The following is a 72089-nucleotide window of genomic DNA, read 5'->3' as shown; positions in this document are numbered from 1 at the left end:
TTGAGATTAGAATAGTCATGTCGTATCTGATTACCTATAGCTATAGGCATTAGAAAAAGAAGCACCTTGTGGAGACAGAAGGCGGTCTACATGAAGATAGAGACTGATAAGGCCAATATAAGGATTTAAGCCTTTGGCACACAACAAGAATGGTGCTGAAATTTTTGATAGTTCTAGAGTATAGTAATATTTAGTCAGCATATAGAGGATGAGGTGGCTAATGTCTTCACGAAGGCATTGGGTACAGAGAAGCTCTGTAAGTTTAGGAGCTTACTTAGAATGCAGTGTCTGGAGTTGAGCTCAAGGGAGAGTGTTAAGATATTGACCTCAACTAGTATTGTAGACATTAATGACCCACTTGGGTGACAGCTTCCGCACTTATGCCACTGGGTGAGATATCAAGCTTGAATAGTGCTATTGACATTGATGACCCACCTGGGTGATAGTTTCCACACTTATACCACTGGAATGGTTGGTGAGATTATGGTTGATATGCTGCTAGTGGATGATAGGATGTGTGGCAAGCCACATTTAGATTACTAGAGTATGGCATAGTTACAGCGCGCAGGCACATATAGTTGGGTTCACAATATGGAGCAACTATTATTTATTATGTAGAGGGTATGTCTTAATTATCAATGGCAAATTGTGAAGAGGCTATTTTCTCAAACAAAGGATCTATTAGTGTTGAAGGTTGGATAGGGCTTCCCTTGTTAAAAAAAGATTCAAGCTGTATTCTTGATGTTGACAAGGTATAAGAAGGAATATACTACAAAGTGGGGGCTGCGCAGTGCTATCTTGAGGGGTGCACTATGAAGAAATCCTATATATCACATGCGTTCAAGGAGTATTTAAAAAACCCCTTACACTTACATACTTTTGTGAATAAAATGACCCCTTCTTCTTTATAAACTTACGATAATTGGTTTAAAAATCCCCTCCTCTAATGTAGTTTTGTAGCTTTTTAAATTAATATACTCCTCCTAATGAACCCACATACTACACTTACATATTTTTAGGTGAAGTCCCTGGGAGTGCTGTCAACTATGAAGTTGTGAAATTATAGGTAGAAACTGTTCTTTGATGGTGAGGTTGGAGCTAGAGGGATAGAGATTTTGATGGAAAGGGCTTCTGATTTGGAGAAGACAAGTTTTCACGTTGAAGAGATTTCTAGGAGGAGCCTTGTAGCCTTTTACAATTAGCATCATATAGATCAGTTAGTGTCAGATCCACTCTATCACAAAATGGTATCACCATATGGATTATAGTAATTGTATTACTATTTAGAGTAGGGTTAAGTCTAGGTATTAGGATTTCAAGCCCCATGGGTTTAGGTGGTAAAGGTTTAATTTCTAATAAGGACTCCTCTTCTTGTAAGAGCATTATGAATGTACTCACCAGGTACCCTAAGGTGATAGTTTACATTGATTGGTGGTTAATAAAGTACTGAGAGGTATTTATCCAAGGGACACCTAAGATGATTTCTTCAAGGTCATCAGGAGTAAACTTGGAACTCTCATGCTATGTCAACCCCCTCAATGGGAAGAATAAAATAGCCTCATATTTCCATGTATTCCCCATTAGCATCTATTATATCAATGTTTCTAGAGGTGTGAGTGTAGGCTTTTCAAGGATACCCAAGTTTCCCCTGATGTTGTGACTGGATTTAAGACTAATCATTGCTCTTCAAATGGAATTATGGATCTCTCATCAGTTTCAATTTTAGTTTCCTACTCATTCTAAGATAGAGGCCTTGAATCTTCGTTTCGAGATTACTCCCAAAGAGTTGGTCTAAATCATAGTTTTCGTCATTCTGAAGAGTACCAATTCTGGTGCTCATCTTGAACAATGGCACTGAAGGACCCCTTATTGTGTTTATTAAGACTTGTTTAGACGCTTGTGAAGACCTTGGATGTTCCCATGTGTGGTATCATGGTTTAATGGATCGGTTTTATTGGTATGTAGTGCCTCTTCTTTTGAAAAGGAAAGTGGTACTCCTCTTCAAAGAATCCTCTTGGGTTTAATAAGATGTGGTTCAAAATACTTCGACCAATTTGACCATGGTTTCCTAAGACTGTTGTTTGGCTCTTGTTCTCATCTTGAGATGGTGGGTCAGGTCTCATTACTTTGATTTAACTTTCAATTGTACTAGATGAGGTGCTAGACCTTGTTTCTTCATCTGATATTTCTTAGATCACGTAGGTTTGGCATTGTTCTTTCCCATACGACAAGAGAGAATTGTTCTTTTGAGTATTAATAGCAATGTCCATGTACATTGGGTCCTTGGTGTTAATGCTTGTGCATTGTGTTTCTTTTATCTCCCCTGGGTTTATGCTTTCTTCAAGCCTCTTTCCCTTGTCTCTTAAGGTTTAGACTTAACATCTTCAGTTTGTGTAACTTTTGCTTTCTTGGGTGTAGGAGGTTGTGAATCTTTTTTTGGTTCTTATTTCGAGACATTCTCCTCTACCCCTTGTGTAGAGTGTTCTTTTGCAAGATTTTTGTGTCTTTTTTTTTCCTCTACCCCTTGTGTAGAGTATTCTTTTGCAAGCTTTTTGGCCTTTTCTCACACCTTGGCTTGCAACCGTGTGTCAAAACATTAAGTAGAACTATGGAAAAGTTTCCATTTTACACACTTAGGATATTGAGAGTTGGGTATCGTGAGAGGCAACTCACAAATAAGCATCTTTTCTCGGGTAGTCTATGAACAAGTGATCAATGTCACATTGTTCACATATGAGTTGTGTGGAAACAAGAAATTGTAGGTGTCCTTAGTAGTTTCTATCCCTATTTTTATTTCTATTTGAGTTAAGGAGACTATATGTGTATGGGGATCCTTAGTTTTGAAGTCATGGTTGTACACTTATTGCATGTAAATACACACTGTAAGATGATGTCATGGACTATAATATAAAGAGATTGGCTTAGGGTACATGTAATGTGGATTTGGATGGTAGTGTGCCTGAAATGTGCACAACATATTAGGTCTACAAGAGAAAGGGATTATAAAGGTTACTGGCAATAGTTAAGCTCATCTCCTCTCTTATAGTGACTTTATAAGTTTTTAAGTAAGGCATTATAGAATTTTATAATTGGCATCTCAAAGATCGATATCTCTTTTCTCCTTGCCTTCACTGGTTTAGATGAGAGGAAGAGTTCATATCTAAGGTATCTTCCATCATGTTATCCAAATAGATAGATTCTTTACGACATTGATCAAAAGGATATAGATTTGATACTATGATAAGAAAAAAAAATGTTTTTATTTAATCCCATGAGGAAATATTGCTTCATTTGTGCATCACCGAGTTGTATGCACTTTTTACATGTAAATACATACATTACGAGATGTCCCGACACTGAACACCTTGCAATGACTACAATATAGAAATATTGGATTAGGGTACATACAATGTGGATTGGGATGGTGGTGCTATTAATGTACACAACACATTAGGTCTACAAGAGAAAGGGATTGTAAAAAGTGCTTGTTGGCAGTTTAGCTCATCTCCTTTCTTGTAGTGACTTTCTAAGTTTTTAAGTAAGGCATTATAGAATTTTGAAATCAACATCTTAGAGATCAATGTCTCTTTACCCCTTATCTTCACACTGGTTTATATGAGGAAGAGTTCATACCAATGGTATCTTCTATCATTTTGTCATCCAACCAAATTGCTTCTTTGCAATTGATCAAAAGACTTTGGATTTAAGATTATGATTAGATTGTGGAAAGCGTTTTTCGTTAAGCCCATAAAGAAACATTGCTTCATTTGTGCATCCCCGTACAATTTCCCTTGGCTCTTTGTTCTACCACGTACAACTTTGTTGCACCACTCTACTTATGACCTTGTTTCGAGAATTCGTAGATAAAGGCAATCTTCAGAGTTTCAAAATTTGCCTTAATCATCGCATAGGCATCAACTTGTTGGAACGTCTACTTGCCTTGCTCACTAAGCATAGATTGAATGCACATAATTTGGTAGGGAAATCTAGATTTCACATTGCTACTCAAACATTTGCATGGGCATGATCAATAGATCCATCATATTTTCCCATGAGCTTGGAAATTTCTATGAATATAACTCTAGATGGCTCGTGCAGTTCCTTTAGTTAAAGCCACCATCATGGGGGTTAGCATCACCAAGGGTTTGAAACCTGGTGCACAGTGGGAGGCATAATATTAATCTAATACATGGCAGATTTAATTGGGGGTTGAACTTGACGCATGGTCTTAAGAGATGGTAGGTTCAGCTATTGGATTAAGTTTCGATATTGGCATGTTTAATCCCCTAGGTTAGTTGTTAACAACCACCGTTCTCCTTTTTTGATTCTTTGGATACTTTGAACTTTGGAAAACCTATAGAATACTTTGGGCCTACATATTCTTTAGCTCATTGAATATTAACATATCTATTGGGAGTCAACACAGCAAGACAATAGGTATTGCAGGTCAACACAATCTATCAATGCCTGAGCACTAAAACAAGAGGAGGTGAGGTGAGTAACAAAATGAACCTAGATGATTAACACCACTCATACACTACAATATAGAATGGAAGAGACTCAGAATCGGACTCTTTTTTAATATATATTTTGATTACCACATGCAAGGTAATTGTAGTGCATAGCCAACTATCTACTACTCTCTCTCTCTCTCTCTCTCTCTCTCTCTCTCTCTCTCTCTCTCTCTCTCTCTCTCTCTCTCTCTCTCTCTCTCTCTACTCTTTATGAATGTACATATATCTATAAAAAATTGTTTCATTCTTAGTTGGGCATACCCATCTTGCTGACCATTATAAGATCCATAGCGCCTAAAGGAAAATACATGCAAACGGACCCTAATGGAGCCTTGTTTGAAATATAAAGGGGTAGACCAAGTATACAAAGCTCATTCGGGCTATAAGGAAGCCCAAAAAAAACTAAAAAAAAACTAAAGAACCATTGGCTTCGGGATAGGGTCAGGAGGAATACATTCATGTGGAGTCAATGGTTTGTACTCGATCACTCGCTTAAGGGACTAGCTAGATTTCAATGGTTTGTACTCAACCATTCGCTTAAGGGACTAGCTAGAATTCAGTGGTTTGTACTCAACCACTGCAGTAATGACTAACCCAGGGGGTTAAACATGCCAATATCAAAACTTAATCCAATAGGTGAAACCTATTAACCTTTGAGTCCCATGCCTCAAGTACAACCCCTAATCATATCTAGCATGCATTGGACCAATATTCTGTCTCTAACTCTGCCATTAGGTTTTAAAACCTGGTGATGCCAATCCCCAAAGTGATTGGTCCTATGCCAAATGTAACAATGGGCCCAATTTTTTTTAAAAATGCTTAGAGATGGTACTCCACAAACCTCGCAACCCCTTGATGCTCAAATTCTAGTAATATTGAACGATCTAGGAAGGGGGGTTATAAGAGGAATGGTGCTTTACACCCAAAGGACCCATACATGACCCAAAGTCATGTCTATAGAAATTTCCAAGCTCATGGGAAAATATGATGGATCTTCTAATCGTGTTCAATTCATGCAAATGTTGTTTGATTAGCAATGTGAAGCATTTGGAAATCTAGATTGCCCTAGCAAAGTGCATGCACTTAATCTATGTGGACAAGACAAGTAGATGCCCATCACATTGTTGCCTACAATTAAGGTAAATTTTGAAACTTTGAAGATTGCCTTTATCTATGGATTCTCGAGACAAGGTCATAGGTAAAGAACAAAGCTAAACATGATAGAGTAAAGACCTAAGGAAATCGTACGAGATTATATCTTACACATCAAAACCCTAAACTCATATGTGAGATTGGGACCATCACCTCAAAACCAAGGAGCCCCGTGCACAAATTTAGTCTCCTTGACTCAAGAATATATTCCTTAGGATTCCCCAAAACCTTAGAAACTTTTTCACACTATTTTTGATGGATGATTATTTTCTTATTTCTAACACTCTCTGCATGATTCTACATCACTCTAGACACATGTGGATTATTTATCTCCTTGACATATGGGGATTTACAAAGCAATATTTGGCTTTAGTTTCACAACCTTAGCCATTGACATGTTTGGATTACCTAGCAATCTTTGGCTTAGGTTTCACCAACTTAGTCAAGGTGAGGCTTTACAAAAGAGTAAGGATACTATGTGAGTGGCTTTACAAAAGAGTAGGGATACTATGTGAGGCTTTACAAAAGAGTGCAAATATTATGTGAGTGGCTTTGGTTCAAGGATGCATTGGACATGTTTGGATTACCTAGCGATATTTGTCTTAGGCTTCACCAACTTAGTCATGGCGAGACTTTAAAAAAGAGTAGGGATATTATGTGAGTGGCCTCGGTTCTCAAGGAAGCCTTTTAGAAGTTCCATTCATAATTTTTTGATGAGGTTGGTTGCTTGCATTTCTTGCTGATTATAATCTCTTTTTGATTAAAGATATTTATCTTCATGATTAGGCTTTACTCTTGAAAGCCCTTTATTGATGCTTTTTTTGGAGTAGAAGACTTAATCTTGATTTTGTAAGTGTAGAGAACATGCCATCAAAAATATCCAAAATCATAGAATGAGATGCCACTTTTTGGCATGGGAAGGAGATTAGCTTTAGTTGAAATGTTTAATCCCTCATAATACAGGTTTAAGTCTTAATGCTACATCTTAAGTATAGTGTAAATCTCTCCTTTAAAAAGATAGGCAAAAAATTAATGTGTTTGAAGGATAAGAATCATGCACGAAATGAGAGGGGTTTTAAGAAATGATGCAGATCAAAGTTAGAGCAATCTGTGGGCATACATTTTACTATTTTTTGGACTAATTTCTTAACAAATACAACATCTCCACTCACTAAAATCTGCTTTATGGTCGGATGGTAGAGTCTATACCTCTTTCGTTTTGAGCTATATCCCATGAAAATTCATTTTATTGCCTTATCATCTAGCTTATTGCATTGTTGCTTAGGCACAAGTGCATAAGGAATACAACTAAAAACATGCAAATGAGCCACGAAGGGCTTCTTGCCATTCCAAGATTCATAAGGTGTAATTGACTGCAAGGCCTTGGTGGGGAATCTATTTAGTACATAAATGGCATGCATAACTGCCTCCAATCAAAAAACATGAGCCTACATCCTTGCCTTTAACCATGCAATGTGCTATCTCCATGAGAGAGTTGTTATTCCTCTCAGTCACATCATTTTGTTGAGGTGTGTAAGGCACTATGCATTGAAACTCTTTCAACCATATATACATGAAACTCCTTTGCACATACTCTTCCCCTCAATCTATATGAAGGGTTCCAATTTTACATGTGAACACATTTTTAGTCATAGAAACAAAGTGTTTGAAGCATGTAAAAACCTTTGACTTGTCTTTCAAAACAGATACACCTAGGTGTGCTTGAAGTAGTCATTAATAAAAGTCACAAAGTAGAGATATCCCTTGATTGATGATGTCCTCATAGGACCATATACATCACTATGTATAAGCTATAATTTTTGCATGGCCTTGACTAATTCATCTTTTGGGAATAATACACCCCCAAGTCTACACAAGGCAGTTTTACATGAGCAAATAGAGAAACAATGCTTCTCTTCACAAAGAGTGTCACCAATGCATATTCCTCTACATCCTTCCCATCCCACCTGGCTTGTTCCACCACTATGGGAGGTACAGAGATAAATTCCACAGTTACATTTGAACTAGTGTCATCATCCAAAGTACTTATATTATGTGGTAAGATAGGGCGTGTCTCAATGCCAATGACCACATTCCAAAGCCCTTTGGTAACTAATACATGACACATCGTATATGACCACAATCATTATTTGGTTTTGTTAGGCGTATCCCCATCGAAAAGCATTCCAAATATATCACTATCTTCCATTTCAACTGTTGCTAATAACTAATCTTTGACATAAAATGTAAATATCCCAACTACTTACTTCAAGTACTATCAATTTTTATTGAATGCAATCGAGATGGCTAATGCCAGTAGAACATTGAGATGAAGAAAACTTGCAAACTCTATGAAAATTTGTAGAGTGTAGTGGGAATGATACTTAGTAGAAATGTAGAAATTTTGATGATAATGTTAACGATTCTATTAAAACTGTTAAGATGAGCTCAAAGATGTAATGTCAAAGATGACGACACCCCTATCTCTGCACACTAAATAATATTGGAGTGTAGCAAACCCAAAAATTGAATAAAGACAATTCGATATGTGATCCTCCCTTGGAATGTCTGCGAAAACCTCTTACAACATGTGAATGAGTCCCAAAACATGCTCGAATTGATTTAAAGCATGCAAAAATAGAGTTAACATAGTTAAATACACACTATATCTTCTCCACCTAAGAGTATAGCTGAATCTTTGTTAATCAAAAGAGCAACTCAAGGAAAAAATGACAAGGAGGTGAGAGCCAATATAACCTACTCTAATACCAATTATTGGAGTGGAGATCAAGATAGAAACATGTATAGACATAACAAGCAAGGAGAGCTAGACACTCAAAGTATATTGATGAGTATATTGATGATAATGCGTGAAGTACAAGTGAAGTAACATGATAACATGATAAAGTTGCTTACACACACTCATAAGAGTGTGTACATATGCTCGAGGAAAAAAATTCCTAAAGAGGAAAAAAGTTCCCCAACCCATTATTAGCCTACATCCACACATCAGTGCCATACACTTAAAAAAGTGCATACATATACTTGGGGGAGAAAAAACCTCCTAAAGAGGAAAAAAGTGTTGGAGGGTGAAAAGGAACCACTAAAATAATTACATAGTATTAGTCACAAAGCATAAAATATAAAATATGAATTGTACATAACACAAGATTGGGTCCAATTTACCCCCACACAAGAGTAAGCCCATGCTTCCTCTTGGTGTATTTAAATCATATTGCTTGAAATAACTTGTGCGGCTCAAGATAGTGTCCACTTTTATAAGTATATCGACTTCTTCAAAAATAGCTTGCTTTATTGGATGTGCAAGCCAATCTACTTAAAAATAGGTGTAAACCTTGAACCTTAAAATGTGTACAGTTCTTGTAAAATCAAATATGCACATGGAAGCTCACATGTCCTAATAAATATATGCATTGACAAAAATATGGATAATGCCCAAAATGAAGTAATGATGCACGTTGTCACAAAATCAAATAGTATTCCATTGACACCCAAAATCGAGTGTCCCAAAATCTTCTTGAACACCACCAACTCACCTCCATTATCCAATCCAAGGATCTGCACTTACATCAACTATGCCAATCAATTATAAATTAATTGATTAAAAATATAACTTACTATAGAAAAATCATAGTGTCAAGACAATGTAACCAATACTTCCATGCATGTATGGAATCACCCACATATGCATAAAGTAAGCTGTGATCGCTCATATTTCGAAAGGCATCCTAATCTAAACCCATCTAGGATAATTTATACATAATGAAAATGTGGAAATATAAAATTCTATAAATTAACTCCTCATAACATATCCTGGGGTGACAAGAAATTATCCACAATTGTCACAAAATCATAAATAATCATTATGGGTTGTATAAACATAAGATGGAATCAAGGATGGATAAGTAGCGAGGGCATGATCAAGTAGCCATTGAGATTCTTCAATGGGGTGGCCTTTATACTCAACTAAATATTTATGATAATAAATATTACCTTTTCTTGTTGTTGTTTGCTCATGGTCTAGAATAATCCTCCCATGCATGTGTATGCGTAAAGTAAGCTACAATCACTCGGAATTAGAAAGGCGTCCAATCTAAACTCATCTTCGTAAATAATAAGAAACATGGGAATATAAAATTTCATGAATTAACTCCTCATAACATGTCCCGAGGGTGACAAGCAACTGTCCTCAGTTGTTACAAATCATAAATAATCATCATGGGTTACTATAAACATAAGATGCAATTAAGGATTCGACGACCAGTGTGAGGGCATGATCAAGTAGCCATTGAGATTCTTCGATGGGGTTGCCTTTATACTTGACTAAATATCTATGATAAATATTACCTTTTCTTGTTGTTGTCTACTCATGATCTAGAATTATTCTAGTTCGATGATCTCAAAATATTTGTCTAATAACGGAGGGTCATCATAGACTGGATAGGCTGGAAGAGGGCCTCTAAGGTCTCAGTGGAGACTAATGTGAAAAGAGTTATGAATATACCAATGTGATGGAATATTTAAATATACCAATGTGATGGAATATTTAAATAGTAAAAATTATCATTAATTTTTGTTAGAATCTTAAATGGGCCATAAAATCTAGGGGCTAATTTAAGTCCTAGTTGTCTCTCTACACTTTTGAGTCTTGTTTTTTCTACACGAAGACAAATATGATCACCTTCTTAAAAAGTGATTATCTTACGTTTCTTACTGGCTTGGTTAGCATATTGTGTTTGGAATTTAGCTAGTACTTGTTGAATGTGAAAGTCGAGAATTAGGTGTCGGTAATTCCTTACCATACACAACTTCAAAAGGAGATTTCTCTATAGAATAATGTGGTGTATTATTGTTAAGCAGATGAAGATGTTGGTCCCAAGTACCTGGTGTCAAAATATTATAGGATGGTAAATCTAGAATGGTGCTATTAGTTACCTCGATTTGGCCATTACTTTTAGGATGACAAGAAGATTTGAAATTAATTTTAGATCTAAGATTTTAGAATAAAGAAATCCAAAAATGATTGCAAAATCTAGAATCATAATCAAATACCATAACTTTAGGTAGACCATGATGTGTAAAGACATGTTTGTTGAAAAGATGTACAACTTGTGAAGCAAACAATGCCTTTTTGCATGTAATGAAATATGCTTGCTTACTAAATCTATCAATAATAATCCAAAGCAATATTGTTTTGTGTTGTAGTAGTAATAGATAAACCACTAATAAAATTCATAGATATTTCTTCCCAAGGACCATTAAGAATAAGCAATGGCAGGAGTAAGCCATGTTGTTTTCCATGATGTCGGATAATAGTAAGAAGTCCTTTATCGTAAGTGTTATACTTAGTTTTAGAGAGTTTGAGCTTACAACTTTCATATGCAAGAACATGACCATCCTGCATAAGGATCGCACCAATACTAAATCCATTGGCATCAGTGACTACAAGGAAGAAAGGTCTAGAAAAATCACGTGATTGAAGATCTGGGGTATGTGTCAAAATATACTTAAGCATGTTAAAGGATTTTTTTTGTGTTCACTCCACCAACGAAAAACAATCTGCTTTCAAAGAAGCATAATTAAAGGCAATGCAATTAAAGAAAAATTACAAACAAATTTTCTATAATAACTACAAAGACCTAGAAAATAATGAATCTCCATAACATTCTTTGGAGTAGGCCAAGTCTTAATAGTGTTGATCTTTTTTGGATCTACTCTAATACCTTCATCAGAGATAATGTGACCTAAATATTCAATTTCCTTCTGAAAGAAAGACTTTTCATTGGATTAGCAAACAATTGATTTTCTTTCAGAAGTTTAAAGACAAATGCTAAATGTTGTTTGTGCTCTTCATTTTGACTAAAAACAAGAATGTTATCAAAGAAAACAATGACGAAATGTTAATGTTTCAAGAAAATGTTTATCATTCTACTAAATGTGGCAAGTGCATTGGTAAGACTAGAAGATATAGTGACCTGATAGAGTGCAAAAAACAGTCCTATAAATATTAAAACTTGCATACGAACTTGATAATATCTAGATTTCAAATCTATCTTACTAAACACGCATGCACCACGAAGCTTGTCTAACAAATCATCAACACGAGGAATAAGATACCTATTTTTAATAGTTATCGTACTCAAAACTCTACAATCAATGCACATGCAATAGGTTTTATTCTTTTTTTGAACTAAGAGTACTGGGACACCAAAAGGAGAACTTTTAGGTTGTATGAATTCATGGTCTAGGAATTCTTCTATTTATCATTGAATTCCTTTTTATTGAATTTTATTTTGTCTACCTTATGGGATGGTTGATTACCAAGAAGAATCTGAATCGTATGATCTTTTGGACGAGATGTAAGTAGTCCTGGAGGTAGGTCATCTATAAAAGAGTCTTTGTGTTGATCTAGAAAACTTGTTGATTATGTGACAATCTATGGTTAATCGCTTCAATTTCATTCACATAAATCATGTAAACTTTATCTCGTTTCCTTAATGCATGTTTTTCTTGAGTGTGATAAGAATGGATAGAATTTATGTGTGACATCACTGTGAAGAGCTAGAGTTTTATTTTAATGTGTGATTCACATTGTATATGGGTCGTCATAGTTAATTTGAGGATTAAATTGATGATGAAAGGGCATGCCTAAGATATCGCTAGTGTGCAGGGGTGTAATCAAGAAATCTCTTTTCTCTTTATAAGGACTAATATCAATTTCTAACTACCTAATTTATTTAGTGCTATTATAACGTGTACCTTGGAATGCAAATTTAACCTTGTAAAGTGATGGATGTGTCTCTAATTGTGTAATTTCTTAACAATGCATTCTGAAATAGATTCGTGTGAACTACCATCATTGTACAACACAATAATATCATGACCATTAATTTTACCCTTCATTTTAATAAATGAATAAAATAAAATAGGATTACCTGGCACATCACTTTGATCAGGATTACCATCATCATTTAGTATATCTTCTGATCAATCTGGAGCATAGTCACCGTTGTCATCGTTAGATATCTCTTCGATGTTGTAGATATGAACAATTGATGGTTTGGAAGTCTTCCAACATTTGTCCCAGTTGACAAACCTGATGTTAGAATTATCCAGTAATACAGCCAATTTTCGCTTGTCGGGCTTTAGGGTCTTGGAATGCCCATTGTTTAGGTAACGTCTGTGCCCAATCAGAAACTGGGGGAAGTTCCCTCCTTGAGTGGTGACAAAAACCTCACCGTGAAGGCATACAGTATAATCTAAGGCTGCCAGCCTGGAAGAGAATTTCTGCAGACATTTTTTTATCAAAAAAAATTTGTTGACAAAAGTTCCCCAACCCATTATTAGCCTACGTCCACACATCAGTGCCATACACTTAAAAAAGTGCATACATATACTTGGGGGAGGAAAAACCTCCTAAAGAGGAAAAAAGTGTTGGAGGGTGAAAAGGAACCACTAAAATAATTACAAAGTATTAGTCACAAAGCATAAAATATAAAATATGAATTGTACATAACACAAGATTGGGTCCAATTTACCCCCACACAAGAGTAAGCCCATGCTTCCTCTTGGTGTATTTAAATCATATTGCTTGAAATAACTTGTGCGGCTCAAGATAGTGTCCACTTTTATAAGTATATCGACTTCTTCAAAAATAGCTTGCTTTATTGGATGTGCAAGCCAATCTACTTAAAAATAGGTGTAAACCTTGAACCTTAAAATGTGTACAGTTCTTGTAAAATCAAATATGCACATGGAAGCTCACATGTCCTAATAAATATATGCATTGACAAAAATATGGATAATGCCCAAAATGAAGTAATGATGCACGTTGTCACAAAATCAAATAGTATTCCATTGACACCCAAAATCGAGTGTCCCAAAATCTTCTTGAACACCACCAACTCACCTCCATTATCCAATCCAAGGATCTGCACTTACATCAACTATGCCAATCAATTATAAATTAATTGATTAAAAATATAACTTACTATAGAAAAATCATAGTGTCAAGACAATGTAACCAATACTTCCATGCATGTATGAAATCACCCACATATGCATAAAGTAAGCTGTGATCGCTCATATTTCGAAAGGCATCCTAATCTAAACCCATCTAGGATAATTTATACATAATGAAAATGTGGAAATATAAAATTCTATAAATTAACTCCTCATAACATATCCTGGGGTGACAAGAAATTATCCACAATTGTCACAAAATCATAAATAATCATTATGGGTTGTATAAACATAAGATGGAATCAAGGATGGATAAGTAGCGAGGGCATGATCAAGTAGCCATTGAGATTCTTCAATGGGGTGGCCTTTATACTCAACTAAATATTTATGATAATAAATATTACCTTTTCTTGTTGTTGTTTGCTCATGGTCTAGAATAATCCTCCCATGCATGTGTATGCGTAAAGTAAGCTACAATCACTCGGAATTAGAAAGGCGTCCAATCTAAACTCATCTTCGTAAATAATACGAAACATGGGAATATAAAATTTCATGAATTAACTCCTCATAACATGTCCCGAGGGTGACAAGCAACTGTCCTCAGTTGTTACAAATCATAAATAATCATCATGGGTTACTATAAACATAAGATGCAATTAAGGATTCGACGACCAGTGTGAGGGCATGATCAAGTAGCCATTGAGATTCTTTGATGGGGTTGCCTTTATACTTGACTAAATATCTATGATAAATATTACCTTTTCTTGTTGTTGTCTACTCATGATCTAGAATTATTCTAGTTCGATGATCTCAAAATATTTGTCTAATAAAACGGAGGGTCATCATAGACTGGATAGGCTGGAAGAGGGCCTCTAAGGTCTCAGTGGAGACTAATGTGAAAAGAGTTATGAATATACCAATGTGATGGAATATTTAAATATACCAATGTGATGGAATATTTAAATAGTAAAAATTATCATTAATTTTTGTTAGAATCTTAAATGGGCCATAAAATCTAGGGGCTAATTTAAGTCCTAGTTGTCTCTCTACACTTTTGAGTCTTGTTTTTTCTACACGAAGACAAATATGATCACCTTCTTAAAAAGTGATTATCTTACGTTTCTTACTGGCTTGGTTAGCATATTGTGTTTGGAATTTAGCTAGTACTTGTTGAATGTGAAAGTCGAGAATTAGGTGTCGGTAATTCCTTACCATACACAACTTCAAAAGGAGACTTCTCTATAGCATAATGTGGTGTATTATTGTTAAGCAGATGAAGATGTTGGTCCCAAGTACCTGGTGTCAAAATATTATAGGATGGTAAATCTAGAATGGTGCTATTAGTTACCTCGATTTGGCCATTACTTTTAGGATGACAAGAAGATTTGAAATTAATTTTAGATCTAAGATTTTAGAATAAAGAAATCCAAAAATGATTGCAAAATCTAGAATCATAATCAAATACCATAACTTTAGGTAGACCATGATGTGTAAAGACATGTTTGTTGAAAAGATGTACAACTTGTGAAGCAAACAATGCCTTTTTGCATGTAATGAAATATGCTTGCTTACTAAATCTATCAATAATAATCCAAAGCAATATTGTTTTGTGTTGTAGTAGTAATAGATAAACCACTAATAAAATTCATAGATATTTCTTCCCAAGGACCATTAAGAATAAGCAATGGCAGGAGTAGACCATGTTGTTTTCCATGATGTCGGATAATAGTAAGAAGTCCTTTATCGTAAGTGTTATACTTAGTTTTAGAGAGTTTGAGCTTACAACTTTCATATGCAAGAACATGACCATCCTGCATAAGGATCGCACCAATACTAAATCCATTGGCATCAGTGACTACAAGGAAGAAAGGTCTAGAAAAATCACGTAATTGAAGATCTGGGGTATGTGTCAAAATATACTTAAGCATGTTAAAGGATTTTTTTTGTGTTCACTCCACCAACGAAAAACAATCTGCTTTCAAAGAAGCATAATTAAAGGCAATGCAATTAAAGAAAAATTACAAACAAATTTTCTATAATAACTACAAAGACCTAGAAAATAATGAATCTCCATAACATTCTTTGGAGTAGGCCAAGTCTTAATAGTGTTGATCTTTTTTGGATCTACTCTAATACCTTCATCAGAGATAATGTGACCTAAATATTCAATTTCCTTCTGAAAGAAAGACTTTTCATTGGATTAGCAAACAATTGATTTTCTTTCAGAAGTTTAAAGACAAATGCTAAATGTTGTTTGTGCTCTTCATTTTGACTAAAAACAAGAATGTTATCAAAGAAAACAATGATGAAATGTTAATGTTTCAAGAAAATGTTGTTTATCATTCTATTAAATGTGGCAAGTGCATTGGTAAGACTAGAAGATATAACAAGAAATTTATAGTGACCTGATAGAGTGCAAAAAACAGTCCTATAAATATTAAAACTCTGCATACGAACTTGATAATATCTAGATGTCAAATCTATCTTACTAAACACGCATGCACCACGAAGCTTGTCTAACAAATCATCAACACGAGGAATAAGATACCTATTTTTAATAGTTATCGTACTCAAAACTCTACAATCAATGCACATGCAATAGGTTTTATTCTTTTTTTGAACTAAGAGTACTGGGACACCAAAAGGAGAACTTTTAGGTTGTATGAATTCATGGTCTAGGAATTCTTCTATTTATCATTGAATTCCTTTTTATTAAATTTTATTTTGTCTACCTTATGGGATGGTTGATTACCAAGAAGAATCTGAATCGTATGATCTTTTGGACGAGATGTAAGTAGTCCTGGAGGTAGGTCATCTATAAAAGAGTCTTTGTGTTGATCTAGAAAACTTGTTGACTATGTGACAATCTATGGTTAATCGCTTCAATTTCATTCACATAAATCATGTAAACTTTATCTCGTTTCCTTAATGCATGTTTTTCTTGAGTGTGATAAGAATGGATAGAATTTATGTGTGACATCACTGTGAAGAGCTAGAGTTTTATTTTAATGTGTGATTCACATTGTATATGGGTCGTCATAGTTAATTTGAGGATTAAATTGATGATGAAAGGGCATGCCTAAGATATCGCTAGTGTGCAGGGGTGTAATCAAGAAATCTCTTTTCTCTTTATAAGGACTAATATCAATTTCTAACTACCTAATTTATTTAGTGCTATTATAACGTGTACCTTGGAATGCAAATTTAACCTTGTAAAGTGATGGATGTCTCTAATTGTGTAATTTCTTAACAATGCATTCTGAAATAGATTCGTGTGAACTACCATCATTGTACAACACAATAATATCATGACCATTAATTTTACCCTTCATTTTAATAAATGAATAAAATAAAATAGGATTACCTGGCACATCACTTTGATCAGGATTACCATCATCATTTAGTATATCTTCTGATCAATCTGGAGCATAGTCACCGTTGTCATCGTTAGATATCTCTTCGATGTTGTAGATCTGAACAATTGATGGTTTGGAAGTCTTCCAACATTGAGAAGCAAAGTAGCTTGGTTATTGCACTTATAGCATGTAGGACAAGGTTTCTTTGCAATATGAGTGTTGTGAATAATAGACTTGGGTTAAGTTACATTGCTTTTATCATTAATAACCTTTACATTTTGATTGAAATTTGTGCGTGCATTTCTAGGTGCTATCTAAGGCTTTCTATTCACATTAAACTCATTAAAAGAACGTGATCCAATAGAAGAACCATAATGAGAAAAAGGTTATGGATTGAAGAGCTTAAGTTTTATTGATTATCTAATTAAAAAGTATTAAATTGACAAGGAGACGTGTGCAAACCTCTTTTACGTTGTGCATCATGAGCTAAAGAAATAGCTTCCTCAAGTGAAGTAGATTTGAACATGTATACCTCTACTTAAATAGTCTCTTCAAGTCCAGATTCATGACGCTATTGAATTATATCTTCAAGTACTTCTTCAAGTATGTAAAGTTAAAGTAGTTTTACCAAAACTTCTCCGTATATTGGAGTATCGTCTCGTAATCGTCAGACATAGTCAAAGTGTCCCATGCACAAGACGAGCTTTGAGAGTAAACTGTGGTGGAAAAGAAACTTGACTTCACTTTACGCTCAAATTCCACCCAAGTAGTTAGCTTGTCACGGCTATTATAAAGAACATTTCACCATAATGATGCATGGTCAACCATGTGGTTGGTAGCACATTTTATCTTATTCATTTTTTAAAAGATCATGGTGATGCATACGTCTTTAGAAGGAGGAGTTGAGACCTCATTATCAAGATATTTATGTTGTTCATCTTAGAAAGTTGCTCGAGAAGTTGAATACGATCTTCAAAAGTCAATCAGGAAAGTGAAGAATTAAAAAATCCATCATCTCGAACATTAGCAGCTTCATTGGTGATGTTGTTGGGTTGATTCAAATTGCAAGCCAAATCCATTGGTTTTTGAGATGAAGAGATTTAAAAAGGTTTGGTTAAGTGATTGAAAACTTACCCAATTACTGGTAAAAACTATGAAAAAAAAATTAAAAAACATGAAATTTTCTAGAATTTTGATTTTCTTTGAAATTTTTAAGCTTGAAAAAGATAAAATTTTAATTAAAAAATATACTTTAATCAAAAATTTACTTTGTAATTTTCTCTTTAAAAAATTAAAGAGAAAAATATTTACAAGATCTCTATTGGATTATGGACAGTGATTGAAAAAAAATTGAGGCTTTAATAGATTTTGAAAAAGCTTAAAGAAAAGCTCTTCTAAAGCTTTATAAGCTTAAAAGCTTTAAGCGTTATAAAGCTTAAAGGCTTTAAGCGTTTATAAGCTTACAAGTGTAAGCTTTAAAAGCTTAAAGAAATTAAAGAAAGCTTATTGGCCACCTGTGCATGAAACAAACGGTGAAGTAATTGACAAAGAAGAGTGTATCTTGCATCGTTGTTGGAAGAGAGGGGAAGATAAACTTCAAGCAAAATTCATGAGAAAAGTGAAATTGAGGCCTCTAAGATGAGAAAACCATCTGTGATACCAGATATTCTCTTGAATTTTGTCCTTTGGTTCTTCACCGCCTTCAAATTTTGCAATCAACTTGGCTTTAATACCACTATTGAAGGGTGAAAAAGACACATTAAAATAATTACAAAGTTAATCACAAAGTATAAAATATGAATTGCACAATACAAGATTGAGTCCAATTTATCCCCATACAAGAGTGATTCTATGCTTTCTTTTTGTATATTTAAATCATATTGCTAGAAATACATTGTAGTACACAAAGTAGTGTCCACTTTTACGAATATGTCGACTTCTTAAAAAATAGCTTGTTTTATTGACGTGCAAGCTAATCTACTTAAAAATAGTTATAAATCTTGAACGTTATAAATGTGTACATCTTCTGTAGCATCGAATACGCATAATGGAGCTTTCATATGTCCCAATAAATGTATACATTGACAATAAATATAAATGACATCCAAAATTAAATAATGGTGTGTATTGTCACAAAATTAAATAGTATCTTGTTGACACCCATAATCGAGTGTCTCAAAATCTTCTTGACCATCACTAGCTCACCTATATTATCCAATCCAAGGATCTGCACTTACATCAACTATACCAATCAATTAATAAATTAATTAACTAAAAATACAAATAACTATATACTAAAATCATAATATCAAAACGCAATCAATACTCCCACATTTGTACAAAGTCAACCATGTACGCATAAAATAAGTAAAGATTATCTAGAATTAGAAAAGCATCCCCCAATCTAAACCTGTCTAAGAGAATTCATAAATAATGAGAAACGTGAAAATATAAAATTCCATGAAATAACTTCACATAACAAAAAGTTTTCCAGCCCATTATTAGCCTACGTCCACACATTACTATCATATAAATGCTTATAATGGAATTGGGATACTCCTTGAGTTTCTTGGGAAGGTTTACATCCTCAATGCGCCTCTTCTCTTTAAGAAGATCTAGTTTGAGTGGGAGATCACACATTGTTTTCATGCCACATGGCTCAATGTAAACACTTGCTTCTTTTTTTGCGCGTGCCTATCTCCAACAAAAACAAAAACCATATATATATATATATATATATATATATATATGGGTGCATGGCTTGGATTGGTTAGTCCGAAGCACATCCACATCCTCTAGGTTTTAGGAATTGATTGGGTTATTCAACTTCCCAATGGAATGTGCCATGTGCAAATATTACTGGGATAGATGACCTTGGTACTTGATATAGCATGCTGCCTGCACGCGAGGGGGCTGAGAATGATCCTCACACCAAGTTCCATCAAAAGGATATATGAGAGAGAAAACAAGCACCTCATGGAGGCATTGGACATCAGCTTCTTGGATCAAACAAATGCATAAGAAACATGCACATATTTGAAGACAAGTTTTCTCAAGATCATTTCATAATAAAAAAAATTGCTGAGTCATTTGAATCTGTATTTCAAGGCCCCAACAAGGGAATTGAAACCTCAGCAGTAAAGAATGAAGAGCAAATGCTTTCAAAATAAATAAATGCCTATCAAAAAGTCACTTTTACAAATGATCTTAAAATTATAGATTAAATGGGGCAAAGACACCACCGACCTACTCCCCTATCTACAATCCTAACAAAATTGCTTCATAGTTAGTGGACCCATTTGTGGGTTCTTGTGTTGATGTGTCAGCAGACACTCTGTATGATTCAGAACACATACAGTCTGGTGCAGGATATGTATAGATCGAAGCACTAGCTTTCCGGAGCTCATGCCCCTTACTTTCACTATGACGCCACATAGACTGCATCTGTTTGGTGAAGGTTTCCCATCTGCAGCATAAGCAAACCCACAAAAGCAGATCATGAACTACATGTGACGTTGTGAACCTGATACTGAACTCCATTTGTCCCAGTTGACAAACCTGATGTCAGGATTATCCAGTAATACAGCCAATTTTCGCTTGTCGGGCTTTAGGGTCTTGGAATGCCCATTATTTAGGTACCGTCTGTGCCCAATCAGAAACTGAGGGAAGTTCCCTCCTTGAGTGGTGACAAAAACCTCACTGTGAAGGCATACAGTATAATCTAAGGCTGCCAGCCTCGAGGAGAATTTCTGCAGACATTTTTTTATCAAAAAAAATTTGTTGACAAAAGAGCTTGTGTTATCAATCACTCACATTTATAAAAGAAACTATGTACACTTTATGTACACACCTTGAAAGGTTTGAGTTCCTCTGCAGAAAGCAAAGTCTCTTTGGTCTGAAGAAATGGGAACATCTGGCGAAGAGGAGCCATGTTTTCTTCTGCTTTGTAAATCTTCCCAGCTGCTAAGTAAATGGGAGTAGTGTTTCGAAATCCCATGCCTCTTAACATCATGCCCACCTGTGCAAACAGTTCAGATAAGTCAATGAACTTGCTATCTGCCTACAGACTAAACATGAAGACAAAATCAAAACAAGTGCCATGCACATCAGCTTATACAAGAGCGCACACATGCATTCCCAACTCTTGATGACCTCCTGTTCTGAGGCACAACAGCCTGTACAAGCAATCTATTGCATTTATGTGGTTGACTTTCACCCTGTGGGAAGTCAAGGTTGAGAGCAAGTACACCTTGCAGACCAGCAAGGAGCAGCCTTGAGGAGAGTTACATCCTGGTCAACCATTAAGACCCAGGTAAGACACTTGAGAGAGGTTGAAGTTTTCTACTGAGAAAGGGGTCAACCCCTTCTTTGGACTCTTCTTCCCATTTCTACAATTTCTACAATTCAATCTCAATAGCATGTACTAAAAGATCAACACCCACATCATCAGCAGCCGAAAGTCGGCGCACGTTTAGAGACATGCCCACACTGGTGGAAGAAATCATCACAGAAATCCATCATACCATGTATCTTCGCTTCGATGGAGATAAAAAGCACACTCAGCACTCCAGGGCAAATCCGACCAAGTGTAGCCATTTTTACATTTAACTTAGAAACAAACACCAATCCATCACATACCTCCAATGGTGTCAAGGGGCATTTACCATCCATCCGAATAGCACCAGGATTGATGACGCGGCCGGTTCTATTAAACTTCCCCCGCCATCCTCTCTCCCTTGCAGCATCCAATTCAAGCTTTTCATCCTCTCCTCCATTGTAGATACAACATGAGAATGCCACCATATCCTGTGAAGTTTCCATGTGAGGCCATCAATGAGCTAGCAGAAATCCTCAAGCAAAACTACCACAAAACCACTTCCAAGAGCAAATGCATTTGCAGAGACCTCTTCAAATCGGAGATGTACAGCAACGTACTTCCCATCATTGTTGACACTGTGTTCCTTCATGTGTTCCACCAACCTCTTCCCAGCAGCTGCAATTGGTTGTGCAAATCTTAGGGCTTCAAAATTTGCAAAACACCTCAGCTGCTGAATTTTTGGAGGAATTTTATCAAACGATAACCGATTCGCAAAAGGTGAAATGCGAATGACCCTGCACAAAAATCCAGAGTATTATTCATGCTAATGAGAAAAAAACTTTTGACAGTTTTGTGGAACAAAAGCTCTTATGAGCTTACCCAATCTCAAGCAGCTTCGGGAGAACAGTCTCGGTGTAGTAGCTTGCAGGTGCCCATGCCTTGACCTTGAAATTGTGTATAAGGCTCACATTGTTTCCCACGCTCTCCAGAATGTAGTCAGGCAGTCTCTTCACTACTCTCACATTTTCCGCAAGAGACTCAATAAAGTGTTCCTCGTCATAGATATCTCCAAAAGAGCTGTCATTTGAGTGAAAACCCAGCTCAAAAGCAAGTTCTGGTGTATGATCTAAGGCACTCCAAAAGAATCCCTATGAAACAAAGGTTCACGATTATAGAATCTCACCTGGGGTCTTGCCATACGCTATTCAAATGAAAGCTAGGCACTACAAGAGTTGCATTGAGAAGGCCAGCAATTGCGACCGCATTGCAAATCTGCAAACCCCGGAAAGGCGGCTTTTTATCATTTGAGATCATTCACCCAAATATATATATATACACGCCCATTCCGCAAAGAAAAGAAGAAGTAGACTAGCCACATACCGAGGATCGTTGCTGGTTCAACCCACCATTGGCTTCGATAATGATAAAGCCATTCGACTCCTGCAAACCTAGAAGACCATCAAACTAGCATGTGAATTTTCCATCACGGTGAACCCAGTGCAAGCATATCACAAGAAAAGAGAGCAAGACCTGCATTAGTAAAATGCATATTAAGCTTGAAACAACACACAACAAACTGGATCTTTTTTAGGACTTCATCTCGAAAGAAATCTGGTGGTAGCTCTGTTAAAAGTAACCAGTTTATTGATACAGGTCTTCCTAAACTTCTGATTCTATGCAGCTACATTCTGCAACTTATTTCTTTGTACTTGGAAGCGCCCATAGCTACTCCATACTGCCCTTATTCTCGTTCACTTGAGAATGCATTCTCATTGTAACGAGTTACGAATACCTTATCCTAAGAATCAAATGCACAATGACACTATAAACACTTACTATAAACATACTCCCAGCATGTCATTAAACCTGCTTGTCACCTAACCCATGTAAACGTCCCTAATTTTTGTCTTGCGCCAACATAAACGCATTAGAACATTTCTGAATATCGTCAAAGAGAGAGCTTCCTTAATACAAGAAAGTTGAAGAAAAGGTGCCACTTTGTACCTTTTGAAGAAACTAAGCCGTTGAGACAAGGTTTCCAAAAAGCTCCTTCCTTTATATGATGCCATGCCTCCACAAACTGCAAAAAGAACAGTATTTCTTAAGAGGGTGGTTCTAATACGGAGTAGCCTGCTAAGGCACTTCATGGCCAAACATCATTAGTCAAGGTTAATGAAGAAGCATAGACAGCAGAACATAACTTCTTAAGAGCAAGTTCTAAGTACAGTCTGCTATTGATGTAGAGCTTTTCTTAGGATCCGGTTAAGGGACGAATAAAAGAAATTCACTTTTCAAGCAAATGGCCAGTTATTATGCTTCTGTGTGGTACATCTCCTTCACAAAAAAGGTTTGACACTTCAGGTCTTGGGAGGAATACTAGATAGGAATGCTTTCTCTGGCTTTAGCCTTTCCTATCCTATTACAACTATGATGCAAGAGAAGAAAATCTATGGCTTTAGCCTTTCCTATCCTATTACAACTATGATGCAAGAGAAGAAAATCTATAATTCACTCGAGTTGTACATCCTCAAAAGTGTGTCGTTCCTGTAGCACGCTTGGCCCCTTAAAGATCTTAATTATCTAAAGCAAACACGCTGATCAGCCCAAGCACAGGAAAGAACCATTGCACAGCTGCTGTCCAGCCCATGCAAGCGTGTCAAGGCTACAATAAAGCCAATGGTTTCATACTTCCCCACTCATCCTCAGATAAAACCATTGGCTGCAATACAACCAGTGGTTTTGCACTGTTGCTTCCCACTCAATCGTAGATTTGCACCTTGCTGAAACCCTAACACCTATTCAGTCCGTTGTGCTTCTGTAAGGAGTCCCCCTTGCTTAGTAGTATAGACAACCAAGTAAAATGGAACCAATTTCAAGCCTTACAAGTTTCAAAGAAGAACATCAAGTGCCCCATTTAAGCTTCACACTAGCTGGGTATTCATCCATACACCAGCTATAAAGCAAATGGGAGTGCTCTTCTGCTTGAGAGGATTCAAGGAAAAGGAAAAAGTTTCTTTGGTGGGTGGGCTCCCCCGATAGGCCCTCTCTAACCCTACAATCTTTCAATGACTGAGCTGTGCTCGTTAACTTTAGTTGAACATATCATTTGCATTTCTTGAACAAGAGGCCATCTCTTCCCAAGCCCCAAGCATTAAATCCTTCTTTGTCCCCTGGGATATTTGAGTTTATGTATGACTTGTCATTTGAATCTACTTTCATGTTGTCTTACAATTAAACTTCTTCATGAGAAATGTCTTTTCTTGTAAAATAATAGCACATTCTTGTACATATAATATGTTATTATTTGTTTATCTCACATAAATACCATGGGAAGGATTACCTTTTCAGCTATCTAGAATCTGCCTACATGAGCAAGGAAGGTTGACGATCTCTCACGGGATCCTCAAGAAGGGTTGCTAATTGCACCTTAACCCTGAAACCTTTCCCACCATCATGTTCCACACAGTGAGGAATGGTGAGAATTTCTCGAGTTCTTAAAAGGGGAATTTTATCTATCGCATAGTACTAAAGAATTTTGTTCTCCGTATCTCTCTTTGGTTTATTGGTATGGTCTTAAAGATCATAACATGGCTTGCTTTATCCATGAGGTTAGCCTAGAAAAGGCCATGGACTAGGACATTTATGGATATAAATTACTCAAGGGTCACTTGGGCATGGACTAGTATGAAAGGACCAGATTATCGATAGGTGTGCTTATATAATGATGCATTCCCTATATAAGTGGATTATTTGCCCTCCCCATTCCCCCTCCCCCCAAGATGTTTTCTCCTTCCGAGAGTGGCGATCCATGGAGGGAGCACCCCCTTCTTTTCTTTGAGTGTTTTACCTCTGCAGAGAGTTGTAATCCACCACGAGTGGATGTTTGTTTTAACTAGTAGAAGCTTGTCACACACTGCAAAACCTTCAAGTATTTATCTCAGTTTAGCAATGTCACAACCAAGCCATCCCTTGGCCTAGCCACACAGGGTGGTGCTAACCACTCCATAGGTTAACATGGTTTCACCCACCCGACCTGCCGCCGTAAGGCACTTTTCCATCTTACCTACTCAAACGTGCACTTATCTTTTGTAAGACGGAGCCAGAACATCGGCCTTACCTTGAGCTTAATGTCAAATAGAGAAAGTTTAAGGACTCCGTGTACTTACTTTCTTAAGACTAGTAATAGAGGTCGAACCATTTTTAAGTTTGGCCAATGTCTAGACTCTAGAGTGAATACTAGTCACTTAAATAAAAGTCATTTTTGACACTAATCAATACACAATCATTCCCTTAAAACAAAATACTTGTGAGCTCCCCTTCTTCCCTAGTCTTGCTAGCTTGTGCTCTATTGAATCTTGCATGCTTGATGGATGCTTGCTAGATAGGTTTGTGTAAGCCCAGCGGGGCGTGCAATGGCAAACTCAACCACGTGTCCAAGAGATAAAGATATAGAGAGAGGGGAGAGAGAGAAGGGAATAGAGATCTTGCACAATACACCACACTAAGCGGGGAACAGTCCCCGTTCCCTTTCAGGCATTTATTCAGGAACAATCCATGGGCAAGCTGGCCAAGATCAATACAATCAATGAATACAAAACAAACAGATATGCTGATGTAGGATATCCAAGTCGATGTCGATGTCTAGGTACGAGATCTCTAATGTCGAGCACACCACGAGGATGACCCACAAGTATCTCTCACCGGGCTAGTACCAAATTCAATATCCAAATCCAATGAATCTAAGTCCAATGAATCCAAATCCAAATACAAGTCCATATCTAAGTCCAAGTTCATATCCAAGTCTAAGTTCAAGTCCAAATTCGAATTCTAAATTCTAGTCCAAGTCCAAGTTCTAGTTCCAATCCAAGTCCAAGTCCAAGTTCATATCCAAGTCTAACTAAGCTCAAGTCCAAGTTCTAGAATCACTCACTCATCCCATGAGTAATCTCCACAACTCCTACAGCCTTCTCAATGAAGAAAACCATGGAAAAGCTCTTACTGGCAAGAAAATTGTTATAAAGCCTGGTTTAATGGTTTTCCGACAATAAAAACCTCCAAAAAGCAGTTTTTAGGGTTTTCAGAGCAGTTTTAGGGTTTCTGAAATTTTCAGCCCGCACAAGTTCGTACAATTTTGTACAGTTTCATACAGCTGTACGGATCTAAACAGTCGTATGGACAGATGATGACATGGCGCTGCAATTGATGGAGACACTCTGAATCAGTGGGCAGCAATGAAAAGCTCCATGGTTTGGTTCATGATTAAGTAGATGATGATGGAGAAGATAATCTCCACGGTTCAACGAAGATGGCAACGCGATGAAGAGGTTCTTCTTCAACTTGATGCTCAAGAGAGGCTCATGCTTCTTTTTGTACTTGGGGAAGCTGTTCTTTTTGCCAAAAAGTGATGCTTTTGCTTTGCTTTTGGTCTTTTTATAGTAAAATATTACTCAACCTTAGTCAAAAGTTCTTGTTTTTCTTTTCTAGTTTCAGGGCCTTGCTTTTTGGCCCTAGAGTTACTTTTTTGAAAAAGTGGCTTTTAGCTTTTTGGTCTGGCTCAGTCTCCTCTTTCCAATAGTGACCTTGGCTCATGGTCAACTATATTTGACTTTTTGCTTTTTCTTGTTTTTTTGACCAAGAATGGTGCTTTTTCTTAATCAAACCTTATGGACCCTGCCTCCATGTCTTCTTCCACCTGTCTGGTGTCCAAGCATGGGTTTCATCATGTGAAATAGAGCTAGGAGGGCCAAATAGTTACAATTTGTTTGGAGGTTTCTCTCTCAAATTACATTCTACTCCTCCCCCCTCCTTTTGTGAGAGAGAACCACCGCAGGAAGTATCTGCCTCCATCTAGGAAAAGAGAGCTCTTCCTGCACCCCATTGGCAAGGAGCATTCCAGTGTGACAACAGAGTGAGGACGCGATAGACGAGCTATCACACCCACATCGGGGAGTTGCATTGTGGCTCTCAGGCAAGGCCCAAATGACACATGACTCGTCAAGACTAACATAAGCTCTTGACTTGAGCATATTCGGCATCGCCCATCACGTGCATCCCGCACTTGAATGCCACGTGGTATTTGTAAAGCAGGTACACAACCTAGAGTGGAAACTGGTCCCATGTAGGTCCCAGTCCGGGATGAGTCAACCAGGGTTCCACTCTAAGCGTCCAAGGTCAGGTGTACAAGTCCCGTACATGGTCTTGGTCAAGTGTGCATTGTCCTGCACATGAGGCAATGCCAATCCGTACTGTGAGTCTCCCTCTGAATGATGTCAGGTGTTCTGGGTGTTTGGTTTGCAACCAAATACCACGCATCTGGGTAGATGCATGTAGATTGCATGTAGGAGAAGGGAGTAGCACTTTGGGCTACCCCAAGAAGGGATTAGTATCTCTTGAATGGGCAAGGGTAGGCCTTAGGCCACCCCAAGGGCTCAAGAGACACATGTTGGGGTAAAGGCGTTATGCCCACCCTTATAGTGTGTACAAGCCCATAAGTTATAGTACATAGTACACTTAGTACTTTTAATGTACTAAGTGCACTATGTGTACTAGTGCAATACATGTGTGATAGGGGAGTCACACACTCATGCCTCATGAGTTGACTTATCCCCACAACTCTCTCTCTCTCTCTCTCCCTTGCTTCTCTGTGTATGTCTCCCACATGACCTAACCCTGATTCTCCCACACAACTGGTATCAGAGCCGGTGCCCTTCGAATCTCTGACGCAGGCAGGCAGCAGCTCGACTCTCTCATTAGCCTGTGTGTGAAAAGCCAGAAGCGACCAAAAGGCCCTTCAGAGTGAGCAGCCTGCATCAGGGTCACAGCAGCCAGGCAGATAAGGAGTCAGGCGCAGCTAACCAAGAGAAGAAGCAGGCGGGTGCCCGTCAACAGCAGGCGCTACAGATTTTGGTCCACGTAAAAGCAGTCGAAGCGTGGAGTTCTAGCGCTGCTGGCGGAGACGGCGAAGTGAGCGTTGAATCACACACAGGCGAAGGCGAGCTCATAGCGAACCAACATGGCGAAGCCATAAGGAAAGCAACGCTGACACGTGGCTGTGAGTGCGCGAAGGTGACGACGGCTGCAGGGTCGGCTGGCTACCGGTCGGAGGCTGTGACGTCGTCACGTGCGCTAGCGAGGAGGCGAGCGAAGGCGCCAGCACAGCGAAGGCAGCTAGGCGAAGGCAGGCGAGCTGACTGCTGGGCCTGAATCGAAAGCAGCGCCAAGCGTGGAGCGTTCAAGCGCTACTTGGCGGAGGCGTAGTCGAATCGGTAGGCTAGCATGCCACCATGCGAGGCCCAGCAACTATGGCTCCAGAGGCCTCACCACCAGTCCCAGCTCTATCCACAGATTGATGAAGGAGCCTTCCTTGCGTATCCCAGGCCTGGAAAAGATGCCCTGCACTCTCACTGAATGAAAAAGATGGTGAAGGACCCGATGGTGTAGGAGTTGCTGGAAGAGGAGCAAATCTGCACGAAGAAAGCAGGAGCTTCAGAAGTTCTGAGCCGGAAAATAATAGAGACCCAACAGCAGCACCAAATTCATCAACCTGCAAATCAGAGAAAAATCAGAAAATTACAAGGTATTTTCCTCAATTTTTTTTTGGGATTTGCAATTGAGCAAGTACAATCAACAATTGAGCAGGTACAGGTGCCCAATTGCTCAATTTTTGAGCAAAATTGGCAAAATTGGGTGACATTGGTCACAATCAGGATCAATTTGCAGGAAATTGGTCACAATCAGGATCAATTTACAGGAAATTGGATGTCGAAATTTGGGGCTTTTGATGTAATTGTGCAATTAAGCACTCATACATGCTGTATGATGTGAAAAATCGCACATTTGGGCAAAATTGCAGCAAATTGCAGTGCAAATCAAGGGGCTTTTGTGCCGATTTGGTTGATTTGCATGCAGGAAATCGCATTTGATGCTGTGGATAATGTGTTGATGCCTTACAAGCACTCAATGTGCCTGTGAATCAAGGGGCTTTCATGTATTTGATGTATGTGTGGCCAGGGGGAAGCATCGTGAACACTCTGGATGCCTTCATGTGCGTCAATGTACCGTGTATGATCAGAAATTGATCTTAAATCAAGGCGCTTTTCAAGTTTTTATGCTTGTTGAGCTTGGCAAAGCAGCAGGCAAGACATTTATGCCTTGAATCCTCAAAAATCAGCTTGCAATCAAGGGGCTTTTGCCCAATTTCTGTTCGGGACTGTTGTATGCAGTGTACAGGACTGTAAAAGTCTGATTTTCACTCATTTGGACAGCCAGGAGAGCATTTATTGCTATTGTACCTGCTGGTACAGATTTGGCACAGCTTTGTGCAAGTTTTGGCATGGCTGTACACTGTTTTGAGTGACCAAAAGGTTCAATTTCAGCTGCTGAACTTGCCGGTACAGGTTTGGTGCATCATTGGTGAGCACTTGGTACTGCTGTACAGTACTTTGGAAGGGCAAAAGAGCACATTTAAGGTGCTGTCCAAAATCTGCAGCAACCAGATTATGGTGATTTCATCACAAAAAGTGGGAGAAAAGTTGCATTTGTGCTTCCGCAGTGGGAGATAAAGCTTGGGAGAAAAACCGTGAGCACTTTGTGTGCTTTTGGTGCAGTGTTTGCACATTTTGCAGGGAGTCAGGCATTGACAGGTTGCATTTTGCTATGGCAACCACAGGTGAGAGCTCTTCATTGCTTCACATCAAGAAGCTTGAAGGCTCGCATAATTATGATATTTGGCAAACCCAGTGCTACAATGTGTTGCTCCAGAAAAAGCAGCACAAGCCTATCAAAGAAAGGGGTGTAATGCCCGCTTCTCTTACTGCTGAAGAGTGGGAAGATATGGATGAGCTGGCAAGATCTACTATCATGTTGTCTGTGTCAGACTCATTACTTTTCAGCATTCGTGAAGAGAAGACAGCTTGGGGAATGTGGCAGAGATTGCAGGACTTGTATGCCCAACAAAGTGCCTCAAGCAAAGTGTATTGGTTGAAGAAACTCATAGGTCTTCAGATGAAGGAAGGGGCGTCTATGACAGCCCATCTAAATGAGTTTAATGGTATTGTCAGCCAGGTCATTAATCAAAAGTTGGCAATGGACGATGAGTTCAAAGCCACTTTTCTCTTATGCACTTTGCCAGAGAGTTGGGACACATTCAGGACAGCCACTAGCAATTCGAATACTATGCTGTCATATGCAGATGTTGAGGGTGCTCTTCTTCAAGAAGAGATGAACAGGAAAAACAACTCTGTTGGAAAGTCCAATGCAATGAATGCACGTGGGAGATCCCAACAAAGGGGAAAAAGCCAAGAAAGGGGAAGGAGCAAGTCTCGCTCCAAAAAGGATTTGGAATGCCATTATTGTGGCAAGAAGGGACACATTAAAAAGCAATGCTACAAATGGAAAAATGATCAAAAGGAAAAGGGAAAAGGCAAAGACAAAGAGAAAGATGAAGCCAAAGATGTAAAGCCAAAGGGCAAAAGTGGAGTCAAGATTGAAGAAATCAATGTGTCACATGCAGGTGGCAGTGAGGATGAGATCCTATTTACTTCTTCACTTGATGCCCATTCACTTCTTACAGGGGGTCATGGTATGCACTCATGGATCATTGATTCAGGTGCCTCCTTTCATGTCACAGGTTGCAGAGACTTGTTTGTCAGGTATACTGCTGGGAATGAAGGAGTGGTTTATTTGGGTGATAACCATGCATGCAAGATACTTGGCAGAGGTGATGTGAGGTTTGTGTTTTCAGATGGCTCACAGCTTATGCTCCATGATGTCAGGCATGTGCCTGAGATCAAGAAGAATCTGCTTTCTACTGGACAGCTTGATGATGCTGATTATGTTACCACATTTGGTCGTGGAAAGTGGAAGATTAGTAAGGGCTCACTGGTTGTTGCCAGAGGCTCTAAGGTGGACACTCTTTATTTCATGCATGCAGGTGTTTGTCACCATGCTAATGTAAATGCAACCGAGCTGCCGGAAATTTCTATGTGGCATAGCCGGTTGGGACACATGAGTGTCAAGGGAATGGAGCAATTGTCTCGTTTGGGTTACTTGCCTTCTCTAAAGTTTTCAAGTTTTCAGTTTTGTGAGCATTGTATATATGGTAGGCAACTACAGTGCCCCCACAAGAAAGCTCTTGGACAGAAAGATGCTCAGTTAGAGCTTGTGCATACAGATGTATGTGAGATGCCTCAGCTTTCTTTGGGAGGGGCAAAATACTTTGTGTCTTTTATAGATGATGCCACACGCAAGATGTGGGTTTATCCTCTTCGTTTGAAGAGTGATACATTCTCAGTGTTTGAGAAGTTTGTTGCTCTTGTTGAGAATCAAACTGACAAAACACTGAAAGCTTTGCGTTCCGACAATGGTGGAGAGTACATGTCCAAACAGTTTCAGGACTTTTGTGATGCTAAAGGCATCAAGAGGGAGCTCTCTACTCCTTATGATCCTCCAAAAACGGGACAGCAGAGAGGATGAACAGGACCATACAGGAGAAGGTCCGTTCTATGTTGTCACATGCTGCATTACCTCATGGTTTTTGGGCTGAAGCTGTTATGACAGCCGTTCACCTTATAAATAGGTCACCTAACACGAGGCTTGGTGGGAAAGTGCCAGAGGAAGTATGGACAGGGAAGCCTCCGTGATACAAGCACTTGAGAGTGTTTGGTTGCGTTGCGTATGTGCACATACGCAGGGAAATGCGCACCAAACTTGATCCTAAGTCTCACAAATGCATATTCCTAGGATATGGTGACAGAGGTGAAATGGGGTATAGACTTTGGGATCCCATGAATAGAAAGATTATACGCAGCAATGATGTCATTTTTGATGAAACATGCATGTATAAGGAGCCTGCAAGGCAACAGGAGCCTGGCAGAGTCATCTTTGATGATGATGGACATCATGGACAACAACAAAGGGCTGTAAATCAGCCATTACAGCAGGAAAACCAGCCCTTAAATGGTGCTGAAAATGGTCCAAATGGACAGCCAGAGATGGCAGAAGATATCCCTATGGATATACCACAGTTAGAGGAGATACCGGGCATGATATTTCAGCCTTATGGCATCGAACAGGAGCCACCAATGGGTGATATGCAGGCTGGACAGCAACCTGCAAATGATGGTCATTGGGTACGGAGGTCCACTAGACCCTCCAGAGCCCCTGACAGGTTTGTTCCAGGGGTTGACTACTTGATGCTCACTGACTGTGGGGAGCCCTCATGTTATAAGGAGGCTTTACAGAGGGCAGACAAGGCTCTATGGGAGCGTGCCATGAAGTCAGAGATGGATTCTCTGCATAAAAATGGAACTTGGAAGTTGGTGCATTTGCCTGCAGGCAAGAAGGTTTTGCCATGCAAGTGGGTTTACAGGCTCAAAGTTGCACCAGATGCAAAGCCAAGATACAAAGCCAGGTTAGTGGCTAAGGGCTTCAAGCAGGAATATGGTGTGGACTTTGATGAGATCTTCTCTCCAGTGGTCAAAATGACCACACTTAGAGCTGTGTTAGCTTTGGTTGCACATGATGATCTGGACTTGATTCAGATGGATGTGAAGACTGCTTTTCTTCACGGTGATCTCCATGAGGAGATATATATGCAGCAGCCAGAGGGTTATGCAGTGAGTGGAAAGGAGAAGCTTGTATGCAAGCTGAAAAAGAGTCTTTATGGGCTCAAACAGGCACCAAGGGAATGGTATCATAAATTTGATACATTCATGAAATCTCAGAAATTCAAGAGAAGTGACATAGATCACTGCTTGTACACCAAGAAAGCTTTGGATGGCAGTCTATTGATTCTCATTTTGTATGTTGATGATATGTTGATTGCCGAAAAATCTCGTAAAGAGATGGATGCCTTGAAGAAGAGGCTGCATGAAACCTTTGATATGAAGGATTTGGGTGATGCAAATCACATCTTGGGTATGCGGATACTTCGGGACAGAAATCAGCATGTGTTGTATTTGTCTCAGAAGGAATACATTGGCAAAGTCTTGCAGAGGTTCAATATGGACGGGGGGAAGAAGACTAGTGTTGGGGTAAAGGCGTTATGCCCACCCTTATAGTGTGTACAAGCCCATAAGTTATAGTACATAGTACACTTAGTACTTTTAATGTACTAAGTGCACTATGTGTACTAGTGCAATATACATGTGTGATAGGGGAGTCACACACTCATGCCTCATGAGTTGACTTATCCCCACAACTCTCTCTCTCTCTCTCTCCCTTGCTTCTCTGTGTATGTCTCCCATGAATGAACTCTAACCCTAATTGCTGTTTTCTCCCCATCAACTGGTATCAGAGCTAGTTATTTTTCTAGGGTTTTGTCGCTGCAGAGAACAGGCGCGTGCTGCATCAGAACTTGTCGCTGGTCGCCCTTGTGCAACGCTGGTTACTGGTCGACTGTGTGACCAGTCACAGGCAGGTGGGTGGAGAGAAGCAGCAGCGTGGGCAGGCGCATCCACGCTGCCTACGTGTAGCATTACACAAGGCGCATAACCACAAAGCAGCGTGTAGCGTGGCTGAGGCAACGAGCGAAGGCGCATCGTAGCGAACCCAGGCGAACAGCGTGAAGCTGGCGAACGTGGAGTAGTCGCAGCGTCAACAGCCGTGAGAAGAGTCTGTGAGCGCTGTTGAGGTGCGTGTACCAGCGTGCCGTAAGCCAAGGCCAGTAGGTCCCGTCGGCCACTGTACAAAGGTCAGCGTGCCGTAAACCAAGGCCAGGAGGAGCCCGTCGACGTGTATGCTTGTCGACTACTCGGGTGCCTTCGTCACCTAGCGCCGCCCGCCTGACGTATTCGCCATCGCCTAGTCGTGTAGCGTTACACACTTCACGAGGAATTGCTGCTGCTTTCGACGCCAGGGACGTTGGGAAGTGTGGAAACGAAGAAAGCCCCATTCCATAGCCAGCCAGGTGTGGCTGCCCAGCTACTCCAGAAGCTGCCCAGCACCGAAGTCGCCGCCACCACCGCCTCCATCTCAGCCTGCAAGTCAAGAAACTCAAAAAAATCAAAAATTTCAGAGGTATTTTTGCTTCAATTTTGCGAATTTCTTATCAATTCAAGCAATTGAGCAGGTACAGGTGCCCAAATTGCTCAATTTTGAGCAAAATTGGCAAAATTGGGTGACATTGGTCACAATCAGGATCAATTTGCAGGAAATTGGTCAAATCAGGATCAATTTGCAGGAAATTGGATGTCGAAATTTGGGGCTTTTGATGTAATTGTGCAATTAAGCACTCATACATACTGTATGATGTGAAAAATCGCACATTTGGGCAAAATTGCAGTGCAAATCAAGGGGCTTTTGTGCCGATTTGGTTGATTTGCATGGAGGCAATCGCATTTGATGCTGTGGATAATGTGCTGATGCCTTACAAGCACTCAATGTGCCTGTAAATCAAGGGGCTTTCATGTATTTGATGTATATGTGGCCAGGGGGAAGCATCGTGAACACTCTGGATGCCTTCATGTGCGTCAATGTACCATGTATGATCAGAAATTGATCTCAAATCAAGGGGCTTTTCAAGTTTGTATGCTTGTTGAGCTTGGCAAAGCAGCAGGCAAGACATTTATGCCTTGAATCCTCAAAAATCAGCTTGCAGTCAAGGGGCTTTTGCCCAATTTCTATTCGGGACTGTTTTATGCAGTGTACAGGACTGTAAAAGTCTGATTTTCACTCATTTGGACAGCCAGGAGAGCATTTATTGCTACTGTACCTGCTGGTACAGATTTGGCACAGCTTTGTGCATGTTTTGGCATGGCTGTACACTGTTTTGAGTGACCAAAAGGTTCAATTTCAGCTGCTGAACTTGCCGGTACAGGTTTGGTACATCATTGGTGAGCACTTGGTACTGCTGTACAGTACTTTGGAAGGGCAAAAGAGCACATTTGAGGTGCTGTCCAAAATCTGCAGCAACCAGATTTTGGTGTTTTCATCACAAAAAGTGGGAGAAAAGTTGCATTCTTGCTTCCGCAGTGGGAGATAAAGCTTGGGAGAACATTTGTGAGCACTTTGTGTGCTTTGGGTGCAGTGTTTGCACATTTGCAGGGAGTCAGGCATTGACAGGTTGCATTTTGCTATGGCAACCACAGGTGAGAGCTCTTCATTGCTTCACATCAAGAAGCTTGAAGGCTCGCATAATTATGATATTTGGCAAACCCAGTGCTACAATGTGTTGCTCCAGAAAAAGCAGCACAAGCCTATCAAAGAAAGGGGTGTGATGCCCGCTTCTCTTACTGCTGAAGAGTGGGAAGATATGGATGAGCTGGCAAGATCTACTATCATGTTGTCTGTGTCAGACTCATTACTTTTCAGCATTCGTGAAGAGAAGACAGCTTGGGGAATGTGGCAGAGATTGCAGGACTTGTATGCCCAACAAAGTGCCTCAAGCAAAGTGTATTGGTTGAAGAAACTCATAGGTCTTCAAATGAAGGAAGGGGCGTCTATGACAGCCCATCTAAATGAGTTTAATGGTATTGTCAGCCAGGTCATTAATCAAAAGTTGGCAATGGACGATGAGTTCAAAGCCACTTTTTTGTTATGCACTTTGCCAGAGAGTTGGGACACATTCAGGACAGCCACTAGCAATTCGAATACTATGCTGTCATATGCAGATGTTGAGGGTGCTCTTCTTCAAGAAGAGATGAACAGGAAAAACAACTCTGTTGGAAAGTCCAATGCAATGAATGCACGTGGGAGATCCCAGCAAAGGGGGAAAAGCCAAGAAAGGGGAAGGAGCAAGTCTCGCTCCAAAAAGGATTTGGAATGCCATTATTGTGGCAAAAAGGGACACATCAAAAAGCAATGCTACAAATGGAAAAATGATCAAAAGGAAAAGGGAAAAGGCAAAGACAAAGAGAAGGATGAAGCCAAAGATGTAAAGCCAAAGGGCAAAAGTGGAGTCAAGATCGAAGAAATCAATGTGTCACATGCAGGTGGCAGTGAGGATGAGGTCCTCTTTACGTCTTCACTTGATGCCCATTCACTTCTTACAGGTGGTCATGGTATGCACTCATGGATCATTGATTCAGGTGCCTCCTTTCATGTCACAGGTTGCAGAGACTTGTTTGTCAGGTACACTGCTGGCAATGAAGGAGTGGTTTATTTGGGTGATAACCATGCATGCAAAATTCTTGGCAGAGGTGATGTGAGGCTTGTGTTTTCAGATGGCTCACAGCTTATGCTCCATGATGTCAGGCATGTGCCTGAGATCAAGAAGAATCTGCTTTCTACTGGACAGCTTGATGATGCTGATTATGTTACCACATTTGGTCGTGGAAAGTGGAAGATTAGTAAGGGCTCACTGGTTGTTGCCAGAGGCTCTAAGGTGGACACTCTTTACTTTATGCATGCAGGTGTTTGTCACCATGCTAATGTAAATGCAACCGAGCTGCCGGAAATTTCTATGTGGCATAGCCGGTTGGGACACATGAGTGTCAAAGGAATGGAGCAATTGTCTCGTTTGGGTTACTTGCCTCTTCTAAAGTTTTCAAGTTTTCAGTTTTGTGAGCATTGTATATATGGTAGGCAACTACAGTGCCCCCACAAGAAAGCTCTTGGACAGAAAGATGCTCAGTTAGAGCTTGTGCATACAGATGTATGTGAGATGCCTCAGCTTTCTTTGGGAGGGGCAAAATACTTTGTGTCTTTTATTGATGATGCCACACGCAAGGTGTGGGTTTATCCTCTTCGTTTGAAGAGTGATACATTCTCAGTGTTTGAGAAGTTTGTTGCTCTTGTTGAGAACCAAACTGGCAAAACACTGAAGGCTTTGCGTTCCGACAATGGTGGAGAGTATATGTCCAAACAGTTTCAGGACTTTTGTGATGCTAAAGGCATCAAGAGGGAGCTCTCTACTCCTTATGATCCTCCACAAAACGGGACAGCAGAGAGGATGAACAGGACCATACAAGAGAAGGTCCGTTCTATGTTGTCACATGCTGCATTACCTCATGGTTTTTGGGCTGAAGCTGTTATGACAGCCGTTCACCTTATAAACAGGTCACCTAACACGAGGCTTGGTGGGAAAGTGCCAGAAGAAGTATGGACAGGGAAGCCTCCGTCATACAAGCACTTGAGAGTGTTTGGTTGCGTTGCGTACGTGCACATACGCAGGGAAATGCGCACCAAACTTGATCCTAAGTCTCACAAATGCATATTCCTAGGATATGGTGACAGAGGTGAAATGGGGTATAGACTTTGGGATCCCATGAATAGAAAGATCATACGCAGCAATGATGTCATTTTTGATGAAACATGCATGTATAAGGAGCCTGCAAGGCAACAGGAGCCTGGCAGAGTCATCTTTGATGATGATGGACATCATGGACAACAACAAAGGGCTGTAAATCAGCCATTACAGCAGGAAAACCAGCCCTTAAATGGTGCTGAAAATGGTCCAAATGGACAGCCAGAGATGGCAGAAGATATCCCTATGGATATACCACAGTTAGAGGAGATACCGGGCATGATATTTCAGCCTTATGGCATGGAACAGGAGCCACCAATGGGTGATATGCAGGCTGGACAGCAACCTGCAAATGATGGCCATTGGGTACGGAGGTCCACTAGACTCTCCAGAGCCCCTGACAGGTTTGTTCCAGGGGTTGACTACTTGATGCTCACTGACTGTGGGGAGCCCTCATGTTACAAAGAGGCTTTACAGAGGGCAGACAAGGCTCTATGGGAGCGTGCCATGAAGTCAGAGATGGATTCTCTGCATAAAAATGAAACATGGAAGTTGGTGCATTTGCCTGCAAGCAAGAAGGTTTTGCCATGCAAGTGGGTTTACAGGCTCAAAGTTGCACCAGATGCAAAGCCAAGATACAAAGCCAGGTTAGTGGCTAAGGGCTTCAAGCAGGAATATGGTGTGGACTTTGATGAGATCTTCTCTCCAGTGGTCAAAATGACCACACTTAGAGTTGTGTTAGCTTTGGTTGCACATGATGATCTGGACTTGATTCAGATGGATGTGAAGACTGCTTTTCTTCACGGTGATCTCCATGAGGAGATATATATGCAGCAACCAGAGGGTTATGCAGTGAGTGGAAAGGAGAAGCTTGTATGCAAGCTGAAAAAGAGTCTTTGTGGGCTAAAACAGGCACCAAGAGAATGGTATCATAAATTTGATACATTCATGAAATCTCAGAAATTCAGGAGAAGTGACATAGATCACTGCTTGTACACCAAGAAAGCTTTGGATGGCAGTCTCTTGATTCTCATTTTGTATGTTGATGATATGTTGATTGCCGGGAAATCTCGTAAAGAGATGGATGCCTTGAAGCAGAGGCTGCATCAAACCTTTGATATGAAGGATTTGGGTGATGCAAATCACATCTTGGGTATGCGGATACTTCGGGACAGAAATCAGCATGTGTTGTATTTGTCTCAGAAGGAATACATTGGCAAAGTCTTGCAGAGGTTCAATATGGACGGGGGGAAGAAAGCTAGTACTCCCTTGCCTCCATATGTGAAACTCAGTGCTATGGACAGCCCACAGTCAGATAGAGACAGGGCTGATATGGCCAAGATTCCGTATGCTTCAGCTTGTGGCAGTCTCATGTATGCCATGGTTGCTACTAGGCCGGACATTGCATTTGCAGTGGGAGTGGTTTCTAGATACATGGCCAACCCTGGCAAGAAGCATTGGGAAGCAGTGAAAGGTGTCATGAGATACCTGAAGGGCACACAGGATTTGTGCATTTGCTTTGGCAAACAGGATGCATTAGTGCATGGTTACACGGATTCGGATTATGCCGGTCATCCAGATAACCGGAAGTCTACTACCGGTTATGTATTTACATTCACAGGAAGTGCTGTATCATGGATATCCAGGATGCAGAAGTGCACTGCCTTATCTACTACAGAGGCCGAGTATATTGCAGCCACAGAGGCTTGCAAGGAGGCATTATGGCTATCTCGGTTAGTGGTTGATTTGGGCTATACAGGGGATATTCCATTGTTGCATTGTGATAGTCAGAGTGCCATTCAGTTGGCAAAGAACCCTGTCTTTCATGCAAAGACGAAGCATGTGGATGTGAAGTATCACTTCATCAGAGAGGTGATAGAGAACAAGCAAATTCAGCTTGTTAAGATTCACACGGATGACAACCCAGCTGATCTGTTGACGAAGAGTTTGCCTCCGGAGCGGTTTGCTCATTGCAGACACTTGATGGGCATTGGATGAGGCCAGTTTCAGCCTTGATATGGCCTTGTATATTATCATGTACATGCTGTTTTTCCTTTTCCTTTACTTAAGGGCACTTTGCCTTTAAGTGGGAGGTTGTTGGGGTAAAGGCGTTATGCCCACCCTTATAGTGTGTACAAGCCCATAAGTTATAGTACATAGTACACTTAGTACTTTTAATGTACTAAGTGCACTATGTGTACTAGTGCAATATACATGTGTGATAGGGGAGTCACACACTCATGCCTCATGAGTTGACTTATCCCCACAACTCTCTCTCTCTCTCTCTCTCCCTTGCTTCTCTGTGTATGTCTCCCATGAATGAACTCTAACCCTAATTGCTGTTTTCTCGTACTCCTTTGCCTCCATATGTGAAACTCAGTGCTATGGACAGCCCACAGTCAGATAGAGACAGGGCTGATATGGCCAAGATTCCGTATGCTTCAGCATGTGGCAGTCTCATGTATGCCATGGTTGCTACTAGGCCGGACATTGCATTTGCAGTGGGAGTGGTTTCTAGATACATGGCCAACCCTGGCAAGAAGCATTGGGAAGCAGTGAAAGGTGTCATGAGATACCTGAAGGGCACACAGGATATGTGCATTTGTTTTGGCAAACAGGATGCATTAGTGCATGGTTACACGGATTCGGATTATGCCGGTCATCCAGATAACCGGAAGTCTACTACCGGTTATGTGTTTACATTCACAGGAGGTGCTGTGTCATGGATATCCAGGATGCAGAAGTGCACTGCCTTATCTACTACAGAGGCCGAGTATATTGCAGCCACAGAGGCTTGCAAGGAGGCATTATGGCTATCTCGGTTAGTGGTTGATTTGGGTTATACAGGGGATATTCCATTGTTGCATTGTGACAGTCAGAGTGCCATCCAGTTGGCAAAGAACCCTGTCTTTCATGCAAAGACGAAGCATGTGGATGTGAAGTATCACTTCATCAGAGAGGTGATAGAGAACAAGCAAATTCAGCTTGTTAAGATTCACACGAATGACAACCCGGCTGATCTGTTGACAAAGAGTTTGCCTCCGGAGCGGTTTGCTCATTGCAGACACTTGATGGACATTGGATGAGGCCAGTTTCAGCCTTGATATGGCCTTGTATATTATCATGTACATGCTGATTTTTCTTTTCCTTCATTTAAGGGCACTTTGCCTTTAAGTGGGAGGTTGTTGGGGTAAAGGCGTTATGCCCACCCTTATAGTGTGTACAAGCCCATAAGTTATAGTACATAGTACACTTAGTACTTTTAATGTACTAAGTACACTATGTACTAGTGCAATATACATGTGTGATAGGGGAGTCACACACTCATGCCTCATGAGTTGACTTATCCCCACAACTCTCTCTCTCTCTCTCTCCCTTGCTTCTCTGTGTATGTCTCCCACATGACCTAACCCTGATTCTCCCACACAACACATGGCCAATGGCCACAAGCCAAGGAGTGGCTAGGCCTTTGTCACCATTTGGCCACCCAATTGGTCCACCCGTGCTTTCTTATCATGTATGTACATTGGACTGGTGTCCATGGCAGTTGTTTATGCCGGGGATTGATGGCACTCATGCGATACTATGGACTTGGCTTTCCGTTGGGACTTGTGCCTCCGTGTACATGCCCAGAAATGCTTGGTGGATTGGTGTTCCATTGGGTCTAGTACCTCGTGTGCTTGCCTGGAGCATGTCTATTTTGGTATAGTCTCATGAACGGGGATTGTCCATACCAATGCTGCATTGCATAGCATCTTTAAGTGCTTGCTTGCAATTGAAATCGCATGTTGTTTTCATGCTTGCTTGACCAATGTGTAGTTCGGGTAAGGGGACGCCCATCTGTGAACCATGCATGTGAAACTGTCTGCTGACATGGTTATGTGGCATGTGACAGGTGGTAAGTATTGGTCATAAACCTGGCCTTAGGAGTTAGCACTAATTTATAAGTGAGTGTGTACACACTTCATTAAGTTTTAGGCAACCAAAACTCACTTATAAATTATGACCAACCCGGTGTTCACACACACTGATGTCCCGAGGTGGACATAACCCAATGTCTACCACCCAGACCTTATCTCCTTTGTACAAAGGGAGTAACCAGCCATGTGTCCACTCTAGCTTGCTCCACAAAGCACCTGCCTACCACCTACACTGGAAAACTCACCACCTCACTCCTCCTCCTCTCTCTAGCGATGGGCTTCTCCTTGATGAGGACTGTTGGGCTGCATTTTCTGCACTTTCTCCTTCCCAACTCCATTTCCAAGCTTGCTAAGGTGTTTCTCTAGCTTCCAAGAGTGTTTCCGGATGCTAATCACTCTCCTACACACTCCCAATGATTGAAATTCAGCAAAACAGCTCTCTTTATTGCTGTAATTTCTGGTCTTTTTGCTGAAAACCCTAATTTCAGCCCTCCTTTCTCAAGTTGAACCATAGGAGAAGCTTTCCCAAGGTTCCCTTCATCCTCTTGAAGACTTTTGTCGCAAAGACATGCGACAAATTGAAGATCTCATCACTCCAAGGACTTCCATCGCGAAGACTTCCGTTGTCATCGACTCTACTTGCAATTGGTAAGCTTTAATGCTTAAATATGGAAGCAAGTAGCAGGAGGGAAGAACCGGATTACAAGATCACATACCCTGTGTAGTGTTCTCTTGTCCTACGTGCTCTCTTGCAGATTGTTGCTACCATGTGTTGGTGGAACAATAGGGAACATGGGCACTTGAGAGGGTAGTGTGGATTGCAAGTCTACATTGACAACCACTTGTTTGCAATACTGTATTCATATGCATTGGTATGGAAATCTGGTCAGAAATGCCCATGACACTATGTACTTGATTCTCCCAAGATCAATATACTTTATTTGAGGGAGAGATCGGCCGTTTCGGCTCATTGTGTCTCTTGTCAATTCAGCAATTTACTTCTTGTATTTGAGCAAGTGTCCATCAAATCTTAGTGTATTGATTAGCATTGTGTTCAACCAAAGTTACATTGGTATCAGAGCACTCGATTCTCTATCACTTCTATCATAAGAGACGATCACCATGAACACTAGCTATCTCTACACTTAGAACATTATGGACAGCCATATAATGAATGTTGGAGATGCTAACACAAGAGGCAAGGACAATGAAATGCATGCTTCCAATGCTTTACAGGATGAGCAAACTCATGTGGTGCACAATAGGGAACATGAATATGTGGGACAGCCGTCCCGTGGCAAAGAGAAGATGCAGGAAGAAGAGTCCATAGTCTTGAGGGCTGAACTTACTCGTATGCAGACTCTTCTCCATGCACAACAAGAAGAATTGAATCTCTACCGCTGCGAGGATCCATTGGTACATGACCGTTTGAAGGCCAAGAAAGCTGAATCTTATATGGATCATGCAATGGCAATGATTGCTCAAGAGTTGCACATGCAACCGAGGGATGCAGCACGTGCATACTTGGCTTGTACCGAGGATGCCTATGCAGAAAAGGCAACCATCCCACATGTCTTGGAATCCCCACAAGTACCCAAACAAGAACTTGTCTAAGAGGATGAATCTCCATGCTATGGGAGAGGAACAATCATTGACTTCACGCCATGCAAGAATACCTTATGTAGCCCGTGAAGGATACAATGTTTATGGCAGTGGTCAAAATGTATGTCAAATGCCATTGCCAGCTGAAAATTTGCATGCACAACACATGCAACATGGGCTGCAATTTTCTATTGGTGCAAGTATTCCGCGTATCTCTCATGCCACTCATGCCTTCGAGTGTGCTCGTGAGGGAGAAGCTATGGCTGAAAATGTATCAATGCATGTTGAGGGGCCAGCCATACCTCATGCTTACAGGACACATGTATCTATGCCTTATGCATCACCTTTTGGTCCTAAAATAATGCCAATCACAGGGACTGTCCCAATGGACAAACATGTTGAGATGCACGCACATGCATCAAAGTCTCGTGACTTCAAAGCCGGAGACAAATCTATGAAGACATATCATGGGAAATATGATGCATCAAAGACACTTGCTTTTATTGCCCAGTTTGATATTGCTTTCAATGATGAGGATTTCACTCAGAAATCCATGATCCGGCATGTAAGCATGTTCATGAAAGGCACTGCTGCCCATTGGTGGCTCACGAAGAAGCTCTCACCGAATCTTGTTAGATCATGGGAAGAGTTCAAGGAGAGGTTCTATACTCAATTCTTGCCTCCCAATGCATTGAATGAGATAACAATGAAGTGGGATTGGGTGAAGCAAAATGGGGAGGAATCGGTAAATGTAGCATGTACGAAAGTTTTGGAAAGTGCTTTTGGAGGTGTCTCCATTTATGCATGTCACCGAGGCGGAAAGGAAGAGAAGGTTTTAATCGGGATTGCAACCCATGTACAAAGCGGGACTACAAATGTATCCTGGTCATACCTTACACCAACTAATCACAGAGCCGCCACCGCCACCGAGCAATTGGAACTCAAATTGAGTCGATCCAATAAGGCTAAACCCTCATTTCCAGGCAAAGACAGGGCTGTCCAAAACCTGCAAAATAATGGACAGCCACCTCAGAAGGACCAAAACCAAGATAAAAATGGTCCAAGGCCAAGAAGCATCCCTTCAAATTGAGCGACTATGGTCTCACTTCGGAGCAGAAAAAGCAATATATGAGTGAGGGGAAATGCTTTACTTGTGGTAGCACCGAGCATATTGCAAAGGCATGTCCAAACAAGAAGAAGCGTGATAATGCAAATACATCAAAGCCTAATGTACATATGGTTCCGAATGTGCAAGGCAAGACTTCACATGATAGCAAAGACAGGGTTGTATGTAAAGCTTGGGGACACCTCAAGGATCAGTCCACTTTGTTCATGTTTGATGATTGTGCATCTGAAAATTTCATATCCACACAGATGGCAGCTACTTTGGGTATTGAAGTGGAGGACATGGGTCCTCAAATTGAAGCAGGGACTACCTTTGTTGATAGAGAAGTGTAGGTCATGCCTATTTTTGACAAGTTGCACATACACATTCAAGGCTATATGGATCATGAGGATTTTCTTGTGGTGCCTTTGAATGGCTACGATGTATTGCGTGGAAAGCCTTGGCATACACGTATTGATCCGCGCAAGGCTTACAAGACCAACAGGATCACCTTCATGCATAAAGGCCAAGAGCATGTAATTGATGCTGGTGGTGAAGAGGGTGATACCATTCCCCTTGTATCTCATGTACAAATTAAGAAAGTAATGAAAAAGAGTGTTTTTGCGTACTTGATTTTTGTACGAGATCATGTTGAGGAAAATAATGTACATGTAAACACTCTTAGTAATGATAGGCTGAAATTTTTGCAAGAGCACAATGATTGTTTTGCTGATGAGTTACCAAATGAGTTGCCACCCATACAACCGGAAGATCATCGCATTGATCTTGTGCCGAGTAGCTCACCACCTAATAGACCACCCTATCGTGTAAGTGCATCCCAAAAAGAGGAGATCATGAAGCAGGTGAATGAGCTTCTTGAGAAGGGTTTGGTTTAGCCAAGCTCTTCCCCATATTGTTCACCCGTCCTCTTGGTTCAAAAGAAGGATGGATCCTTTCGAATGTGTGTGGATTACAGATCTTTGAATAAGCTTACCATCACGAATCGGTTTCCGATTCCACGCATAGACGACATCCTTGACAAGTTGGATGGATCGGTATGCTTTAGTCAAATTGATCTCAAGAGTGGATATCATCAAGTGCGTGTAGTGCCTAAGGATGTACACAAAACTACTTTCAGGACAACATTTGGGCTTTATGAGTATCTTGTTATGCCTTTTGGTCTTACAAATGCCGCGGCTACATTCAATAGAATGATGGATCGCATATTCCGTGGGTACAGGAAATTTATAGGTGTCTTCTTTGATGACATCCTAGTTTTCTCGAAGACCGAAGAAAAGCATAAAGCTCATTTGGCCATTGTTTTTGAAGAACTCCGTAAGCATAAACTCTTCATAAATGCAAAGAAGAGTGAGTTCTTCTTGTCAGAGATACATTATCTTGGACATATTGTGTCCAAAGATGGAGTGTGGATGGATCCTGCAAAGATTGATGCAATTCGGAATCGGCCCGAATTGAGTTCGGTGCATGAGATCCGTAATTTTCTTGGATTATGCTCTTACTACCACAGGTTCATTCGGCACTTTGCATGGATTGCTTCTCCTTTGCATGATTTGACAAAGAAGAAGGCCGTGTTCAAATAGACTAATGTGGAGAGGGATGCATTCCTCCAATTGAAAGATGCAACTACTCATGGTTTAGTGTTGATCATTCCGGATTTGCAAAAGCCTTTTAGTGTGGAATGTGATGTATCTAGAAATTGCATAGGAGCTGTCCTTAATCAAGAGGGACATGCCGTGGCTTATGAGAGCCGTAGATTGCATGACGGAGAGCTATCTCTTGGCATTTATGAGAAAGAGCTCTTGGCTGTAATTCATGCACTTACCATATGGAAACATTACCTTCTTGGGACTGATTTCACTGTGAAGACAGATCACCAGAGTTTGAGGTATTTTCTTACCCAAACTAAGTTGTCAGAGAAGCATACGAGGATGGCCAATTTCCTCTCTATGTTTCATTTTCAAATCTTGCACACCCCAGGAAAGAAGAATGTAGTGGCCGATGGATTGTCACAAAAGCCGTATGCAGCAGCTATCTTGGTTGCCTCTCATGGAGACTTGTCTACCATGCGTGATTTGTATCATACAGGGCTGATTTGATGGCTAGTCATGCACATCCCTCATATGTGATCAAAGAGGATTATCTCATGAAAGATAATTGCCTATGTGTGGTGTCTGACATGAGGCAAAAGTTTTTGGATGAGTGCCATGCTCCTCCATATGCTGGTCATAGAGGCATAATGCCTACTACGCACATGATTGAGCGGTATTTCTTTTGGCAAGGTATGCGGAAGGACTTAGAAGCACATGTACGTGCATGTATCACCTGTCAAAAGGTAAAATTTGATCGGCAAAAGGCACCAGGTTTGCTTCAGCCATTGCCTATTCCCACGCAGCCATGGGAAAGTATTACAATGGATTTCATTATGGACTTGCCACGCACCCAACAGGATAATGATGCAATTTGGACAATTGTGGACAGGTTTAGCAAGCAAGCTCATTTCTTGCCGGTCAAAAAGACCAAAGCTGAGTATATGGTTAAAATATATCTTGCACAAGTGTTCAAGCATCATGGAATGCCGAAGTCCATTGTGGGGGATAGAGATCCCACAACTACAAGTCTCTTTTGGCGGGCCTTATTTGATAATATGGACACCAAATTGGACGTCTCATCAGCTTATCACCCTCAAACGGATGGGCAAAGTGAGGCTGCAAATTCAGCCGTGTAGTTTTGCCACCCATGCTTCCCACAAAGGATGAGATATTTTCAGAGCTGATGAGTATGTAAGAGACTTGGATATTGCTTTTACTCAAGTGCGGACAACCATTGCAAGGTCACAAGACAAGCATAAAAAGGCTGCCGACAAGCATAGAAGGCAATTGGATGTTAAAGAGAATGATTGGGTATTGCTGAAATTTGAGAAAGCAAGACTTGCAAAGAGGGTGCATATCCTAAGCTTGCAACCAGGTACTATGGGCCTTTTCGAGTGATCGAGAAGATCAATGAAGTGGCTTTCAGATTGGCTTTACCTAGTCATTGGCACATAAACAATGCTTAGCATGTGAGTCTCCTTCGCAAGTATGTAGGGCTGGAGCCCAGTGAAACGGTCATTGAGGTTCCACCAGAAGTTAATGAGCTTGAGGAGATCTTGCAGCCAGAGAAAATTGTGTTATCACAAGGAATGCAAGCTTGCTGTAGGCAAAGTTGTGAGGCGTTACCTTGTGAAGTTTAAGAACTATCTTCCCATTGATGCTAAATGGGTAGATGAAGAGTTCTTCAAAGATTGCCCGCATGTGCTTCAAACATATTTGGATGCTTTTCAATTGCGGATAATTGTTTAGAAGCCGGAGAGAATGTCACCATTTGGCCACCCAATTGGTACCACCCGTGCTTTCTTATCATGTATGTAGATTGGACTGGTGTCCTTGGCAGTTGTTTATGCCAGGGATTGATACCACTCATGTGATATTGTGGACTTGGCTTTCCGTTGGGACTTGTGCCTTCGTGTACATGCCCGGAAATGCTTGGTGGATTGGTGTTCCATTGGGTCTGGTACCTCGTATACTTGCCTGGAGCACGTCTATTTTGGTATAGTCTCATGAACGGGGATTGTCCATACCAATGCTGCATTGCATCGCATCTATATGTGCTTGCTTGCAATTGAAATTGCATGCTGTTCGCATGCTTGCTTGACCAATGTGTAGTTCCGGGTAAGGGGACGTCCGCTCGCGAACCGTGTGTGTGAAACTATCTGCTAACATGGTTATGTGGCATGTGACAGGTGGTAAGTATTGGTCATAAACTTGGCCTTAGGAGATAGCACTAATATATAAGTGAGCGTGTACACACTTCATTAAGTTTTGGGCAACCAAAACTCACTTATAAATTATGACCAGCCCGGTGTTCACACACGCTGATGTCCCGAGGTGGACATAACCCAATGTCCACCACCCAGACCTTATCCCCTTCGTACAAAGGGAGTAACCAGCCATGTGTCCACTATAGCTTGCTCCACAAAGCACCTGCCTGCCACCTACACTGGACAACTCACCACCTCACTTCTCCTCCTCTCTCTAGAGATGGACGCCTCCTTCATGAGGGCTGTTGGGCTGCATTTTCTGCACTTTCTCCTTCCCAACTCCATTTCCAAGCTAGCTAAGGTGTTTCTCAAGCTTCCAAGAGTGTTTCCGGATGCTAATCACTCTCCTACACACTCCCAATTACTAAAATTCAGCAAAACAGCTCTCTTTATTGCTGTAATTTCTGTATTCATATGCATTGGTATGGAAATCTGGTCAGAAATGCCCATGACACTATGTACTTGATTCTCCTAAAATCAATATACTTTATTTGAGGGAGGGGTCGGCCGTTCCGGCTCATTGTGTCTCTTATCAATTCAGCAATTTACTTCTTGTATTTGAGCAAGTGTCCATCAAATCTGTGTATTCAAGTGTATTGATTAGCATTGTGTTCAACCAAGTTACATCCTTAGTCGGCCATCCCAAGGAAAGGGCCTGGCAGCCTGTCGGCCAGCCCATGTGGGCTTGGCCAGCCAGCTGACCAGACATTGAGGCCAGCCTAGGCAGGCAGCCAGGGCACAATGGCTGCCCAGCAGCCAACCCAGCCTGTGCACGGCCTAGACAGGTCATACAAGGAGGAAAGCAAGAGGTGTGAACAGACGCCTATTAAAAAGAGCCAATCTTGAGGTCGTGGAGAATATAAAACAGGCCAACTGCCTATTTTTGCCAGCCAACCAGCACCTAGAGGCATTATAAATAGAGGCATTATAAATAGCCAAGCATAGAATTCGGTCATTCATCTTACCACGCACAAGGGGTTGAAGTATTCCAAGGGCCAGGACAGCCAAGGGGAGTGCTACAGCCAAGGTGAAGGTGAAAGGTCTGAAAGAAAGTGAAGCAAATAGAAAACACAGATGTAGGCCCAAGTACAAGACCTGTAAATGCTGGAAACTGATGTTTACTGCTGGAAACTGATGTTTACTGCTGAAAACTGATCACGAGGGAAGCCCGTAGGTGCTGTACAATGGTAAGAAGCAGAAGCAGCTGCTAATGACCTCAACTAGATGCAAAAGAATGAGATGAACTAGGGGAAAGGGGGGTCAACCCTTATATACTCCCCATATGCTGGTCGGCCAACTGTAGAGCAGGCTGACAGCAACACAGTAGCATAAAATGCTATATAAATGCTGAAAAATACCTTAAAAATGGTAGAAAAACGCTGAATAATATCTGCTAAGATATGCCGATGCAGGGCCTCATAAATGGCCAATACAAGCATGAAAATGGTGATGTAGACCAGCTAGAGATGATATAATCCAACACCTCCTCTTCAGCCCCAAAGGAGCGGTCCACTACCAGCACACTGAAGTAACACCTCCTAGTAGCTCTCGGAAGTGGTTTGGTGAAGAGATCAACCACATTGTCCTTGGTAGAATAGTAGGCCAATCGAAAAGTCCCAACTCGATCCAGTCGCGTTCAAAATGATAATGCACTTCAATATGCTTGGATCGTCCCCGATCACAGGATTTTGTGCTAGAGCAATAGCACTCTGGGAATCCGAGAAAATAGTAACCGGAAAGTGTCGGCACAACACAAATGCTCCAGAATTTGATGAATCCAAAGTGCCTCAATGGAGGAGAGAAGGTAGGATTTATACTCAACCTCGGTGGAAGAAGCAAAAACAGTCCTCTGCTTTTGAGACTTCCAAGAAACCAATCTAGAACCAAGCATGAAGCAATATCCAGACCTAGACCTCCGAGTATCAATACAACCTGCCCAATCAGAATCTGTGAAGCCAACCAAATCAGCACCACAAGAGTAGGTGATGCCATAATCTGAAAAGCCTCGAAGATAACGAAGAACTCTCAAAGCTGCCTGCCAATGAGACCTTCGAGCGGCTGATGAGAACTGGCTGAGGACACTAATAGCATAGGAGATGTCTGGACGGGTGTTTCAAGGTCAAGCAATGAGCCAACAATCTGCCGGTACTGTGGAATCCACCAAGGGTGTATCATCCTCCTTGAATGACTTGGCATTGGGATCCATGGGACAAGAGAGAGGTGTACAATCTGACAACCCATAAAGTGAGCAACTTCTTCACATACTTCTGCTGAGAAATGAAGATACAGTCATCTTTCTGCCAAACCTCCAACCCAAGAAAATAATGTAGAAGGCCAAGATCAGTCATCTCAAATGTCTCTGAGAGCTTGGACTGAACCTGTGTGACCAACCCAGTATCTGAGCCAGAAAGAATGAGGTCATCAACATACAAAACCATGACACAATCAGAAAGAAGCACATAGAGATTGCTGTCAGCGTATGTCCTCTCAAAGCCAAGAGATAACAAGAAGGCCTCAATCTTCTGATACCAGGCATGGGGTACCTGATTGAGACCATAAAGAGCCTTCTGCAGAAGATACACATGGGTGTCTTGTCCCTAAATCACAAAACCAAGAGGCTGCTCAACATAAACTTCCTCCTCTAAATCTCCATTCAAAAAAGCGGATTTGACATCCATCTGGAACACGGGCGATCTGAAGTGTGTAGCCATAGCCAAAACAATCCCGATGGTGGTATACCTGGCTGTAGGAGCAAATGTCTCATCAAAGTCTTCACCTGCGTTCTGAGCATATCCTCGAGCAATAAGGCGGGCTTTGTACTTGTCCAAAGTACCATCTGCATGAAACTTGACTTTGAAAATCCAATTCACACCAATAACACGACGAAGTAGGCCAGCCTTCCTCTCAAAGCATGAAGAAGAAGATCCAGCTACAGTATAGGACTCATCCGATGCTGCTGGAAGTGGTGATGAGGAACTTGCATTATTTCCTCACGCAAACTAAACTTTCTGAGAAGCATATGAGATGGCCAACTTTTTGTCTATGTTCCACTTTCAGATTGTACATGTGGAAGGCAAAAAGAATGTTGTGGCAGATGCTTTGTCACGCAAGCCACAGGTCTCAACAGTTTCACTTGCTTATCATCATGAGCTTGATGAGATAAAAGAGTAGTATGCCCAGGATGGGGATTTTGGTAGGGTCTATGACCAGATGTTTGAGGATCAGCGGCACGATCATTGTACTCTCAGGGATGGCTTCTTGTTGATGCATGGTAGACTGTGTGTTACCAGGCAGTTATGGCTCAAGGTTATGATTGAAAGTCATGCTCCACCGTATGCAGGTCATAGGGGCATTGACGCCACGGTAAAGGCAATTGAGGCTTTCTTTTATTGGCCGACCTTGAGAAGAGATGTTGATGCTTTTGTTAGGCAATGCATCGTATGTCAAAAGGTGAAGTTTGACCATTAGAAGACACCAGGGTTACTTCAGCCTTTACCTATTCCAGATAGACCATGGGAGAGCATTGCCATGGATTTTATATTTGATCTTCCGAGGACACAAACGGGAAATGATGGCATTTGGACTATCATATGCAAGTTCAGTAAGCAAGCTCATTTCATTCCCATGCGTAAGAAGATCAAAGTTGATCACATGGTGAAGTTGTTCATGGCGAACATCTTCAAGTATCATGGCATGCCTTCGTCTATCATTAGTGACCGTGATCCACGGATGACGAGTTTATTTTGGAGAGCGTTGTTTGACAACATGGGTACAACTCAAGTTTTCATCATCGTTTCATCCACAGACAAATGGGCAGTCGGAAGAGACTAATTCCACAGTGTTAGATCTTCTCAAGTGCGATGTGTCAGAGCACAAGCAACAATGGGAAAAGTAGCTTCCTTTGGTGGAGTTCGCTTATAACAACACTATCCATACCTCGACGGTCAAGGCACCTTTTGAGATTGTGGAAGGAGGGAAGAAGGTACCACCCATTTTGCACACAAAGGATAAGATCTTTCAGGCTGACCAGTATGTGGAGAACACGGATGAAGCTTATAGGAGAGTTAAGTTAGCACTCCAAAAAACTCAACAAAAGCAAAAGAAGGTAGCAAACCGTCACAGTCGTGCATTAGAGTTTGCATTGGGTGACTAGGTTCTTTTGCGATTTGAGAGCGCTTATTCCCTAAGTTGAGCATGCGCTATTATGGACCTTTTTAGGTATTGGAAAAGATCGGTGAGGTGGCCTATCGGTTGAAGCTACCAGATCACTGGAGGATTCACAATGCATTTCATGTGAGTCTACTTAGACCTTTCCGTGGGGATGTGCCTGAGGATGTATCAGATGAGGCTCAGCCAGAAGTGGAGGAACTTGATGAGATTCTTATTCTCGGGCAGATACTGGCACATAAGGAAAGAAAGGTACGAGGTAAAGTTTCCCGTCACTATCTTGTGAAGTTCAAGAACTATTCACCGATGGATGCGAAGTGGATGGAGGAAGGTGACTTAGCAGATTCACCTCACGTATTATAGCTTTATCTTGATGCCTTTGAGTTGGAGCCAACTCTTGCTACGGCTCATTCAGGTTTAGCAGAGCATAGGTCTGGAGCATTGCCTAATGCTCAAGAGGGAGGTAGCACCTCCGCCGATACAGACAGGCTCAAATGTCATCTAGAGGTCGCTTGGTGCAACTTTTGTCTCACCCGAAGGTACTGACAGTTGACAGTACATCTGCTTATGGGACTTCTATGATATATGTGTACTAGCACTGAGCAGTGAATGTTGTTACATATGCATGGCTTAGAGAGATTGGGACACTGATCTTGCCATATTGTACTTTTCACTTTTAGTTGATCACATGGCTGATATCTTACTGTATTGGGCAGCCTTCGTTATCAGTGTGGTTCCGCTTTGGATGTCTTGCTGTATCACCAAAATGCAATCGAGGACGCTTGCCATTTTTCAAGAGGGTGGTATCTCATGACCCTGTGAATTTGTGCAGCATAAGTGTGAGCATGGTGTTTAAGGTTCATACTTGGGGACAAAAAGGGAACTAAGGTTTATAAACCCATGTGTGGAGGGGACAAAAAGGAACAAAAGTTTAAAGGTTTATAACCTTTATAAAAACTTTTGTTAAGCATTGTGGCCCCTAGGCTAATTTGGGGGCCTACACTTCTCTTGGAGAGTGGGGCTAGCACGCTTCCTCTTTCTCTCTCTCTTGTTTTTTGGAAGGAGATGCTGGCGGGCTGTGCTGGATTATACACTGCCTGAATATCACACACACGCATGCTTTTTGGGGGGAGAAGACTGGCTGGCTGCTGCGCTACAGAAAGCACAGGCGCAGACTGAACCTCTTTCTCTCGTGGCTTTTGGAAGGAGGTTGTCTGGCTGCTGCGCAACAGTACACACAGGCGCCTATTGAATCTCTCTTTCCCCTTTGCTTTTGGCAAGAAGCTGGCTGGCTGCGCTGCTGTCCATACAGGCAGAGCTGGACACAAAGGCGTGGACTGTAGGAGGGAGTGCAGGGCTGGACAGCAGGTTTACCCACAAGTTTTCTCTCTCACGTTGAATCAGGTGCTGGACTGCAGGCGGCTGCAAGACAAGAGGGCAGGACAGAACAGGGCTTTCCTCACGCCTCCACTCTCTTGTGAAAAGTGACACAAGGACTGTAAGTTTCTCTCTCTTTGTGAGCAGGTGGGACTGCAGGAAGTGCCAAACTAAGACTCTTTTCACTGGCTCGTGACTGTTTCGGAGTCGTTTCTCTGGCCCTTTGTGAGAGGAAGGGTTTGGCAGTTCGGAGGGTGGAAACAGGGCAAGTTTGTGGACTGATTTGGAAGAGTTTATGTACTGGTTCATGGCTATGTGCATGGGCCAGTTAGATGCATATTCAAGGCCTCATGGATGCACTGTCTTAGCAAATTAGAGGAGATAACATTGTGGTATTTTTGGGACACGAAGCTGTGTGTAACCTCTATGCTAAGAGGTCCAAAGGATCGGCAGATTGGGCATGCAGACATACAAGCCACTTAGCCATGAATGGCCATGTTGTACTCATTTAAACTTTTCCATTGAATTTGAATAACGAAATACCAAAAGGGGCGCCAAGCTTTGGGGCCAATAGGTGTCCTTCTTCTTTTCATGTTGGAGCACTCTAGCTCCCATATTTTTGTTTTATCTGCTGGACTACAATTGGTTTAGGTGACTACTAGTCTACCGCACTTTGGTTACTACCAGAGGCCGGTTTCACCCATCATGGTATGTTGCAGTAGATGAGTGGTTCTCAGCCGCCCTTCCAGTATGATGATGACTCCCCATACTTTACACTCTTCCAAGAGGAGAGGAAAAGAGTTCTGAGACAAGATTTGATCCAGATGCACACCAGGGAGACTTGGTCAGGTCTCCTTCCCACCAAGATGCAGTACTACAAAGATCATTTCCTTAGATTCACAGAGGATGGACTTGTCAGACAACCAAGCCACATGGATGTTCACATGTCTCATGCTATGAGGGTGACTATTGGTCAGATAAGAGTTTCCTCTCACTCTGGAGATTGAGGCAGGGCCTAGAGAGGACAGAGTATGCAGATTATGCCACAGAGAGGTAGAGTCAAAGGAGCATTACATATGTAGATGCCCTGTATATTCTGAGATCATAGGGAGATAGCACTCCTTGTTCAGAGAGGGTTTTGGCCCACTTAGCCTGGTGATGGAGTATCCTGATCAAAGATGCCTAGACCTTTTCCTCCTTGAGCTACACCGACATCGAGAGAGGCTTCTACAGGTGCAGAGCCAAAGATGCCAGCCCCAAATCACCAGCTTCTTCAGGCCTATCAACTCTCGAGGTCTTCAATCCCTTTGTTCACGATAGCTCTAATACCATGTGAAGGAAAAAGGGCCAAAGGACCAGATGTGCAAGAGATCAAGGCAAATCAACACAGCATGAAAATGGTGAATGAAAGTATGTATACTGCTGCATGTAATCCAGTACAAGAGGCCCTCTGATGTGAAGTCACACCGAGTAGTAGACCGGCGAAGAAGCAAAGACGAAGTCGAAGTAAAAGGCTCGGTCGATGAGACGAAGGCTCGCGTGGAGAACAACGGTGGCACTCCGTGAAGATGTAGAGGGCTGCGAATGCAGTGCTGCTGCAAGATCGGGGTGCTGAGCAGAACTGGGCGCAAATGTGTGCTGCCAGAGGGCAGAGTTGCAACACATTCAACTTTCCTACTCCAGTATTGGCCTCATTTGCACAAAGAGCACAAGGAGGCCAACACAAAGGGTGGCCATTTTCTCCCATGCAACATTTTTCAGCCTAGGAAAAGAGCACCCCGTGTTGGGTGGATCTGTCTCCACACAAAAGGCCTACCTATGTCCGTGGTATGACGAGTGTGTGGCAGGGACTGAACCATGTGGCATTACTTCCCTTGTTGCAAGTTGTTTGCAGATTGGTAGGACTAGCATAACCACTTGGTTTGACTTTGTATAATTCTCATCTTTTGGTGGGAGGGGGATGCAAGACTTAACATGATACTTTTCCCTAAAAAGACTTCCATGATACTCATCTTTGCCGATACTGCATTGGTTGTAACTTCCTTTGCAAAAAGCCTCAATGCACGCTCTCTGATCCCTCAGGTTGAGATTCTTGTCAAAGAAGTATTCTAGCCCTCAATGCTTGTAAAATAAGAAAGCACTCCTTAGGAAATTGAACATTAGTCTACGATACGATTTATTATGAGATATCTCTAGAAGCAGAAGTGAAAGTATGAATTACTTCGATAAATATGATGAGTGAAAAAATGAACTACAATGTCAACAATTTGTAAATCATTTTTTATGATAATGAATCGGCTAATTCATCATCATACAATTCATTAAAATTGGCTGAATTGCAAGTGCTATTGAACTAAGAAATTCTTTATTGAGGAAGCATTGAGATGCTCATCAATGGTTATATTCAATTTAGGTAACTAAGGTCCACATGTGCTGGATGGGCCAACCAGATTCCCCATTGAAGTAACACCATCCCCTCTAGATGTCCAGCCCTCAGCCCGTAATTCAGCAGTAGAAGACCGTCCAAGCCAAATCAGCAAATCTCAGGGCCTCCATCTTGCAGAGGCACTTGCACCTTGAAACAGAACACATTCAACTTTCCTACTCCACTCCTGGCCTCATTTGCACAAAGAGCATAAGGAGGCCCACACTCCCATGCAAGTTTTCAGCCTACACAAAGAGCATCCCGTGTTGGGTGGATTTGTCTCCACACAAAAGGACACCTGAGAATCTATATGCCCCAATCCAGATGGTCAGTGTGGGCTATCTTGTCACTAGCTAAAAATATAACCTGGTGAGAACCACTCCCTGGCTCACGAGCAATGGGATCCGGTAGAGTGGTGGTGCTGCACAATAGGCCTACCTATATGTCCCTGGTATGACAAGAGTGTGGTAGGGACTGAACCAAGTGGCATTACTTCCCTTGTTGTTGTAAGTTGTATGCAGATTGGTGGGACTAGCATAACCACTTGGTTTGACTTTGTATAATTCTCGTCCTTCTGGTGGGAGGGGGATGCAAGACTTACACATGATACTTTTCCCTAAAAAGACTTCCATGATACTCATCTTTTCCACAGCCTCTCTGATGCTAGCGGGCAAACTTAAGTAAGTGGTATGGTTTCCTTGGAGGAGAAGAAGGAGGGGGGAGAGGAAGACTTAGCAGAATCACTGACCTCGAAAGAGCTGTTGGCATTTTGCATCTCGGGCCAGAGACGATGGAAGACCTCGGGGCTGCGGTAAATCGATCCTGGCGGTGAACTCTGGGGGAGTGCAGGGACGTCGAGGGGGATGGTGCCCATGTAAAGGAGCATTCCGGAGATGTAGAAGAGAGGGGCAAGAAGGAAGACTCCATGACGCCTCAGGAGGAGCGAGAGCACGAGGCACGCGAAGCGCTGCAGGAAAGTTCGGGGAAGATGAAGAAAGGTGGGGCCGCCAGCCCCTCCCTGTGGTTTCTGCTGGGGCTGCAAAGGCGGCGGTTGTGGCTGCCCCTGCCCCTGCATGCGGCCACTCTTCGACCGCCCATAGCGCAGCCGTGGAGACGAAATGCGGGGAGAAGAGGGAGGGGAGGGGACGCTGAGGTGCTGCCCGGATGGAGACCTAACATACGCACGCATAGGAAGAAGAAGCTCCTGCGTCTGCTGCTGCTGCTTTTTCATCGCAGCACCTCCTCCGCCATCGCCGCTGCTAATTCGCCCCCCTCTCTCTCTCCTCTCCTCTCTCTCTTTCTATCGCTCTGTGCTTGCTTCTGACGAATACGAAGACAGTTGCAGAATGAGCAGGCGCTTTGATGAAAAGCTTGCCGAGCCGAGGCGATGGCGGATCCACGCTTGCAACAGCAACAGAAAATTCCAGGTTGCTGCCTCGAAAATCACTCCCTGACACGGGGACCTCTTTTCTTGGACCTTTTTGTATTTTTTAACCGGGAAATGTATCCCTCCACTTAAAATCACTAACCAAAAGTTTGCTTTACCACCTTTCCAGCTCTTGACACGTGTCTAAATCCACCAGCTTGATCTATTGCCTCCATATATATATATATACATATTATATATTATATATGTAAACAGTATTTGGCCTCGGAGCCCCATTCACCCTCCAAGACCTCACAAAATTACAAGACCTTGAGGCATTGCAAGTAGGTAGAGGAAGAGAAGCTATGAGTGGGAGTGTGGACTATGCCTATGAGACAAGTCACGCGTATTTGACAAGGGAGGAGTCTATGCAACTTGCTAGTGTTGCATGCTTTTGTAGAGAACAATACTAGTCGTTTGGGCATTGGAAATTTTCCAAGAGACCTCTGGTTCTGAACATGTGTCAAGTGTGTAACATCAGTCCAATAATGTATGTGACCCATCTAGTGGCTAAATCAAACCTTTACAAAGCCATCATTGACCACATCGATCGCCAAGAGCACTCGACCACTCAAACATGGCTATGCCTCAATAAGAGAGTTGTACAAACTAGAGCGAGTAGAGGATCGGAATATAACCACTTAATGAGGAGATGAAGCATCCCGCAATATTCCAACAATAAACTTGTCTAAACTATACCAAAGGGGGATGAGCTAGCAATATGGCCCCACTAATTGTGCCATGTTGTCCTATGACATAGTAAAATGTGGTTAAGACTCCCACACAAGCCAATAATTGAAACAATAAAAGATAACTAATCATTGATATTCCTTCGTGTATTTTCAAGTAACATCCTACGAGCCATCTCTATTGAAGCTAAAGATTTGCTATAAAAAAACTTGACTCTTGGAAGACTATACATTCCTTAATAACCCTTTCCATCCTTTCCCTTCGATTGTCTCCATTCCAAACGATGGCATCTCTAGCATCCACAAGTGAGGGTTCACAATAGCATAGCAGCCATCACCCCACCCATTATTAAAAAATAATGGGTGGGTGCTCATTGGGTAGCATGGTTGGGTGATAAATTTGCAAGACCATTGAGCTGCATATGACATGCCTAATTTATTCTTTAATGGAATCAACTTAGAAGTGGCATGTATGCATCTTTTTATAACTTCAAATAGGAAATCTAAAAGTAGACACTACCTTATTGATGCAAGATTTCATGTCTTCAAAAACTTTTACATGCAACAATGGTGTTGTCAACTTGCTAGATCTCACAACTTTAAGCATCTAATACAAGTTGTGCATCTCATTGTAGATGTGCATGTTTGAGCACACCCAAAAAAAATATATTTTAAAAATGAAATATGTAGAGAAAACATATGTAACCTCTACCTCTAGCATCAAACAAGCTAGTGATTTCATAGGATTATTAATTATCATCATGCCAACAAAGTTGTTGCCTTAGGACTATAGATTGGGCAATAGGTTGGGTTCATTTAGTAAGTAGACCCTCTACCATTACTTTATGGTAGAGTTGATAAGGATACCATCTAAGCTGTTCGATCCAACCAAAAAAAGGTCCATCTTGCTACGTCATCCCAAAGAATCCGTCAATTTCACACTTAAATATGGCTTCCCCCTATCACAAAATGGCATCTTGATGACTTTAACCTTTGATCCTAAAAAGAATAGCATCACAATTACCTTACCGATAATTTTCCCACAAAGAAAAACAGCATCACCACAACCTTACCTTATGCTTAAAGATGACCCACCCTTTACTTTTAGGACTCCAAGAAGCACTTTATGTACAAATCTCCTTAACAAAACTTTCTTTAATAATTTTAAGCAATGAAGCATTCTATACTCCCACGCATCTTCGGTGTGGAATTTGGCCTTCACAAACACTTTCCTTTCTCTACATCTATACTCATGCTTTACAAAATATTTCTTTGATGGGATCTAAAACACACATAGAAGATTCCAATAAGAAGAGTTACATGTGCATGTGCTTTATTTCCAAGTACAATTTTACATATATGTGTTTGAACATGTCCCAAGGGCTTTGTACTCTTAGAACATGTTGTTTCACTTTCTTATGTTTTGAGCAAGGCCCAAGAACTTGTGTAAGCTAAGGAGTACTTTTAGTATATTCTTTATAAAAGTATTTGTGTTGAATGAGTCTCACTCTATTAAACATACATGGACCCAAATCTTTATAAAAGTATTTGTGTTGAATGAGTCTCACTCTATTAAACATACATGGACCCAAATCTTTATTACTTAATTGTTGTCAATGATGAACACTTTACTTTTTGTTTGTTGAGAAGGACTTTACCACTCTTTTTGTTTGTTTGTTGAGAAGAACTTTACCACTCTTTATTGATGGGATGAAAAGTTTTTGGCTTCCACTATGGGGGTATTTTCTTAAAACTTTCTTTCTCTCTTTAGGAGGCTAAATATATTAAAATTGTATAATAAAGGGTAAGTTAAAATTTATGCTTTAAAATTGAAGTTCATTTCATATTATTAGGATAGAACTCTCTCTCTCTCTCTCTCTCTCTCACACACACACACACACACACACACACTCACTCACTCACTCACTCACGCACACCTCTCTACACTCTCTCACACAACGCATAGCAAGGACACACTTCTCTACACACTCTCACACAAATCATAGGGAGGCACATGCACTAAGAACTACAAGAAGCTAATCCTCTCACTCACTCTCTCTCTATCACTCACATAAGAGCAAAGAGTAAGCATTGCACAAGAGCTCAACTAGCACAAAGGGGGATTATGTCTTTGCATTACAAGCAAAGAACTACAAGCTAATCATCTCTCTCTCTCTCTCTCTCTCTCTCTCTCTCTCTCTCTCTCTCATAAGAGCAAAGAGTAAGGATTATACAAGAGCTCAATTAGCACAAAGGGGGATTGTGTCTTTGCATTATGAGAAGAATCACTTATATACAATTGGCCCTTATTCATACTTAGGCACCTAAAATTTAAATTCTAAACTAGGTAGCATGGATGTAGTCAGCTTTTCTCATAAAGATTACAATGTTTTTAATTCCTTTTCATTGTCGGTAACTCCTCGGGGACGAGAGTGTTAGTGAAAATTTTAAAATGAATAGGATAATGAGAGATGTTGTTGTTACTCTCATTAAGGGGATGTGGGTGTGATGGTAATAGTTTTGAAGTTAGGGGATGATTAATTGGATATGTATGATGGTATCAATTGGAATTACCCTCCCCTTCTTCCCAGCCCACAGGTGGTGGAGGAGGCTTTGTTGTGTTTATGAATTTATTTACTTCCTCAATATTTGCTTAATCTACTATAGAAGGATATTTACTTCCTCAATATCTGCTTGATCTATTATAAAAGGATATTCTATATGCTTGATAGTGAAATCATTAAGTACATAGCTTCTTTGATATAATTTTAATATGTCATGTGGATTATATAAAGTACTTTTTATGTAGTACAAGTTACTATGGGTATCATATGCCTCCAACCACCCCCCTGAGTTTGGAAATAATCAAAACTATTAGTGATGGTCCTAAAGGTGGCTACTAGTGATTATGGGAGATTATCTGGTAAAAAGAGATCTAACATTTCCTCTATATCATTCAAATGGTGGAGTCTTGCAATACTTTACACCAGGATTTGAAGTTTAGAACTATAGGGTACATTATATAACTATATAATCAGTAAAATATAAGTCATTATATAGATGTATAATAAGTAAAATATAAGTCATTATGAAAAATATAAGTCATTATGAAAAATATAAGTCATTATATAACTATATAATCAGTAAAATTTAAGTCATTATGAAAAATGGCCATTATGATAGTTGGGTCAACATCCATATCTATATTTTGTTGTATTAGAGTCATATCCCCCCTTGTTAAGTCCTCACTGCTCACATCAATGCCGTATTATAACAAAGAGGGTTAGTCTATAAAAACACAAAGTTGAGGAGGGACTCTTGGAGTCACTGATAGAGAAGCCAATTGTGACGCCCATTCTTCTTCATCTTGTCATCTAGTTGTGCTACATGTGGTTTTACTCTTTGTGTAAGCTATATTTCCCAATTTTGTAATCATGGCATCATTCATCAGTGCAACCGCTACTTCTCTAGTGGCTCTTATGGCGTGTAGCTCTACATACTCTACATTTGAGGTCTGTTGAAATATACAAGTGAATAGGGTGTGTGCGGGAACAAGCCCTTAGCAAGAGGCTGTAAAAGAGAAACTGTAAATGAGTGACAAGCTGTGAAAAGGTGAGAGGTATCTACTGGGAGAGAATAAAGGCATGAGAAGATTTAGGATGTGTGGAGATATTCTGGGAAGAGGTGGAGAGAATCAAGCAAAAGAGGTGGAGTGAATCAAGGAGAGATCAGTGGGATTAGATGCTTAGATGTAAACTCTATAATGGTAGATGTATGTGTGAGCACTTTAGTCAAGGTCACGGGCACTTGTAGTAGCCTTGGACACATAGAGAGAGAGAGAGTGTCAAGGACTATGAGTTTAGGGACTTGAGACACTGGTCGCGGGCTACCAACGGGCTACGTAAGAGGGAAACTTGGTATAGGGTCTAGGTATGCTAGGATTATTCACTTGAGGGGAGGTGTTGAAATATACAAGTGAATAGGGTGTGTGCGGGAACAAGCCCTTAGCAAGAGGCTATAAAAGAGAAACTGTAAATGAGTGAGAAGCTGTGAAAAGGTGAGAGGTATCTACTATAGAGAATAAAGGATAGCATGAGAAGATTTAGGATGTGTGGAGACATTCTGGGAAGAGGTGGAGAGAATCAAGCAAAAGAGGTGGAGTGAATCAAGGAGAGATCAGTGGGATTAGATGCTTGGATGTAAACTCTATAAATTGAGGCATTGGCCTAATGAGAATTTGCTGGTTTTTGATTATCCATGACTACATTAAGCTATCAGTTAATTGCTCACTAATCATATCTTAATCATCATCTAATCTCTTTGTTAATGATGTTGATTCTTGCATTTGATCCACCATAGCTCATCACATTGCTGCAAATTTAACAAGGTCTTGGGTTGCTTCTTCCAGTTTTCCCTTTGCATGTACAAGTTGTGCTTTTACTGAGGTGGCTTCCTCCTGCACTACCTTCATACTATCAATGAGATGAGTGACCACTTTTTTTTGTGTCTTAAGTGTTGACTCCATCCACTCTTTATTTGCTTGAATTTCTTTTAGTGCCCGGATGGCTTGGGCATGATGAGAAGAATGCAAGGGAGAGGATGGCTTTAGTGCCCGGATGGCTTTAGTGCCCGGATGGCTTGGGCATTTCGAGAAGAATACAAGGGAGAGGATGACATTGAGCTCCTTGCAAAGGGAGAGGATGACATTGAGCTCCTTGCAAGTAAACACAGACACACAAGAGTAGATAAGCACATGTCAAGAGAGATGGATGGCTGAATGTTCTTCTATTCTCTTCTCTACAACTGTAACATAAAGAGATAAGAGTACATACTACAAGGAAAAGTACTTTCCTACTATAACTTACAAAGATTGGTCCATATTGTGAACCTTACTACATGAGCCAACGCTATAACTATGCCATAACTCTAGTACACCAAAGTGGCTATCACACAGGTGGTGGCATATCACCCATAATCTCACCAATCGGGCCAATAGCATAAGTGTTGAAGCTATCACCCCCCAGGCGGCATATTACCCATAATCTCACCAATCGGGCCAATAGCATAAGTGTTGCAGCTATCACCTCCCAGGCGGGTCATCACACAGCACTATCTCAACACTCCCCCTAAGCTCAACTCCACACAGTGCACTTTAAGTAATCTCCTAAACTTGTAGAGCTTCTCTGTACCTAATGCCATTGTAAAGACATCAGCCACCTTTGTGCTGACATATACCAAATCCACATGCTATAACCTTCTTCCTCACAAAGCACCTCAATGTGCTTCGTCCTAGCATGATAGACCAGGTTACTAGCTAGATATATGCTACTAAAGTTGTTGCAATAAATGAGAATGGCCCTATCCATGGGCTCATCCATATCACCAAGTAGCTTCTGAAACTAAGATATCTCACAAGCTGCCATAACAACATCCATGTACTCTACCTCTATACTCAACAAGGCTGTTTCTTAATTCTCTAACTCATAACAGCATTTCCAAAAGAAAACATAAAGATCTCATGATGTATGAGACACTACCAGCCCAATCAGCACATCTGTATACCCATGTATCTTTGTCCCTCTACCAGCCTCATAGAAAAGTCCATAACCAATAGTGGACTTTATGTATCTAAGAATCCATCCACATCCATAAATTGACTCAAAAATCTAAAAATATACCTCAAATGTGGCCTAGCAATGGTCATGTCAATCAAGCTATCCACCTGTACATAGTGGAGTCCTCTCCCAATAGCTCACTCGTACCTATGGAAAGCTTAGTGTTTTGCTCCAATGGCATTGAAATAGACTTATAACATATCATACCATACTTGGACAACATGTCCTAGCCATACTGCCTCTGTAACACAACAAAATGTTATCATGTGATGTCACCACCTTTACACCAAGAAAATACCATAACTCACCCAAATCTTTCATCTTGAACTTCTACTTCAAAAGTAGCCTCACATCATGTATGTTAGCATCATTATCACCAGTGATAACTTGATTATCACCAGTGATAATCAAGTTATCCACATAAATGATTAGCAGTATTCATAATCTCTTTATCTATCTTTTTCACATAAAGTGAAAAAATTGCATTGGATATATGAAATCCAATGGTTACAAGTTACTCCCCGATCTTATTACCATTGGATATCTGAAATCTAATAGTAATAAGATACTCCCCGATCATGTTACCATTGGATATCTGATATTTAATGGTAACAAGATACTCCCTGATCTTGTTTGACCATGTTTTAGGTGTTGACTTCAATCCATACAAGACTTTTCGTAACCTGCACATAGAATCTAGATGTGCATTCCTCTCATAACCTAGTGGCTACATCATGTAAACTTCTTCTTGCAAATCACTATGTAAGAATAAATTCTTTACATCCATATGATATAAAGACCAACCCTCCACCTACAGCCATAGCAATGATAGCTCTCACAATTTTCATTCTTGTAATAATTGAGCTGAATGTTTCCTCATACTCAATGCCATATGTCTACATCATATAACCCTTAGCAACTAGTCTTATGTTATGTGTTCATAGATTGATTTTAGTTATGCTTGACCTTGTACACCCACTTCTATCCAATTTCCTTCTTATCCTTAGGCAAAGGCACCAATTCCATGTCGCGTTTATATCCAATGCTGACATCTCCTCATCTATGGCATCTTTTCATTTCTAATTTCTAAGTATCTGCTCAAAACAAGTGGGCTCTATCTCTTGTATTGCTTTAGCCATATAAGCATAATGATGGGCTATATATCCATCATATCTCAACCTGTCAAATAGGATATCTAACCTGAGTAGACCTGTGTACACATAGATCACTATCAGGTGTCCTCAAAATAGTGCTAGTTCTTCATGCACTAGGAGTAACCACCATTGAGGAATGCCAAAATCTCCTCTCATCAAGGCCCTAATCGGAGCCACTAAAGTCACCATCCACATAAAAATGACTTATAAAAGATCAAACACAAAAGATTGATTTACCTTTTCCTTCCCTTTACATAGTACATGTGTACTAGCACCTCTAGTACCATGAGATGATGCATCTACATCCCTTACATCTATCCACAACTTGCCTGACCATGGACTAACAATGGATCCACTATTAGAGGACTCTCCAGGTCTACTAAGCACCTATGAGTGCTGCTCTATATGTGAGACATCATCATTACTTCTTACATCTACATCTTTAGTTGCCTTCAATTACATTGGTGCATACCAACTACTCATCTCATCAAAGATAACATCTTTGCTTACTTGCATCTCATGAGTGGTAGGATTATAGTATCTACAACCTTTCTGCTCCAAAGAATAACAAATAAAGATGTATTTATTTGCCTTTGGATTCAGCTTGGTTCTCACTTCATCAAGAACATGCAATATATCTAAGCACTTTCAAGTGAGACACATGTGGTTTTATGTCTATAAACTTTTGTTCAAGCATCATGCCATGAACAAGAGTAGTTGCTATCAGACATCAAGGCATGATTAACTTTTACAATGTGCTTGTTTTTCAATTCTACAACACCATTTTGTTACGGAGTATACCTACGTGTGAATTGCCTCTTGATTGCTTGCTTTCTCAAGGAATCACTAAACTCATTTTGTTACGGAGTATACCTACGTGTGAATTGCCTCTTGATTGCTTGCTTTCTCAAGGAATCACTAAACTCATTGTGGAGAAATTCTCTCCCATCATCTTATCTTAGCCATTTGATCTACATACCATTTTCCTTCTTAACCAAGACTTTAAGTCTCCACTCAAAGTGTTTAAACACTTCACTTTTCTTCTTCATAAAGTAAACCCACACTATCCTAGTGTAATCAACAATGAGGAATGTAACAAAGTACCCGCAACTTGCAATTGTTGCAGTCTTGTTTGGTCCCTATACATCAAAATGTATAACATTAAATGGCCTTTCACTAACATGGATTTTATGTAGGAAAGCATGTTTGGTCTATTTACCAAGCTAGCATGCTTCACATACTTTGTGCACATACCATTAACCTTAAACATTAGCAAATCTATAACATTATTTTGGGCTTGCATAGACTTTTACTAAAAGCTCACTTGTATCTATGGAACACTTTGTGTCTCTACACTAATGGCAGTGAAATAGGCTTACAACATGTTGTTATACCACACTTGGACACAAGATGTCCAAGCCATGATGCCTCTGTAACAACAAAATGCCATGAGGTGATATCACCACCTCTATAACCAAGAAATATGGCAACTTACCCAAATCCTTCACCTTTAAAAACATCCTGACATCATGTATGTCAACACCACTATCACAAGTGATAATCAAGTCATCCATATAAATAACTATTAGCAAGGTCCCTCTATATGTCTTTTGAAAATAAAATGAAAAATTTACATGATATATTTGAAATCTAATCATATAAGAAGAAACTCCTTGATCTTGTTTGACCATGCTCCGGGTGCTTGCTTCAAGACATACAAGGCTTTGCATAATCTACACTCAAAATCTGAGTGTGCATCACTCTCATAACTACGTGGTTACATCACTTTTATAACTAAGTGGTTGCATCACTCTCATAAGTAGGTGGTTGCATCATGTATACTTCTTCTTGTAAATCACCATGCAAGAAAGCATGCTTTACATCCATCTGATGTAAAGACTAGCCCTTATAGCCATAGCAATGGTAGCTCTCATGATTGTCGATTGTCATTCTCGCAAATTGGGCTGAATATCTTCTCTCACAGTTTATGCCATATGTTTGCACATAACCCTTGCCAATGCCTGAACTTGCCTTATACCTACTCATTGATCTATGTAAGTGATGCTTGATCTTATACACCCACTTACATCTAGTTGCCTTTTTTTCTTAGGCAACTAGATGCTTGATCTTATACACCCACTTACATCTAGCTGCCTTTTTTTCTTAGGCAAAGGCACTAACTTCCATGTTGCATTTGCATCCCAATGCTACCATCTCATCATCCATGGCATCTTCCCATTTTTTATTTCTATGTGTCTACTAAAAATAAGTGGGCTCCAAGTAAGCAAAATGATGGGCTGTATATGCATTATATCTTAACCTGTTAGCATGGTATCTAACCCTTATAGACATGCATACACCTAGATCATTTATAGGTGTCCTCACAAAACAGCCTTGGTTCTCCATGCACCAGGAGTAACCATTGAGACGAGATGCCAAGCTCCTCATCAAGGCCCTTCTCATAGTCACTTATGAGTGACATTGACAAAGCATGCACAAAAAGTTGATTTATCTTTTCCTTCCCTTTGCATGATACATGTGTACACCAATATCTGTCCTCAACATGCCGGACCATGGACTAACTTCTAGTGGCTTGTAGGTAGTGGCTAGTCCAAATTATTCATCTTATCTATTATCTAGTAGGTAAACCAGTTATCTATTATCTAGTAGGTAAAGTCAGAAGATGGCCCGGCCCAATGAAACCAGTGGGGGTTTCAGTAGTAGTAGAAGCTAGACAATTGCTAATGGTAGATTGACGTGGCCGCTACTAGAGGACTCTCCCCAAGTCCACTAAGCACATGTGACTATGCTATTGCTCCTGCTGTACATGTCAGGCAACATTGTTACTTCTTACATCTACATCTTTTGTTGTCTTCATTGGTGCATATGTATGTCTCATCAAAGACAACATCTTTGTTTACACGTATCTCACAAGTGGTCGGGTTATAACATCTACAACCTTTCTACTCCAAAGCATAACTAATGAAGATGCATTTATCTACCTTTAGGTCCAAGTTTGTTTTCACTTCATTGGGAATATGCACATATGTAATACATCCAAAAACTTTCAAGTGAGACATATTGTTTTATGCTTGTAACCTTCTGTTCAAGTACGTCATGCTATAAATAGCTGTAGTGGGAGTCTTGTGGAGTGGAAGTGTCCATTATAAAAATAAAAATTTCAACTACTTTAGTCCAAAAATAATGTAGTATATTCTTTTAATAAGAAGACATCAAGACCTGTGCCACTTCTACAATGTGCCTAGTTTTCCTTTCTGTGACACCATTCTATTTGTAGAGGATTGTACCAGCATATAAATTATCTCTTGATTTCGTGCTTTCTCAAGAATTCATTGAACTCATTGGAAAAATACTCTTCCTTGATCTCACACATTTTATTTACATACCTTTTTCCTTCTCGACCAAGGCTTTAAATCTCTAAAAGTGAGCAAACACCTATCTTTTCTCCTTTATGAAATAAAGTCATACTTTCTTAGTGTGATCGTCAATGATGTAACAGAACACATGTAACCTATAATTGTTACAATCTTGGTTGGTCCCCATACACTCGAATCTATAAAATCCAATGGCCTTGCACTAATGTCATACTTTGGGGGTAACACTTGTTGAGATATTGAGCTTAACTAGTACTGCAGATATTGATGACCCGCTTGGGTGATAGCATAGATGATAGCATCCACACTTATGCCACTAGAACGGTTGGTGAGATTATGGTTGATATGCCACCAATGGAGAACAAGTTATGTGATAGCCACTTTGGAGTACTAGAGTTATGGCATAGTTAGAGTGCTAGCTCATATAGTCAAGTTAACACTATGGACTGACCATTGTATGTTATAGTAGGAGAGTACTTTCCTTTATAGTATGTACTTTCCCTTATAGTATGTACTCTTATATTTTTTATATTATAGTAGAAGAGTACTTTTGTTTATAGTATGTACTCTTATCTTTTTTACGTTAATGGCCAGACCAACCATTGAATATTATAGTAAGAGAGTACTTTCCCTTATAGTATGTGCCCTTATCTTTTTTATGTTAATGGTGGATTGACGATTGTATGTTATATACTTTATCTTATAGTATGTTAATGGTTGCAAAGAAGAGAAGAAGATAGAAGAAAATTCAACCATCCATCTCTCTCTTGTGTGTGTGTGTTTGCTTACAAGGAACTCAAGCTCTTCCTCCCCATCACATACTCTTTATGGTATCGTATATCATAGCTCCGTTCGTGTGAGAGATAAGGAGGCAAGAAAGAGGTAAGAACAAGGTAAGCAAGGAAGTGGTACAAGGGTAATAATATTTTCATCTCTTTCTCTCTTTAATTTTGGGGCAACACCTTTAGTAGCTATAAGAGCTAGAGACAGATAAGAGAGTCATTGTCTCAAATTAAGGAATCCTCCTAGGTCAAGAAAGAAGACCATATTGTGTGTAGTTAACATACTTAACTACAATTTTGCATGTTTCGGCACGATTTAGGCCTTGTTTTGGCTCTATAAGTTTTCTACAATAGCATAGGTACTTTGTGATATGTCTAATTTCTAGTTCGGTGTGCAAAGTTGTAGTAGAATTTTGGTTGTAGGATAGTCTATGCAGAGAATCTAAGTGTTGTAGGTGTTGTGGTAGATGTATGTGTATGTGAGTGATATTATAACAGGTTTACACTCCCGTTGGTAGAAGGTTATAGATTTTTTATAAGTGCATAAGATTTTTTAATAGGTGTTAATGGTTCTCACATACAGTGGCACTATAATAGGTTTACAGTACCATTGTAGAAGGTTGCACATTTGCTACAAGTGCATAACCTTTTTTTGCAAGCATTGTTTGTGGTAAGTTACTTGCAAGTAAAGATGTCTAACAGTCTATCACAAATTGTGAGTGAGAAGCTACGTAAGAATAACTTCCAGGCATGGAAGTTCAAGACGATCGATTTCCTTATGGGAAAAGGATATTGGGAGTTCATGACTACATTCAATGGGATAGTGGATATCTTCCCATGTTGACCACTTAACACATTGAGGGATGGCATGCCTTTGACCATGGAGTGAGAAACTCATTGCAAAGGGCAATCAATTCTACAGCCGCGCCATTGTGGTGTCACTGGTAGGCTTTTCTTTTGAGGGCATTCAGCCACTCTATGGGGTCCATAGCAGAGGAAACACTGAAGAGGTGGTTTCCCTCTCCGGGTGCACCTATGGTGTGCACAATGGTTTTAGGGTCCATGTGAGGCATAGGCAAAGGAATATGATGTGTTATGGGTGTCTCATGGATGTCGAAGCGTAAAGACTCCTTGGTCTTAGCAATGGACCTGGTTGTCTCTGTTAGTGTGAAAGGTTCTATGATTGTGTATATATATGTAGTGTCACTGGTAGGCTTTTCTTTTGAGGGCATTCAGCCACTCTATGGGGTCCATAGCAGAGAAAACACTGAAGAGGTGGTTTCCCTCCGGGTGCACCTATGGTGTGCACAATGGTTTTAGGGTCCATGTGAGGCATAGGCAAAGGAATATGATGTGTTATGGGTGTCTCATGGATGTCGGAGCGTAAAGACTCCTTGGTCTTAGCAATGGACCTGGTTGTCTCTGTTAGTGTGAGGTTCTATGATTATGTATATATAAGATGCACAAATGCCTAAGGAGGCTTGGGACACCTTGGTGAAGATGTATAACACAAATACCCAAGCTCAGAAGATGCAACTAAAGCAGAAGTTGCATAAATGCCTAAGGAGGCTTAGAACACCTTGGTGAAGATGTATAACATAAACACCCAAGCTCAGAAGATGTAACTAAAGTAGGAGTTGCATAATGTGACTAGAGAAAAGCTGAGTATAGCCAGTTTTAGACCTCCATTGGAGTTTGAGAGAACTTTATTGATTTTCAAGAATTGATTTCTCTTCTCATCCATGAGGAGATGAATATTGGGAGAGGTTCATCCTTTGGAAATTCAAATGAGCAGGTCTTCTACTCAAATACAAGTAGAGGCAGAGGGAGATCATCATCTAGAGATCGAGGTGGAGAACCTTTTAGAAACAGAAATCATGAGTAAAAAAACATCACGATTTAAATATACAAATAGGTAGAAGGGGCCACTCTAGAGGCAGGGGGGAGCTGAGGGACCGAGGTGGTTAGTAAAGAAATCAGAGTGAAAATAGCATAGAGTGAAAATAGCATAGAGTGTTAACACTATGATAAACTAGGGCACATGGCAAAGGACTGCTATAAAAAACACAATGATATTAAAAGTGAAAAGTTATAGCAAGGGAAATATACATCATCAAGTAAACAGGGTGGTGATGACAAAAGTCAGCAGCTATTTGTGATGTAGCATTATATGCTCAATTTCACAACAAGAGATATATCACGATCTAGAGATGTTTGGTATGTGGATTTTGGTGCCTTTAACTACATGATCAATCATCATGGTGTGGTTTAGATACATGTAGAAAATAGAAAAACCAGGTTATGTAAAAACATGTGATGATATTGCACATCCCATTGTGCATGTTGGCAAAGTGCCATTCTCTATACAAGATAGAAAAAGGAAGTACTTGGCATATATACTTTATGTTCCAAATATTATACAAAGAACTTGGTTTTTGTTGGACATATAGTTGGGCAGGGTTTGCAAGTGAGGATTAATCCCTAAGGATGTTTTGTGAAAGACTTCAAAAATCAGTGTCGCTTGGTTGTAAAGGGTAATATAAATGACAAGATGGTTACTTTGAATGTAAACATGCTTGAGGTGAAGGCAACCATGTTTGTGCATGGTTGAGGTGAAGGCAACCATGTTTGTGCATGGGACAAGTATCATTGTAGATATTGATATATGGTACAAATGCATTGGTCATGTGAATATACAATGGCTTATATATATTTAGGCCCAAAATATTGTTGTAGTAGGTTTGCCAAAGTTTAAAGTTGATGGTGTGCATAAAGTATGTGAATTATGCTAGCTTAATAAGCAAGCTAAACATGCTTTTTCCCATATGAAAAGCATGCTAGTGAAAAGACCATTGGATGTTATACATTTAAATGTATGGGGACTAACCAAGACTACAATAATTGCAAGTTGTAGGTATTATGTTACATTCATTCATTCATTGATTACATTAGGAAAGTGTGGGTTTATTTTATGAAGGAGAAAAGTGAGGTGTTTTGCTCACTTTTAGAGATTAAAAGCTTTGGTCAAGAAGGAAAAAGACATGAAAAT

General features: G+C 40.5%; 1 protein-coding gene across 1 annotated transcript; it reads right to left on the bottom strand.

Moving 5' to 3' along the window:
* Positions 1 to 20040: 20040 nt before the first annotated feature.
* On the bottom strand, positions 20041 to 57443 carry LOC147624073 (protein ESMERALDA 1-like). The gene is made up of 10 exons (XM_086820733.1): positions 56728 to 57443; positions 23328 to 23403; positions 22704 to 22771; positions 22507 to 22595; positions 22203 to 22400; positions 21910 to 22117; positions 21644 to 21811; positions 20856 to 21023; positions 20564 to 20754; positions 20041 to 20471 (listed from the first exon to the last, which is right to left on the bottom strand). The coding sequence occupies exons 1-10, from the start codon at positions 57208 to 57210 to the stop codon at positions 20264 to 20266; spliced, it is 1857 nt and encodes a 618-aa protein (XP_086676859.1). The 5' UTR covers positions 57211 to 57443; the 3' UTR covers positions 20041 to 20263.
* Positions 57444 to 72089: the final 14646 nt, after the last annotated feature.

Source organism: Cibotium barometz, chromosome 26 (genome assembly GCF_041138505.1).
Source record: "Cibotium barometz isolate CiBa-2024 chromosome 26, ASM4113850v1, whole genome shotgun sequence".
NCBI classification, from domain to species: Eukaryota; Viridiplantae; Streptophyta; class Polypodiopsida; order Cyatheales; family Cibotiaceae; genus Cibotium; species Cibotium barometz.
The sequence above is the reverse complement of the archived record's forward strand: the minus strand, read 5'-3'. Positions and strand labels throughout refer to the sequence as shown.

Excerpts from the sequence above, each read along its gene's own strand:
- LOC147624073 (XM_086820733.1), bottom strand. The coding sequence starts at position 57,210 with ATGAAAAAGCAGCAGCAGCAGACGCAGGAGCTTCTTCTTCCTATGCGT. Across the intron at positions 20,755-20,855 it reads AGGAACTCAAACCTTTCAAG|AAATTCTCCTCGAGGCTGGC; the intron begins GTGTGTACATAA and ends AAATGTCTGCAG. Across the intron at positions 20,472-20,563 it reads CTGGATAATCCTGACATCAG|ATGGGAAACCTTCACCAAAC; the intron begins GTTTGTCAACTG and ends CTTATGCTGCAG.